The sequence below is a fragment of the Bidens hawaiensis genome, unplaced genomic scaffold (genome assembly GCF_021521415.1).
Source record: "Bidens hawaiensis isolate Kalapana, Puna unplaced genomic scaffold, B.hawaiensis_p1.1 tig00003506_1, whole genome shotgun sequence".
NCBI classification, from domain to species: domain Eukaryota; kingdom Viridiplantae; phylum Streptophyta; class Magnoliopsida; order Asterales; family Asteraceae; genus Bidens; species Bidens hawaiensis.
Window position 1 is genome coordinate 938,555 of NW_027491197.1, and position 72,089 is coordinate 1,010,643.

General features: G+C 35.7%; 3 protein-coding genes across 4 annotated transcripts; 2 read left to right on the top strand and 1 right to left on the bottom strand.

Moving 5' to 3' along the window:
• The first annotated feature begins 5,802 nt into the window (after nt 1-5,802).
• On the top strand, nt 5,803-27,718 carry LOC143623630 (BTB/POZ domain-containing protein At1g50280-like). The gene is made up of 3 exons (XM_077094480.1): nt 5,803-6,069; nt 6,491-7,603; nt 26,995-27,718. The coding sequence occupies exons 1-3, from the start codon at nt 6,001-6,003 to the stop codon at nt 27,511-27,513; spliced, it is 1,701 nt and encodes a 566-aa protein (XP_076950595.1). The 5' UTR covers nt 5,803-6,000; the 3' UTR covers nt 27,514-27,718.
• A 9,619-nt stretch (nt 27,719-37,337) lies between these two features.
• On the bottom strand, nt 37,338-39,558 carry LOC143623576 (protein COFACTOR ASSEMBLY OF COMPLEX C SUBUNIT B CCB3, chloroplastic-like). The gene is made up of 4 exons (XM_077094448.1): nt 39,469-39,558; nt 39,298-39,347; nt 38,335-38,468; nt 37,338-37,741 (listed from the first exon to the last, which is right to left on the bottom strand). The coding sequence occupies exons 1-4, from the start codon at nt 39,500-39,502 to the stop codon at nt 37,387-37,389; spliced, it is 573 nt and encodes a 190-aa protein (XP_076950563.1). The 5' UTR covers nt 39,503-39,558; the 3' UTR covers nt 37,338-37,386.
• Nucleotides 39,559-42,282: 2,724 nt separating this feature from the next.
• LOC143623577 (uncharacterized) lies at nt 42,283-43,883 on the top strand. Of its 2 annotated transcripts, none has more exons than XR_013151921.1 (4): nt 42,283-42,480; nt 43,314-43,366; nt 43,542-43,702; nt 43,784-43,883. XR_013151921.1 is itself a non-coding variant. In XM_077094449.1 (4 exons), exons 1-4 carry the CDS (start codon nt 42,334-42,336, stop codon nt 43,820-43,822), a joined length of 408 nt encoding a protein of 135 aa, XP_076950564.1. In that variant the 5' UTR covers nt 42,283-42,333; the 3' UTR covers nt 43,823-43,883. The 2 variants fall into 2 exon arrangements, 1 of the variants encoding a protein (XP_076950564.1); XM_077094449.1 differs by having other exon boundaries at nt 43,534-43,702.
• Nucleotides 43,884-72,089: the final 28,206 nt, after the last annotated feature.

Genomic DNA, 72,089 nt, shown 5'->3' on the forward strand with positions numbered 1-72,089 from the left:
AGGGATTTAGAAAGACTTGGACTTGAGACATTTCAAGCAAAATTCAAACTAATCACAATATTGGTTTCCCAAAAAGAAAAAAAAATGTAACAAAAATGGGTATTTGAAAGACTTGAACTTGAGACCTTACAAAAGCCTAGAATTAATGGTTTTAAAAAAGAAGTTTACCACTATACCATCTTAAACATTTTAATATGGTTTCAATTCTAATATCTTATGGGTTCATTAATACTGTTTATATATCATTTTAACGTAAACTTTGAAAATCAGTGGGTTCCCGTGAACCCGTACTAAATCCGCCCCTGAATCCTTCCCCTTTCCGTTTCCTCAAGTGATTCCCTTTTTGTTTGTTGTAATTTTCTGTATTTTTTTTACATAAACTCACATCTCTTGCAACTAATAATGCCATAAAGAAAAAAAAAGGAAAATCACCCGAATGATACTTGTCAATTTAACCAATTTTTATAAATTTTTTTACAGATAATTGAATGTTGCAATATATTATACCCCCAGAAATTATATTTCACTCAATGGTTTTAAGTCTAAAACCATCACCAATCTAAGAAAAACAAAAGATAAGCCATTCAAAAACCTAGGTTTTCACATTAGTGGATTCTGTATGAACAATTGAACATTGGTGAAATGGTAGATTGATTTAGAAAGGTATGTTTAAATTGGTTAGTAGTGTGTAATTCATAGTTGGATTATGCCAAAAGGCCGTTAGGTAACCTTTGTGTAGAATGATTTTGGGTTTTGGGGTTCCATGGGTGTTCTTGATAATATAAAACTAAATAATTTTGTGACAAGTGATGATGTATAGGAATTGTATATACCTTTTTGATGCATAGTTATTGTCATTTATAAGCTAAATGAAATACTAGATCAATGTCATGGATAAATACCTATTTGGGAAAATAAGACCTAACTAGAAGAATAGGAGTTATTTATTGGTGTTGATTAATGGAAAACGTTTCTTTCTTTTTTTTTTTCTTATTAACGTCAATTGAAAACGTTTCTAATATGCAAATTATATTGATATGATAACATTATGATGTGAATGATCTAATGAGATTGGGTTAATGACAATTAAACAACATATAAGTTATCAAAGTTAGCATGGATATTAGGTGATTTAATGAAATGACTCGATTAAATATTATGCAAATTCATAAAAGATTTGTGTCAAATGCCCTGTATGTAGACGATGCGAAAATCTATGTCTTGACTTATACTTTTCCAATATATATGTTGACCCTTGAGGTCAAAGGGCGGGATTAAGTAATTAAACTAAACAGTAAGGACCCTCGAACCAATGGAGAGTAATTTATGCACACAAAATATAATGCCATAGCACATGTCTGTATCTTTTTATGAATGTTATTGCTTTATCTTTTGTTTACACTGGGTACCTTTTGAGTAACTAGATCTAGCATTGTCAAAAAAAATGTTTTTCCACACTACATCGTGTACATGGGGAAAAGTTCACTCCTATTAAACTAACACTTATCATTAATTTATAAAATAAACTATATTCCTAGGGAATACATATAAAAAAATTGGGTAGTTGTAGAAAACACTTGGTAGAAGACCTAAAAGTTTAGGGTCCCACTAATCACAAAATATAGTGTGTTCTTAGGCTATGTTTTATTGAAAAAAAAAAAGAAAAAGGAAGAAAAAAAATATCTGTATAGTATCCTTTTTGATGGAACTAAAAATTCGATGAATTTTTTGGAAATCAATGGTGTCATTGACACGGAAGATGTGAAAAATGATCATCATCAAGTGGGGATGCATTATTCCGACAACCCATAATTTGTGAATTTGTTGATGATGGTGGTGGTCGGATAATGAGGAGAAGGTTATGGATGATTAATTAAGGAGACCCCATTGAAACAGATTTTAGAATATGGAAGCAATGTATGGATGTGACTAGGGTGGGTTGTCCTGGGGTTGGATCTTTAATAGGAGACGCAAGTTAAGTTAAAAAAGTTAAGAATGTACAAAAGTGCATGTTCTTGGGTGGTGCATACATACAAAATCAAAGCAAGACAACAACATTATATCAAAAAATATTACTAAATTACCCTTTTAAATAATTAAATATGGTCGTTGAAAATAGATGTGACTGATAGGATTGAAAGTGAAAAAGAAGCATGTACAAATTTATAGGTTAACCAAACTACAATAATTGACAATTTGATCTAGATTTTCATGATTCTAGAGAAAGGTGGTTAGTTGAAATTAGATATAAAAATAAATAAATCAACTTACTATATACCTTCATAAATTGGGGTTTCTTCAATATATATAACCAAAATTAAAGTAAATTTCATAAAACGGTAACAGTATATATATATATATATATATATATATATATATATATATATATATATATATATATATATATATATATATGGGAGAGATATTTTGAGAACTTGATGAGTTGTAAGAACTTTAAGAACTTAATTTTGGACCACACATCTGATTAAATGATATGAAATATGTGGCTGAGATTAAATTGAATTAAAAAAATGAATCAGAAGAGAGAATAAATATTTTTAATGATTACACAAGTTTAAATGATAGTTACACATGTGTAATAAGTCGATTCGGTGTGTAAAAAAATACTGTAATTTTTTGTACATTACTTACACTTACGTATTACACATGTGTCAAAAAAATTCGAAAAACATAATTGTTACGTTGAGTTCTTTCGAGTTCATAAAACTCAAAGCGGTTCTCAAAAGGAATCAATCATATATATATAATATATATATATAGGGTAGGGTTAATGTAAAAAACAATATTTTTGTGAGAAGAATAAGAATAGATCTAGGTAATTGGATCTATGATCTAGTGGTTGAAATTGGTAGTTCTAAATAATTGTATTGTTTCATATTTACATTGTATAGTATCATATTTAGATGGTTTGTTTTATTTTTAAAGCTCTTCTCACACTTTTCACAAAACACTTGTTTTTTATTTGAACTCTTTTCTATATATATATATATATATATATATATATATATGGGATGGATCATGCGAGAAGTAAAATTATAGCGAGAAGTGCGAGAAGTGAATCTAGGCCATTTATCATGTGTAATCAATAGTATAGATTAGAAGTGGCATAGTGTAATTACCAACATAATATTATAACCTATTATTAATTAAAAGGGGTAGATTAGTATTTTGTGTGTAGGCTTAATAAATTAAATACGCAAGATTAACTCCCCCTTACATTCCCTAATTAACTTTCTTCATTTCCCCACTTATCGATTTAAATATCAGTTCCACAACCATCATCATTAACAAAATTAAATTCCACAATCTTCAATTACCAATCTATTTGATTTTTAGAAAAACAATACTGATTATGTATACTAAGGTTTGTATCACGTTAGTTATTTTTTATTTTTAAGTAAAACTAAGGGATTTTTTTTTCAAAAAAAAAAAAGAAAGGAATTAGGGAAAATTAAATACATTTTCTTTTATATATTTCATAATAAAATAACCGATTTATTCAAGATAAATTTGTCTACACTACATTTGTTATGATTACACAACATTAAAAGTGTGTCTACACTACATTAGACATGCCTACACTATATTAGTTATGACTACAAAAAATTTGTGTACCTCCACTACATTAGTTATGACTACACAACATTTGAAAGTATGCCTACACTACATTAGTTATGGCTAAACAACATTTAAAATTATGTCTACACTAAACTACATTAGTTACAACTACACAACATTTAAATGTATGTCTACACTACATTAGTTCTGGCTACACAACATTTGAAAGTATGTCTACACTACACTACATTAATTATAACTACACAACGTTTTTAAAGTGTGCTTACACCACATACGTAGCTATATCTACATTACATAAGATGAGTTTACATTATATTAATTGAGTAAAATCTAACAGAAAAAAAAAACCTTCACGTTCGAGATAAAATAATAATAATAATAATAAGCCATGTTTTCTAATATAATGATTTTATGTCAAATAGATTCTATCGGTTCAAAATTTAGATGAAATGAAAAATAACAATAATAGTTTTTAACTTACAATTTGATAGTAACTTATCATTAATTATTAAACAATTAATGAGCATGAGTTACAAACAAAGCATTATATATTTTACTAATATACCCTTATATATAAATAATAAGAAAATAAAAAAGAAATCATGTAATTGGTTAGAACCTCTTCTCGCACTTCTTGCAATAAAAATCACTTCTGAAATTAACCCAATCCTATATATATATATATATATATATATGATCAGGATCATGAGAAAACTTTTTTGAAATTGAGAACTATGAGAATCATTTTGGACCAAAAAAACCCAAAAATAAAAAAAAAACACAAAAAATGAAAAAAACACAAAAATGAAAAAAAGTAAAAAAACCAAAATTCTTATTTTAACATCCTGGTTTCATTAAAAAAAACTCGGTTTAGCAAATTATATACACATATGTATAATATATACATATATGTACATTTACGTGATTTTTTTATACACATGTGTATAATTTAAGATAAATGATACTGTACATATGCGTATATTACGTAACTAAAGATTAAATAAAATTATACATATGTGTATAATACGACGTTTTTTTTATTTTTTATTTATTTATTTTTAATGAAACCGGAATGAAATATAAGAATTTTGGTTCTTTTACTTTTTTAAAATTTTTGTTATTTTTTGTTTTATGAATTTTTTAAATATTTTTTAAAGGTGTTTTTAGTGGTCCAAAATGGTTCTCAAAGTTCTCAATTTGCAAAGGGTTCTCTTAGGATCCTTACCATATATATATATATATATATATATATATATATATGTGATATATTTGGTAACAAGTTTTTAGGAGCTTTTAGATTTAAGTTTTTAATAAAAAAAACTCATACTCAATAAAAACTTTTGTTTGATCCATATTTAAACGCTCTTAGTAGTAGCGTTTAAAAAAATTTACAAGTTTTTAGTATTTAAAATTACTTAAATAACCTTTTAACATATATATATATTTAGTATTATGTTTTTTTAGTTATGTTCATTTTGGTCATTTTATACATCTATACTATATATAATATTATTTTTTAGAAAATAGTTACAACTACAAGCTTGGTTTTGTTAATTTATATAATAGTTACATATTTAACTTTTATTCAAAACTAACTATTCTCGCGACTTTTTAAGGGCCATAATTTTTTTACATGTTAATTTAAAAAAAACATCAAAAAAACAAACGTTTTATTCTCTTTAATTTGACTATGTTATTGCAATAATTTATTTAACTTTAAAAAATTAATATATTACGTGATTACCAATTAAAAGTTCCAGATACTCTACTAAACACCTAAATATCTAAAAAGTTACAGCTACCAATTTTCAGCCTATTAGTCCCTAGCTTTCGTTCACCAGTTAGTTTTGTAAAATATACCCATAGTATTTAACAGGTATAATAAAGCTTGAAATAAGTGAAGTATTCGGTCGCCTAATTGACTATGTATAACCATTAAAACAAAATAAAGAAATATATTATACCTCCTATAAATTTCTAGCTCTTCATACTAAACATGATAGCAAAATTCATATACTTATAAATCAATTTGGTACCCTATATTCTATAGACAAAAAATAATAATTCCCACTTGTCTTATTATATATTATAGAAAAATGACACAAATTGAAATCACCATAAATTAAGTGAAAGGAAAACGTCAATCCGTGACTCACAAAACATATGGATATACGGATATACATTAATTAATTTATAGGCAGTCTATATCATAGTTGCCAAATTAATAGTTCATGTGCTTAGCTACACAACATGATATTCATATATCCTTGTTTTTGGCCAACGCATACTCTCGTGATCTCAACTCATTTTTCATATTATTGTTATTGTTATTGTGGCCCTCAAAAAACACCCATGATTTGAGTTACACACAACTCTAGCTTTCCCACTTCCACAATCTCCATGGCAGCAGCAGAACTCTGTGATTTGCAGGTCCATATTAATGGCCAACATACATTCTATATCCACGAGGTACCACTTCTCATTACTTCTTCTTCTTATTGTTTCATTTATGAGGTCAGCTATATACACACCTCGTTTGACATCTAATTCCACACTGTTTCAAATAACTTTCAAAGTTTGATCTTTTTGGTCAGATGAGTGTTTTGTGGACGGCCATTTAATGGTGGAGATAAGATGAGGGGAGTGTAGTTATAGCTTGACTGGTTTCAGTTTACCATGTCAGCTATACACACCGTCTGACATCTAATCCCACACTGGTTCAAATGGCTGTTTTGACTAATAATTTCGGAGTTTGATCTTTTTAGTAAAAACGGTTGTCTGAGTATTTTGTGGGCGGCCGTTTGATAGTGTGAAATCAGATGGGAGTGGTGTAGCTATAGAATAGAATGGCGCAGTGTTTCTTGAAAACTAATTATGTTTTTTTTTGCAGAAAACAATATCAAGATACTCAGGGAAGTTAAGGAAGCTGATCAAGAAAGAAAAGAAACGAACCCAGATCAGGAAAACCGGAATCGAGATCAACGATTTCCCGGGTGGGTCAGACGGGTTTGAATTAGTTTCAAGATTCTGCTACAACAATGGCGAAATAAATATTACACTCACAAACGTCTCACTTCTTCATTGTTGTGCTATTTACCTAGCCATGAGCGACACCCTCCTACCGAAAACAACCCATCTTTTCGACCGAATATCCTACTGGTCCTTCACGGACGTCCGTGACTGTCTCAAAAGTTGCACACCATTCATTCAATATGCAGACTCTTTCGGTCTCATAGAAAAGCTTATATCTAATCTTATTATCAAAATAACCCAAAACTCGGATTCGGCCACTTTATTTCATTCGTCGTCCTCGTCCTCGTCCTCGTCTCCGGACAGCACGGTGAAGTCCGGGACGTTGTTAAGATTGTCATCATGTTCATCTTCCAAAGGTTTACGGTGGTATGATGATATGACAACTTTGCCCCCTTTTATTATAGAAAGGTTTGTAAAAGCCTTAGGTGGTTATGGGAATGATAACAATAGCTTAACCCTCACAAGATTCCTCCTGCATTACCTAAAAACCGCGTCTCAGTCGAAAACACAAGCGTTTTCGAAGAGTGAGTATGGCGGCCTTGCGGATACCGCGGTCTATGGGGTGATATTAATGGGAAAGAGTGCATTTTCTTGTAGAGGGTTGTTTTGGGTGTTAAGGATTGTGTCAAGTTTTGGGTTGAGTAGAGAATGTAGAGGTGGGTTGGAGAGGTTGATTGGTGGGATGCTTGATCAAGCAAAAGTGGATGATTTGCTAGTGAGTAATAATGGGTCAAGTGGTGTGTATGATGTGAATCTTGTTTTGAGGTTGATAAGAGAGAGTAATAAAGTTGAGGGGGTGTATTTGGAAAGAATGAAGAAGGTTGGGGGGTTGGTTGATAAATACTTGGGGGAGATTGCACCAGATCAAAGCTTGAAGATATCAAAGTTTTTAGGGGTTGCTGAGAGTTTGCCAGATTGTGCAAGAGATTGCTTTGATGGGGTCTACAAAGCCATTGATATATATCTTGAGGTAAATGTTAATTACTTTTAAAAACTTTTAAAATGATAGAAATACGGTTTTATCAGAGTTACTAATAAGCAACGATCAAAGGGTTTCTAGCGTAGTGGTAGCAAAGTCTGAATATATTTATGTTACTCTCTAAGTTAGCAATAAACATCATAAAATGTTTTCATCTGATTTAGTATTAAAATTTTGTGGTCTATAAAATAACATTAGCTTATGGAAGCCCTACTTATATAGCCATGTTTGAAAAAAATGGGAAAATAAAGATTTTAAAACTCGAGGGAAAACCATGGACCGAATATAAGGAGCATAGAGACAAAACATAAACTACAAACAAGAGAGGTGACAAGATATATAGTTATTTCCCTTTTTATACGTAGTTCTAATGCCTTTCACTTTTTAACCGACTCTAGATGTTTGATAAATAATCCACTAGATTACATGTCATATATGCATGGAGAGACTCGTTTAATATATGACTAGTTGCTAATTGGGCGATGGGTATGGATTCGTGATTAATCAGATTAAAATATTTTTATGTAAATTTTTTCAAATATATATATATCTATACACCAAATTTTATTTATAGTTTTTTCAATTTTAACTGATTTTGATCAACTAGCTATTAATCGGTAACTAGTCGGTGAGGTATCAACTAGTATAACGTATCTGGTTATCATAATTATTTATAGATGTGTGATTTTTATTTTTTTGTATTCATAAAAAGATAAGTATATATAAATGCTTGAAATTTATAATGTACCGTCTAGAAATATATTGACCCTAACATATTTTTCTAATATAAATTTAATATATAATTTATGGTTTTCTTTAATCTATCATTTTATTCTGTAGGGGTGGCATTATGCCATTATTGTCATTTGGCCTTTTCTTGTTCATACAATATGTACAAAAATACTAAAAGACTGTGGGCTCAAGAGTAATTAGGGATTATATTAATTTAGTGTACATTTTTAATTTATTTATTACTAATTAAAGATGTTTCAAGGGATATAAAGGTAATTAGCCAGCCATGAACAGTCAGTCCGTCACGGACGGCTGAAGCCCCGACACCTCGAGCTACGTGTGTAGTGGCTGAGCAAGTGTTTGGAATGTACTTTCAACTAGTATTATTTTATATGTGTTTTCATAAATAATCTTATATTTCACTTTCAATTATTTTATATATGTTTTTATAAATAATCTTATATTTCACTTTCAATTATATATTTTTTTTCCATCAAAAGTTAATATATTAGTACTTGTGGTGAATATTAAATAGTTATTTTCATAACAAAATGTCACATACTAAAAAAACATCCTTAATTACATGAATAAACCTTGATTTTAATAACTAAGCAATTATCTTTAAATATGGTGTTGTAAATTTAGGTGTGTAAACGAGCCAAGCTGCGAGCGAGCTATTCGAGATCGGCTCGTAAAAATATCAAATTGAGTTTAAACGAGCTCGAGTCCGAGCTTCACTTATCGAGTTTTAGCCAGCTAGTGAGGCTTAACAAGCCAATTACTTATTTAAATTATATTAATTACTAATTATTATATATAAAACCATGATAAAAATAACTATATATTTATAATTATAATTATAATTATAATATTGTATTGTAAATATATATATAAATTAATTAATAATAAACGAGTCGAGCACAAGCTTGAAAACTACTCACAACTTGAGCTCGAGTTATTTGTAAGTTAAACAAGTCGGGCTTGAGCCTAGTTGAGCTCGGGCTCAGATCGGCTCGTTTACACCCGTAGTTGCAATTGTTGTATTATGTTAAAATCAAATGTATCTTGAATATATATAAACGAAACCTCCCTATTTTCTCTCAAGCCACCAGATTGTTTTATTTGTAAATTGTGGTTTCTTATGCATTTGACCCGAATTCACGGGTATGGGTTTCACCAAACCCAGGTAGTCATTAAACGGATTATAACATCTCATTGTATTAAAAATTAATTTCACCAAATATTTGATATGAAAATCCTATAAAATAGGAATATACTAAAAATTAATATCCAATTTTTTTTAAAAAGATATTATTTATAACTATGAAACAATTTTATAGTAAAAGAAAAAAGCGGTCATGGGTTTCATCAAACCCAGATAACTTTTAAACATGTTATAACATCTCATTTATTTATGAAACCCTTTGATCATCAAACTCTAAGTATATTATATTATCCTTATGGTAAATAAAATTAAAATACAAAAATATACAAATAATAGAAACGTACAATTTAAAACAAATTCCGTAATCTAACCATAATTTAATTTCTCAATATGGATTTAGTTACACGATTTTTTTTCTTTTAAGTTTAACTTGAATGAAAATTTTCACAAAATAATATCCAAATTATAACAAATTAACATAAACGAATAAATATACAAATTAAATAGATAATTCATTCAATGTTGCATTAAAAAATGAACACAACGCAACATAAATTAATCAAAATAGGTTCAAGTATATTATTAAATTAAAATCTTACAATAAATAAACTAAAATCCAAGAAATACATTCACAATATTAGAAACGAAAAATTTAAACAATCCCCGTAATACGGAAGATAAAAACTAGTTAATAATAATTATAACTGTCTTGCTAAAGTTTACCATTTTGCATTAAAACGTAGTTATTTGAGAAAAAATAATAATAATACGAAGAAGAAGAAATAAATTATAGGAACGTGAATTGTGAGAAAGGAATCAAAAAAGGATTCTGTAACTGGGTGTTTGTGTGACAGTTTTGTCTGTCAATTAGTAAATGGCCGAAGAATCCAGTGGACAGCCACATGAATACATGATCTCTCCACACACACTACTTTTTAACCCGACATTGATTTCTAGTTTCTACCACGTACACCCCATTTAAATTATTTTATCTCATTAAATTGATAGTTTGATGCAAGTATATGAGTACTTTCCGTAGGAGCTTGGCTTGGTTCATTCTAAAAACTGTTTTGGGCTCTACATCGAAAACTCGAGCTTAATATGTTAATTGTTTTTCACGTACCGATTCAACTCGACTATACTCATTATTATTTACCATATATTTAATTATACGCATATGTAACTATTATAATAATAAAAATATAATTATACTTATAAATTAATTAAATATATAACAAAATATATAACTTTTGAGTTATTTTTTGGAAAAATGATTTTTGATAACCAACTATGACACACATTGCCGATTAATCCATACTATCAATTTGAATGATGGCGGTGTTAAACGAGAAGATATTTAAGGGCGATTCAGTAAATCTCATGGGGTGGCTTGGAGGAGATTTAAATAATAATTCGTTTATTATTTATTAATAAGTTTGTCTTATTTTTATTAAGTTAGTCTTATCCTAAAACCCATTTGAGTTAGATTCAAAGTATGTATGAGTTTGAGTAGGACTATGCCAAAGGATATCTATATAAGCCTTTGGTATTTGATGTTATCATTAAGTTTTTAGTTCGTCTTTCCTAATAAAAACAATTGAAGGTTTTTGTGTGTGCAATTTGGAATAGTGCAGCCCAACTAGAAGTTTGTTCTCTGTTTTGTTTTTGTTTGACTAAAGCAACAGTGGGATATTATTTGAATTGTGAATAACAAAGTCAAGAAGTAGTATTATTTGTTTCTTTGCTGTACGTACAGCAATAAGAAGAAGAAGTAATACTTGGTTTTTTTGTGCTGCAAACTAATCAAGATAAGTTCTTGATTTGCATCAGTTTGTTTTTCGGCTCCACTTAGATTCAACAAGTGGTATCAGAGCCGGTCACCGAACGTCAGTACGTAATCGAGTTTAGTCGATCGAAGTGGTGAGAAAAGAAGCCGATGAAGAAGGAAATGATGGCCGATACGTCGTTTGTCGCCGGAATCAAGCGTTTGAACCAAACTAATTACCGGGTTTGGTCGACATGTGTTATGTCATACCTTCAAGGTCAGGACCTTTGGGAGGTAACCAACGGAACCGAAACGCAGGTGCCAAGAAACGACACTGGAGGTGCCATCGGGAAGTGGCGAGTAAAGTCGGGAGAGCGTTGTTCGTGTTAAAAACAACAGTCGAAGAGGAGTTGTTAGATCACTTTCAAGAATCCGAAACACCGAAGCATGCATGGGATATTCTTGAACGACTATTCATGAAGAAAAACGACACCCGATTACAACTTCTTGAAAACGAATTGCTTTCGGTTACTAAAAAAAATATGACGATTCCAAAGTACTTCCGTAAAGTGAAATCGCTTTGTCGCGAGATTGCCGATTTAGATCAGCAATCAAGGATCGGAGACCCGAGGATGAAACGGATTATTATTCACGGGTTGAGGCCGGAATTTCAGTCGTTTGTCGCTGCTGTTCAAGGTTGGCCGACTCAACCGTCACTCTCGGAATTTGAAAATTTATTATCCGAACAGGAATCTTTAGCCAAACAGATGGTTTGTGTGTCGGTCTCCGCTGTACCGAAGCAAGAAAACGAGGCTTTGTTTGCGGGCAAAGGAAAAGGAAAGTTCAAACCCAACCACAGTTACAACAAAAAGAAACCGTGGGATCGATCGAACAACTTCAACAAAGGGAATAAACCCGAGGAACAAAACCAACAGGAAGGAAGTGTTGATCGAAAGAATTGGAACCACAATAAAAGGGGTAAACGTCTGTCGTTTAAAACGTTTGTGTTATAATTGTGGCATGCGAGGACACATCGCAAAGTATTGTACAGCGAGTGCAACTGAAGAAGGAAACGTCGCGACAACGCAAAATCGAACTGAAGAGCCTTGGGATGCCGAGGCTCATTATGCCGGAATTGAAGAAGTTCATGCGTTAATGGTTACGGTGAAACCCGCTTTAAATTTGTTAAATGATTAGATTGTTGATTCGGGTTGTTCGAATCACCTAACGGGTGAAAAAGAGCGGTTAAAGGACACGGTTAAGTACGAGGGTAATCAGGTGGTAGTTATAGCTGATGATTCGCGACACGGCATAGCTCATATTGGTGAGGTTGATCTCTCATCAGATTCCAAGAAAAGTGGTTTTGTTCTTGAAAACGTGTTTCATGTTCCCGGTATGAAAAAGAACCTGTTGTCGGTTCCTCAAATCACTGACACCGGACGATATGTTCTGTTCGGGCCAAACGAGGTGAGTATTTTTGATAAGTTCGAAACTAAATCCATACCGGTGATTCAAGGGAGAAAGAAAGACTCGGTTTATGTATTGTCTGCCGGGACTTCGTATGTGAATAAGGTGAAAAAGAATCTAAACGCAGATATGTGGCATCAACGTTTAAGCCACGTCGGGTATGATAAACTTCATTTAATCGTGAAAAAGAAGTTGGTGGCGGAATACCCGAACTCGAAGTAAAAACGGATGTGGTGTGTGGCGGTTGTCAGTTTGGAAAGGCTCATAAGCAACCGTTTGAGAACTCTAGTTATCGAGCTAAAGCCCCTCTCGAGCTAGTTCATATCGATGTGTTCGGTCCGGTGAAACAACCGTCAATTAAAGGTATGAGTTATATGATATCATTTATTGATGATTATTCGAAATATTTGTGGGTATATTTCATGAAAGAGAAATCCGAGGCGTTTGAACATTTCAAAGATTTCAAGTTAGAAGCCGAACGGGATCTAAAGAGGAGCATCGAGTGTCTTCGTTCCGATAACGGAGGCGAATATACATCCCGTGAATTTTCTTTGTTTCTAAAAGAAAATAGAATTAAATGCCAACTAACGTGTTCTAATACTCCCGAGCAAAATGGGGTTTCAGAGAGAAAGAATCGCACTCTAACCGACATGATCGGAAGCATGATGCACAACAAAAATGTACCGGGGAGATTTTGGGTGGTGGCAATGTGTACCGATGCGTTTATAAGTAACCGATTGCCACAACAAGGAATGGGCTACGAGTCACTATACGAGAAGATGTTCAAAATCCAACCGAATGTTAGTTACTTTCGAGTCTTTGGATGCTTGTGTTACGTGTTCATCCCGGGTCATCTCAGACACAAGTTGGAGAAAAAGGCAACGAGATGTATTTTTGTTGGTTACAATAATAAAAAGAAAGGGTGGCGATGTTGTGAGCCTAGTACCGGGCGAATTTATGTGTCTCGGGACGTAATATTTGATGAAAACTTATCATGGTGGTCACCAAGTAAGGAAGTCTTACCCGACACACATGACTTACAAAAAGAGTATGATGAGTATGTTACGGTTCAGTTTGGTGGCAACGATCTAGAAGAAGAATCTGAACAAAAACTTAACACCGAACCTGTTTCAGGAACACGAAACAGGCCACGTTCTGATCCATGGCGAACCGGGTCGTTAGTTAGTCAAACGAACGGTCAAACCAGCACCTCAGCTGTACCAGTTAATACCGAAGGTGATGTACTGGCTGTCCGGAGGTCCGAACGGGTTAGTAAACAGAACCCGAGGTATGCAAACGTCGCGTTACTTGTTAGTCAAGAAACTGAACGTGAACCCGAAACCGTAGAGCAGGCTCTACGGGATCCTAAGTGGATGGAAGCCATGAAGCAAAAGTTAGATGCTTTAGCCAGTAACGAGACCTGGCATCTTGTTCCGAAGCCGGGTGATGTAAAACCGATTTCGTGTAAGTGGGTTTTTAAAATTAAAAGGCGAGCCGACGGGTAGATAGAAAGATATAAGGCTCGACTAGTCGCACGGGGTTTTTCACAAGAGTATGGGATCGATTATGAGGATACGTTTAGTCCCGTAGCTAAACTCGTTTCGGTTTGAGTAATTTTAGCTATTGCCGCGTGCAAAGGTTGGGATTTATGGCAAATGGATGTTAGTAATGCGTTTTTGTATGGCGATTTGGATCGTATAATATACATGGATCAGCCGGGAGGTTTTGTAAGTCAAACTTTTCCTAATTATGTTTGTCAGTTAAAGAAAGCAATTTATGGACTAAAACAGTCACCGCGGGCCTGGTTCGGTAAGATCGATGAGTTTTTAAACTCAATGGATTTGTTCCTACAATAGCTGTCACACCCCGAACAAAGGCGGCGGAACATGCCGGGGTGCAACGATTGCTCATAAGCGCATGACACTATTTAAAGCGACAATATTTAACAAACTCATTTCATTTCACAACATCGAAAATGTCACATAACCAAATATTCATAACTCAAATACAACAAAATATAACAAAATATAGCAAATCAAATATTGTTCATTTTTGCTAATATCCTAACGGTATTTGTGATGTTTTCTTCACCGAACTCCATAATCAACCTAGATGCAAACCTGTAACATTTCATAAAATAAAGTTTATCAACACAAAGGTTGGTGAGCAATTCATAAGTTTGAACAATAGATATATAGTATGAAAAGCCACAAAACTAGTATACAAAACCATAAATAATAGCTATAAACTTGGATAAATAGTTATTGCTAACAAGTTAGCGACACCCAACTATAAGGGGTTGCCAAATAGTTTAGGATTTTATAGTTATCGTTAATTGCATTACGTTAACGACACCTTGCCATGAGGGGTTGCCAAATGGTCTAGGATTTATAGTTCCACCATCCAAAAGCGATAAACACATAGTCAAATAAGCATAGAACACCAAATCGAGCAATTATTCAAGTAAGGTATACAACAACGTTTGTGGTTTAAGACCCAAGTATAAAACATTTAGTTTAAATAAGTTGAAATGTCACCCCCAAAATAAAAGATAGAAAACGGGGTATGAAGCTACTCACGTTCAAGTAATAAATTTGAAAGATTGATTATTTGGAGATTTGCCGGAACGACGAGTTTAACGTATGAAGCCTAAATAAAAGAAAGTCTTGGATTTAGAAAGGTTGTCTTGAAGATCTTTAAATAAAATAATTGTTGCAAAAACTAATCAATTAAAGTTCAAGGTTTAAAATGTAACTATTTAAGAATTTATAATAATAACCCTTTTTAAAAATGTAAGTTTGCTCAAAACCGGGTTAAAGTATCTAACCTTAATATTTACTTAACCAATGTTAAGTAATAAGGTGGAGAAAATGCTAAAATGCAAGTTCCATTAGGCTAAAGATACACACTTGTGTGTCTTATGCGAGTGTTCGGGTTGTCGGTTCGGGTCTTGACAAATGGTCGAACCCAAAGTCAACTTTCCAAAATATTAATTGTTATGAGATAACTCATTAAAACATACTAACACTTAACCAAGTACGTAGATCTATTGTTTAGAACTAACAACGCACGTTAAGCGAGTGTTCGGTTTTGTCGGTCCAAACTATGTTATGAGATCAAGTTGGATCCAACTATTCCAAGTACTTAAGAAAAATAATTAAAATCAGTTTGTAAACTATTTTTTAAAGAAATATACAAGTCTTGATAACTAAAAACACACTTGTGTGTCTTATGCGAGTAAAAGTCGGTATAGTTCGGTCTCCATCTCACAAATAGTTCATAGATGGTTTCTACATGCCCAAATATCATAGAACTTGTATATTGGTTTATAAATGAAGAAAACTTAAATTTTACAACAAAAAAAGTTAACTACAAGTCTTTTAAGCAAAAGTTTCGGTTTAGTTCGGTTTCCATCTCCCAACGAGTTCATAGATGGATTCCATATGCTTAATATCAAAGAACTTGTAAAAATGATTTTTGAAACTCAAATCTAGCAATAAACATGTTTAAACAACTATTTTAACAAAACTAGTAAACAAAAGTTCGGTTTCCGGTTTGGACTAGTTTCGGTTAAACCGAGGTTAGTCTTATACAAACCCACACCATGGAACTTGTAAATAAGATGAACAAACTAAAGGGTTAGAAGTTAGTCATAAGTGATATGTATAATAAGTTATGTGCGTGTAAATATATATCAAGAACACGAAGTCCTCCATGAAGCCTTGCCTTATGACATTCGAAACTTAACCAACCAAAGTCGGTGAAGTAACAAATAAAGGAAACAAGGGGCGTGTATTATATATATGTTGTACCACCATATTCAAGAGTTAGTAATGTTAGATGAACAAGTTAGAATGAAAGACTATAGTTAGTTTGACTTGAGAAGTCAAAACTTCAAAAATACATAAGAAATAACAACCTTGAATCTATGGAGTTTGAGAGAGTTTTTTGGAGATGTAGCAAGAGTAAAATGAAGAAGATGGGTGTGTATATATAGGGAAGGAGTGAAGGGTTGAGTATAAAGATTCTTTTATGGTTTGCATAAAAATGGGTATGTTTAAATGGTCAAACAATGCATAATATAAAAAAAACAATATTTTATATATTTTAAATGACAAGATCCAATATTTTATATATTTGAAATGTTCGGGTTACAAACGGGTCGGGTTTACATAACAAAAGTGACCCGAAATTGACGAATGTCACAGTATTCCCTACTTTAGGAAATTTCGTCCCGAAATTAAGATGAAGACGACGATGCAAACAAATGTGGATACTTCTCTTTCATTGCGTCTTGTCGCTCCCAAGTAAACTCCGCGCCACGCCGTGATTCCCAACGAACTTTTACTAACCGAATACGACTACGTTTGGTTTTCTTCTCGTTGCGATCCATAATCTAAACGGGTCGTTCAACCATAATCATAGACTCATCAACATGAACTTCATCGAGGGGTATATGAAGATTACCCTCGGCTAGGCACTTTTTGAGATTCGAAACATGAAATGTCGGATGAACACCGGCAAGTTCTTGCGGTAGTTCAAGTCGATATGCTACTTTCCCAACACGCTCAAGAATTTTAAAAGGACCAACAAAACGAGGAGCTAGTTTACCCTTCTTTCCAAAATGGACTACCCCCTTCCAAGGAGATACTTTTAGAAGGACAAGATCGTCAACATTAAATTCGATCGGTTTTCGCCGTTTGTCGGCGTAACTCTTTTGACGATTTCTAGCGGTTAGGAGATTTTTACGGATTTGATCAATGACGTCGGTGGCTTCTTGGACCATTTCGGGTCCCGTGATTTGAGCTTCACCGATTTTGTTTCAACAAATCGGGGAACGACATTTACGACCGTAAAGAGCTTGAAAAGGAGCCACATCAATGCTAGAGTGGTAGCTATTGTTGTAGGAGAACTCGATGAATGGAAGATGAGAATCCCAATTCCCACCGAAATCAAGAACACATGCTCGTAGCATATCCTCGAGTGTTTGGATTGTACGTTCGGATTGACCGTCCGTTTGAGGATGATAAGCGGTGCTAAGATCGAGACGTGTTCCCAAAGCTTCTTGAAGTGAACGCCAAAAATGAGAGGTAAAACGGGCATCGCGGTCGGAGATGATAGACAATGGCAAACCGTGTCGGCACACGATTTCCCGAACATAGATTTGAGCTAGCTGCTTGACAGAATACTTCTCGCGGATCGGAATGAAATGAGCAGATTTGGTTAATCGATCGATGATCACCCAAATGCTATCGTTTCCTTTTCGGGTTTTGGGTAATTTGGTGATAAAGTCCATAGTAATGTCTTCCCATTTCCAAACGGGAATCGGTGGTTGCTAGAGTAGACCAAAATGTCTTTGATGTTCGGCTTTGACTTTCGAGCAAGTAAGACATTTAGATACAAACAACGCTACGTCCTTTTTCATACCCGGCCACCAAAAGGTAGCACGAAGATCGAAGTACATCTTATTCGCACCGGGATGAACGGAATATTGCGAATTATGAGCTTCGTCGAGAATACAAGTACGAAGGTCATCGCGATCGGGAACCCACAAACGATTGAGAAAATACAAAAGACCATCGGGTTTGGCTTCGAGTTGAAGTTCGGCTCCACATGACATTTCGTCATACATGTTACCTTCCTCAACGGAGGTGCGTTGAGCTTGAAGGATACGAATTTGAAGATCGGTTTGAACAATGACGCTTAGAAGCAGAACGGATTTAACATTAACCTTTCGACTTAGGGCGTCGGCGACAACATTCGCTTTACCGGGGTGGTAGCGAATCTCGCAGTCGTAATCACTAAGTAATTCTGCCCATCGTCGTTGTCTCATGTTGAGATCTTTTTGGTCAAAAATGTGTTGAAGGCTTTTATGATCGGTAAAAACCACACATTTTGTTCTATAAAGGTAATGTCTCCATATTTTGAGAGCGAAAACGACGGCACCAAGTTCGAGATCGTGAGTCGTATAGTTCTTCTCGTTGACCTTAAGTTGCCTTGATGCGTATGCGATGACTTGACCACGTTGCATGAGAACACAACCAAGTCCTTGATGGGATGCATCACAAAATACAACAAAATCGTCGTTTCCATCGGGAAGAGTTAGAATAGGAGCATTGCAAAGCATGTCCTTGAGAGTACAAAAGGCTTCCTCTTGCTTCGAACCCCAATCGAAGGGTTGTCCCTTATGGGTGAGAGAGGTAAGAGGCAAAGAGATCTTGGAAAAATTCTGAATGAAACGCCGATAATATCCGGCCAAACCGAGGAAGGATCGAATTTCCGTGGGAGTCGTTGGAGTTTTCCAATCCTTAACAGCCTCAATTTTAGCAGGATCAACATGAATACCTTTGTCGTTTACGATATGTCCCAAAAATTGAACTTCCTCGAGCTAAAATTCACATTTGGAGAATTTGGCATAAAGTTGTTCGTTTCTAAGGAGCTCGAGAATGGAACGCAAATGATGTTCATGTTCGGCTTTGGATTTAGAGAAGATAAGGATGTCATCAATAAAGACAATAACGAATTTATCAAGAAATGGTTTACAAACGCGGTTCATGAGGTCCATAAACACCGCGGGTGCATTTGTTAACCCGAAGGGCATAACCAAAAATTCGAAATGTCCATATCGAGTACGGAAAGCGGTTTTTGGAATGTTTTCTTCGCGAACACGCAATTGATGATAACCCGATCGAAGATCAATTTTGGAGAAACAAGTTGCGCCTTTAAATTGGTCGAATAAGTCGTCGATACGTGGCAATGGATAACGATTTTTAATAGTAAGTTTGTTGAGTTCTCGATAATCGATGCACATACGAAACGAACCATCCTTCTTTTTCACGACGAGAACAGGAGCGCCCCAAGGAGAAGAGCTTGGACGAATGAAGCCTTTATCGGAAAGTTCTTCGAGTTGGTTTGATAGTTCTTGCATTTCCGACGGGGCTAGACGATAAGGAGCCTTGGCCACGGGCATCGCGCCGGGCACAAGATCAATTTGGAATTCAATTGGACGAACGGGAGGAAGACCGGTAACATCATCGGGAAAGACATCAAGGAAATCACGAACAATAGGAATATCTTGGATCTTCCTTTACTTTTTGTCTTTTGTCACCGAGAGAGCTAAAAACGGAACGTACTTTTGGCGTAAGTACTTTTGCGATTGAGAACACGACATGAGATTTAGCCTTCGAGACGTTGTATTTCCAAAGACCTTAAGAACCTTGCCGTTGACAAGCGGAATGCGAATGAATTTATCAAAACAAACGACTTCGGCACGGTGCAAATACAACCAATCCATGCCTACTATGACATCGAAGCTACCCATTTGCATCGGGATGAGATCGATGGAGAATTTATGCTTAGAAAGAATAAGAGAGCAATCACGGACGACGGAATTGATGGTAATAGAATTGCCATTGGCGACTTCAACAGAGAACGGTCGGGAAAGCTTAGTTCAAGGCATCGCAAGTTTCGACTCAAATTTCAAAGAAATAAAACTTCTATCGGCACCGGTATCAAATAAAATAGAAGCCAAATGATAGTTCACCAAAAACATACCGTTCACAACATCTTTTGCCACTTGAGCTTGATTTGCATTCATCATAAACGCCCGCCCTTGATTACCATGGTTGACTTGATGTGCTTATTGTGGAGGTGGAGGTGGTGCTTGGATTGTTTGGATGGGTTGGATGAGTGGTGCATTGAGTTGGGGAATTTGGGGTTGGTAAGTTTGAACTTGGTAAGCTTGTGTTTGGTAATAAGGTATGGTTACGGTTTGAGCTTGGTTGGCAAAAGATAAACGTGGGCAATTTTGGCGGAAATGGTTGGGATCACCACAATTAAAGCAAGCTCGGGGTTGTTGGGGTTGGTTTGATGGGTATGGTGCATAGCGGTTTTGGGCATTTTGGGGAAAGTTTCTCGGTTGGGTTGGTGGGTTAGGTTGGTTGGGTTGGTTTCGTTGGGTGGATCGGCATGTGTTGGGGAAGTGACCAAATCGATTACAAATGGTACAATGGCGACACGGCGAGTTCGTTGGGTGGTGAAGTTGGCAAGTGTTACATAGTGGGGAGTTACCAATATAAGGTTTTCTGTTTTGGGGAAGAGTTTGGGCTTGTTGTGGTGGTTGAGGTTGGGTGACGGCAAAGTTTCGGTAATTAGTCTTGGGTTTCTTCTTGTTGTTGTTGTTGTGTCGGGAGGAGTTGGAGTAGTTTATAGCTTGTGGTGCGGGTTCAATCTTGGCTTGGGGAGCGGGCTCGGTTTTGGCTTTCTCGATTGTTTTCTTGAGGGTTAGGGTACCCTCCTTCACGTGATTTTCCGATAGCCAACCGGCTAACGTGATGGCTTCCTCAAGGTTCGCGGGTTTGCTACTCATGACTGAGTCCCGGATTTTCATCGGTAAACCCCCAATATATTTGTCAATTTCACGTTCGGTTGGGTGACCAAGTGAGGTACAAGAACGCTTAGCTCGTGGAAACGGAGCGAGTAAGCGGCGTTATCACCACCTTCTTGTTTTAGGTCCCAAAATTCTACCTCAAGCTTTTGGAGCTCGTGTTTAGGACAGAATTTCTTCTTCATCAGCGCCTTGAGCTCGGCCCATGGAAGAGCCATGGACATATCCGTACCTTGGAGGTGCATGACACTACCCCACCAAGTTAGGGCGGTTCCCCTAAACATGCTTGAAGCGAAGTTTGTCTTTTTCGCTTCGGGGCATTCGCTGTGTAAAAACACATTCTCCACAGATTCGAACCACTGCAACAATGTAGTCGCACAGTTGGTTCCATTTAATTCGGACGGGTTGGCACTAGTAAATTGTTTAAGCAGGTAGGATGCGGGTTTGGGCTCAATAGGTGCAACAACGGGTGCGGGTTGGTTTGCTTGTATTTGGGTTATTAGTTCGGGAATCACAGCGGCCATTTGCTTGGCGATGATGGCGGCCATACGTCGAGTGGAGTTCTTGCGCGGTTGGCGTCTTAGCGGAGGCATGCTAAAAAAATTATAAAGAAAATGGGATAAGTTTTTGGGTAAAAAGGAAATAAATACAAAGGTGTATAAAATAAAATAAGATTTCGATTTTTGATTTGTGAATCCTAGAGTTAGTATGGAGAAGATGTTAGTGTTAGATAAAATATAAACCTTTGTTTATAAATAACAAAACCGAAAACAATAGTAAATGGTTTTTTTTTTTGAGAATTTAAAGCTTAAAAATTTGAGATTTTGAGATTTATAGAGTTGGAAAAATCGTGCATGAACCACCATGACTTGATATTCCAACACTAAAAAGTTTTATAAAACAACATATTGGAGTCACAACATGTGTACGAACCACCGAAACTTTTTCATGTTTTCGACTCAAATAACGATAATAACACAATAAATCGAGATACAACGTCATGTCAAAACACTAGTCCACAAAATCACCGTAGTTCTATTGTTTTAACACCGAAAATTAGGATGGCGACCGGAACGCTCGCATTCGACTACTTAAAGTATTGACATTTATAACACGATTTATGGCCTAGAAAACGAGCATTATAACTCAACCATCCCAGGTAAGTAAATCACCTTCGATTCTTGGAATCTTTTTTTCAAATGGTCATTTTATAATTTCTCGTTTCCTATGATGGCTACAAACCCGAAATAAACGCAACCTTTAAGGGATTTGAAACAACGGGATCCAAGTTAATCTTGTAATCCATAAAACACAATGAAAATCTACTTTTTGCATTTTAAGGTAAGGATACCTTGGAAATACTATGAAAGTGTGTGTATATGATCATTTAGGATATTGGTGAATTTTAAACAAGTTAATAAATAAACATGCGATATGAACAATTAGATAGAGTAAACACGTATGAACACACGTATAGGACCCTAAGCATAACAATTCTAGGTCGTTACGTCTAACCAACTATCTTAATTGTCATGGCTCTGATACCAATCTGTCACACCACGGCCAAAGGCGGCGGAACATGCCGGGGTGCAACGATTGCTCATAAGCGCATGACACTATTTAAAGCGACAATATTTAACAAACTCATTTCATTTCACAACATCGAAAATGTCACATAACCAAATATTCATAACTCAAATACAACAAAATATAACAAAATATAGCAAATCAAATATTGTTCATTTTTGCTAATATCCTAACAGTATTTGTGATGTTTTCTTCACCGAACTCCATAATCAACCTAGATGCAAACCTGTAACATTTTATAAAATAAAGTTTATCAACACAAAGGTTGGTGAGCAATTCATAAGTTTGAACAATAGATATATAGTATGAAAAGCCACAAAACTAGTATACAAAACCATAAATAATAGCTATAAACTTGGATAAATAGTTATCGCTAACAAGTTAGCGACACCCAACTATAAGGGGTTGCCAAATAGTTTAGGATTTTATAGTTATCGTTAATTGCATTACGTTAACGACACATTGCCATGAGGGGTTGCCAAATGGTCTAGGATTTATAGTTCAACCATCCAAAAGCGATAAACACATAGTCAAATAAGCATAGAACACCAAATCGAGCAATTATTCAAGTAAGGTATACAACAACGTTTGTGGTTTAAGACCCAAGTATAAAACATTTAGTTTAAATAAGTTGAAATGTCACCCCCAAAATAAAAGATAGAAAACGGGGTATGAAGCTACTCACGTTCAAGTAATAAACTTGAAAGATTGATTATTTGGAGATTTGCCGGAACGACGAGTTTAACGTATGAAGCCTAAATAAAAGAAAGTCTTGGATTTAGAAAGGTTGTCTTGAAGATCTTTAAATAAAATAATTGTTGCAAAAACTAATCAATTAAAGTTCAAGGTTTAAAATGTAACTATTTAAGAATTTATAATAATAACCCTTTTAAAAAATGTAAGTTTGCTCAAAACCGGGTTAAAGTATCTAACCTTAATATTTACTTAACCAATGTTAAGTAATAAGGTGGGGAAAATGCTAAAATGCAAGTTCCATTAGGCTAAAGATACTAAAACGGGTTTTTAACGAGTGTTCGGGTTGTCGGTTCGGGTCTTGACGAATGGTCGAACCCAAAGTCAACTTTCCAAAATATTAATTGTTATGAGATAACTCATTAAAGCATACTAACACTTAACCAAGTACGTAGATCTATTGTTTAGAACTAACAACACACGTTAAGCGAGTGTTCGGTTTTGTCGGTCCAAACTATGTTATGAGATCAAGTTGGATCCAACTATTCCAAGTACTTAAGAAAAATAATTAAAATCAGTTTGTAAACTATTTTTTAAAGAAATATACAAGTCTTGATAACTAAAAACACACTTGTGTGTCTTAAGCGAGTAAAAGTCGGTATAGTTCGGTCTCCATCTCACAAATAGTTCATAGATGGTTTCTACATGCCCAAATATCATAGAACTTGTATATTGGTTTATAAATGAAGAAAACTTAAATTTTACAACAAAAAAAGTTAACTACAAGTCTTTTAAGCAAAAGTTTCAGTTTAGTTCGGTTTCCATCTCCCAACGAGTTCATAGATGGATTCCATATGCTTAATATCAAAGAACTTGTAAAAATGATTTTTGAAACTCAAATCTAGCAATAAACATGTTTAAACAACTATTTTAACAAAACTAGTAAACAAAAGTTCGGTTTCCGGTTTGGACTAGTTTCGGTTAAACCAAGGTTAGTCTTATACAAACCCACACCATGGAACTTGTAAATAAGATGAACAAACTAAAGGGTTAGAAGTTAGTCATAAGTGATATGTATAATAAGTTATGTGCGTGTAAATATATATCAAGAACACGAAGTCCTCCATGAAGCCTTGCCTTATGACATTCGAAACTTAACCAACCAAAGTCGGTGAAGTAACAAATAAAGGAAACAAGGGGTGTGTATTATATATATGTTGTACCACCATATTCAAGAGTTAGTAATGTTAGATGAACAAGTTAGAATGAAAGACTATAGTTAGTTTGACTTGAGAAGTCAAAACTTCAAAAATACATAAGAAATAACAACCTTGAATCTATGGAGTTTGAGAGAGTTTTTTGGAGATGTAGCAAGAGTAAAATGAAGAAGATGGGTGTGTATATATAGGGAAGGAGTGAAGGGTTGGGTATAAAGATTCTTTTATGGTTTGCATAAAAATGGGTATGTTTAAATGGTCAAACAATGCATAATATAAAAAAACAATATTTTATATATTTTATATATTTTAAATGACAAGATCCAATATTTTATATATTTGAAATGTTCGGGTTACAAACGGGTCGGGTTTACATAACAAAAGTGACCCGAAATTGACGAATGTCACAATAGCCGATGCCAGTGTGTTCGTCCGAGCCGAAGGTGACAAAACCGCCGTTGTCCTCGTTTATGTCGACGACTTAATTATAACCAGTGATTTAGTCTACGTGGTGGAGAAGTTAAAAACGAATCTGTGCACTCGTTTTTTCATGAAAGACTTGGGAACATTAAAGCACTTTTTGGGTCTTGAGCTCGAATACGAGAATGATGGGTTTATACTTCACCAAAATCGGTATGTCGTTAATCTTTTGGTGAAATTCGGTATGGAAAGTTGCAAACCGATACGGGTACCCATTGAGCCAAACGGGTCTCTACGAGCCGAAGAAGGAAAAGAGTTGGAAGAAGTAACCATGTATAGGCAAATAATTGGAAGTCTTATTTATTTGACCTTGACTCGACCCGACATTGCGTATGTCGTTGGTGTGCTTAGTAGATTCGTTCAAGCCCCAAGAAAACCGCACCTTAAAGCTGCTCGGTTAGTGTTGCGGTATGTGAAGTCGACTCCAAGTTATGGTGTTAAGTTTAAGAGGGAGTCGAGTATGGAATTAATCGGGTTTTGCGATGCCGATTATGCTAAAGATCCGGAAACGAGACGGTGTACTACCGGGTATGTATTCTTGATTGGTTCATGTGTTGTTACATGGTGTAGCAAAAGGCAGCCTACGGTGTCACTTTCAACTACCGAGGCGGAGTATCGGGCCGCGACTATGGCTGCGCAAGAGTGCGTATGGCTGGTTCGTTTTTTAAACGAGTTAAATCAAGGTAAGAACGAGAAGGTAACCTTGTATGGGGATAACGTGTCTTCAATCTTATTGGCTAAGAATCCCACGTTTCATGCGCATACGAAACATATTGAAGTTCATTATCACTTTATTCGTGAGAAAGTGTTAAATGGAGAAATTGATTTTAAATACGTTAACACGTTGGAGCAAGCTGCTGATATGTTCACGAAGAGTTTGCCAAAGGAGAAGCTAGTGAAGTTTTGTACTCGCTTGGGAATGAAGGAAGCAAATATCGAGAGGGAGTGTTAAACGAGACGATATTTAAGGGCGGTTCGGTAAATCTCATGGGGTGGCTTGGAGGAGATTTAAATAATAATTCGTTTATTATTTATTAATAAGTTTGTCTTATTTTTATTAAGTTAGTCTTATCCTAAAACCTATTTGAGTTAGATTCAAATTATGTATTTGAGTTTGAGTAGGACTAGGCCAAAGGATATCTATATAAGCCTTTGGTATTTGATGTTATCATTAAGTTTTTAGTTCGTCTTTCCTAATAAAAACAACTGAAGGTTTTTGTGTGTGCAATTTGGAATAGTGCAGCCCAACTAGAAGTTTGTTCTCTGTTTTGTTTTTGTTCGACTAAAGCAACAGTGGGATATTATTTGAATTGTGAATAACAAAGTCAAGAAGTAGTATTATTTGTTTCTTTGCTGTACGTACAGCAATAATAAGAAGTAATACTTGGTTTTTTTTGTGCTGCAAACTAATCAAGATAAGTTCTTGATTTGCATCAGTTTGTTTTTCGGCTCCACTTAGATTCAACAGGCGGTCCTAGCTTGTATAATCGTCATTGATTTACATTTGGTTTTGACTCAATTCTGCTTACAACAATGACGATTATGAATGAAAATGGCAAACATACAAGAAAAAATCAGATGTAAACCAAATTTAAATCAATTGTAAATTTCTGATTATTATGCTACCAGGATACCTTAGCAATGAAAGCGAGAGTTAGAACTGTCAGTGGTTAAATTTGTATCATAGATTATTATCGATCATTGAGTCATAGTTTGGATTATTAAAATATAATTTTCCTTTTTATAATGACTTCATGTATCATATTTCATATAAATGATAGGCTCGTTTATTTTGCCAACCAAGTCAAGTTGTATATGTATAGCTCAGACTTGGCTGAGCTTTTAGCGTATTATTATCGGTTTCTAACATTAAGGTGTTTGAATCTGCAGTCACACCCATGCCTGTCATTGGAAGAAAGATCAAGGCTATGTAGGTGCTTAAATTACGAGAAGCTAAGCTTAGAAGCATGCAAAGACTTAGCCAAAAACCCAAGAATCCCACCAAGAATTGCGGTCCAAGCACTTGTTTCACAACATTCCAACATACCAACGGTTTATACAGAAGATAACCATCAAGATTACTCTTACGTAAACGACCATGATCACCAAACTCCATTGACCAAAAGCAGTAGAGAACTCATGGTCCTCTACAACAAAAATGGTGCACATGATCATGTTCACTACGATTCACCGGATCAAAGCTCTAGAAGCAGCTCAAGATATGATCAAGATAAGGATCTACTTGATGATGGTGTGGTGAAACTGAACTTGCAAAGAATGCAATGGAGGGTGGTGGAGTTGGAGAAGGTTTGTAGGGAGATGAAGGGTCAGATGTCTAGAATGGTTAAGGGCGATCGTGTCATGCTCTTGGGTTCGTCTCATGGTAGACCATTGCCAAGATTGTGTTGACGACCCTTTTGAAGCTTTCTGGTTTAAATATGTTTTTTTTTTGTTGGTGTTCAAGCATATAAAAATATGTTGAGTGTGATTTTTATGTATATTGATTGCTTGAAGCCCGGGTTTGATCAATTGTTTTCCATTTGGAGTTGTCGGTTTGATTTCTTGTATATATGCAAGTAAACGGGCAATAAATCTTTTCTTCGGGTTTTCTTAAGTGATTTGGAGTTGTGTATTAACATGTGAATGGTAAGGATTTTAACTGCTTCAAGCATGGTTTATAGAACTTATAGGTAACGGTTGTTAGTTTGTTACCAAAAGGCGGGTAGACTAGTCAAGATGTGTGGTAAATTAGGTATTGAGGGCTACATTGGTGTAGATTTAAAGAGTGCATGAGTTAGTCGTTTTAAAGAAAAATAAAAGAAATGTTAATTAACACCAATGTTAGATACCATTGCTTATTATAAAATATCTAAGGCCGGTGGACCGTCTATGTTTATACACGGGGTTTTGGGGGAAAAAGGAGGGGTGATAATTTCTTAAAAAACATGAATATTATCATGTTTTGAGTTATAATATCTAACTCGTTTAATAAATATGTCGTGTTTGGATTGACATGTTTAACACTTTGACCCGTTCTGTTTAGCATGTTTGATCCATCAATATATTTTACAACCACTTAACATCTTTACAATTTGATTACTACCCGTCAACCCGTTTGACACATTTAGATAAATAGGTCGGGTCAAGTTTACACGATTTTAAGTGTGCCCAAACTAAGTTGATGCTTTTGGCACAAACAAATATATGAGTCGTGCTCAGGTTGAACATTTTAACCCGCAAACCCAATAAGATTCTCGCCCAATGAACAAGTCTGTTCTGTATTATTTGAACGAACTTTTAGATATGTTGAAGAACAAGAAATGATGACCTGTGGTCCACCAATTAGTTTCCTATGTACCAAAGATCATATGTCCCATGTACAGACCTCCAATATTATGAGTTGTCATCTATCACTTAGTTAGTAATGTAAGGACCATTTAAATTTAGGGAGTGTTTGGATAAACATATATATATATATTAATATATATATATATATATATATATATATATATATATATATTAATGTTTGGTTAACTCGTCCGTATTTATGACTGTTTGCTTATTCAGTAACAACAAAGCCTGTTATCAGTTTGCAATTTGTTTGATCAAAATATGTTTACCAAGTGTTTGTTAAAAAAACTAAATGAACTGATGAACGCTATGCTATAGAATTTGGATCACGGAATGTGGGCATGTGAATGGAGAATATCATTTAGGTGCATCTGGGACATGTGGGGTTTGTTTACATAGTTGTTCTTTTTCTTGAACATCAACTTTTGTTCTTTTGTCACTTCTTTTTGCAATTTTCTGGTATTGAATTGACTCGTCGCTTTTTCTGCGGTACAAGTTTATGATTGTGGGAACGCATGTGCAATCATATCTTCTTCAAACTTCATTTGATTCTTTTTTCTTTGTGTACAATGATTTTGGTTCCAATTTACATGCAAGTGTTATTTTATATTTTTAGGACCGGTTGAAAAATATCTACAAAGCCGTATTGACGGTAAGATAGTACTGATGATCGCTTATGCATTGTTCTTTTATGATTCATTGAGGATAGAAATGTCGATAAAACTCGAAAATATGAGCATAGGTGTAATGAAAGAAAACACAAGTTGCCATATAAAATGGAAGAACAGACATATTATTCCAAGATTTTTACCAACACTGCATTAAATACAGGTAAATAACACATAGAACTATGAATATCATGATAACCTTGTTGGTCAATTGTTTTCTCCAGTAATTGTGTGTTATGGCGTAGGCTATGGCTTTAAACGTGTTTTAAGGAAGTATTGGTGTTTGAACGAGTACTAAAAAATTGAGCTCTTATATATATAAAATAACTAACATCGACGATAGCCGTGATATCAACAAACAAAACAAAACAAAGTTAAACGGCATAAAAATACAAGTTAACAAAATTTCATTCCCATTGTTGGCCATACCCAATTACTCCTTAGTTAGTCCATTTATATTTTTGTTTATCCTTTATAATGGGCTACTTTGTGTAATGGACTATTAAATGTGTAATTGTGTATCGGAGTATCTATCTATAATATATAAAAAAACGAACACATAAAAATCTTACGAGTTACGATGTGGTCGCTTTCCTTTTTTAGGAGTCACCAGATTTGCTTGATTTTTAAATAGAGGCTTCTCATGCATTTGACCTGAATTCAAGGGTATGAGTCTTATCAAACCCAGATATTTCTTAAACGGGTTATAACATCTCATTAAATTAAAAACTAATCTAATCAAATATTTGATACAAAAATTCTATAAAGTAGGAATATACTAAAAATTATATCTGATTTATTTAAAGAAAGATATATGTTATTTATAATTAAAAAACTAATTTTATAGTAAAAAAAATAAACGGGTCTTGGGTCCCATCAAACTCATATAGCTTTTAAACCGGGTTATAGCATCTCATTTATTTGTGAAACAATTTAATATCAAACCATAAGTATATTATTAACTTTCATACAATAAAAAAAATTCAAAAAATAGATAAATATTAAAAACAAATAATATAAAACGACCACCGTAATATGGGGGATGAAAACTAGTTGAGTTATATATATTAACATGTTATCGTTGGAAATTTGTAAAAATGTTTAAAAAAGATTTATGGCTTTAGTTGATTGTTATTGTTAAAAAATCTTTATATGACTTAGAACAACACCTAAAAGATTTAGGGTACACTAATCATGGAATATAGTGTGCTCTCAAGCAACATGTAATCCAAATAATAAAACAAAATACTCAAACATGTGTGAATTTCACGTGTGTACTGTGTACCCTTTATGTAAAAATTGAAGATTTGGTTAATGTTTTTGTAATAGTGGTATAGGCGATGCGAAAGATGTGAAATGTTTGGCATTAGGTAGCGATACATGATTCCGACAAGTGATAACTTGAGCATTAGTTGATGATATATTATACGATAATGAAAGAACACGACAAGGTTATGACTGACATATGGATGTTGATAAAATAGAGCCGACCCCATTGATTTTAGACTATAGAAGCTATATATGCATGTTGTTGGGTGGTGCATAGAAACAAAACTAAGGCAAGACAACAACAATATACGTCCGAAACTATTACGAAAATACCCTTTTATATAATTGAATAGGAATATATGATCAATTGGTCGTTCATAATACTTGTGATTGAAAGGACCAAAGGTGAAAAGAAGTCATCCTACTAATTTATAGGTAACCAAACTTCAATTATAGACAAATTTGGTTTCAATTTTCATGATTTTAGGGAAGGGTAGATCATTAAAATGACCAAAAGTAAAAATTAATAAACTTACACATTCGAAACTAAGTGATTATACAACAATATAAAACGAACTTTAGGTTAATAATAGTGAAAATCAAATAATTTACTTGTATGTGGTGCTTAATATATAATGAGAGTTGGTAACATGGTAACTTAGTAAGTTAACTGATTACACAACTCTCATATGTATCACAATTAAAGCTAAAGGTACAACTAATTTTATGGCTTCCGTGATTGTGGAAGGGGCCCTACAAGCTATTAGTAAAATCTGGATAGGCGAATTAATTGATTGGTGAATTACCTACGTATTAGGTATTTGCAAAACCATAACTTAATGTCAAAATCTTTGTATTTCTTAAAATACCATATTACTTTTTGACAAAATGGCAAAACTCGTCCTTTACGTTTTTCAATTGTTGTCCTTTACAAAGATTAATGTCAGTAAACATCCTTTACGTTTAAAAACCTTATCACGTCATGTCCTTTGACCCTAACCCTGTTAAAATTTTCCGTTAAATCCGATCATGTGCAAGACACATGAGGGTATTTTTGTAACCTTACGTGTTATTTAAAAATTAAAACAAAATAAACATTAAAATTTAATGAAAATAAATAAAATATATCTCTTCTCACTCCAACTCACTCCAAATCACCATCTTGAACAAACCATCACCCCAACAGTCACCAACCAAACAAACACCGACTGCCACCAACCATCTACCGCCGCCTCCACCCATAGCCACCATTACTAGTCACCGCCAACCGTCTCCACCCACAGCCACCATTACTAGTCATCGCCGGAACCCCATTCCACCACCATCAATCCACCATATACCCTAAAAGCCACAAACCACCACCACCATTCCACCACACCCTTCTGTTTCATCTCGCCGGAACCCCAGACATGGTCGGAATCACCTGATCCAACAAGAACCCTAATTTTGATTCCCCAATTTACTCAACGATTTGCCTCTGTAAGTTTAAATTGACAAGGGCTTTTTGCTCCTTAGATGATTGCGACCTAAAACACACAGCCACCATTACTTGATTGTCTTGACGGGGTTTCGGAGTTGATGTGAGTTCCAAATTCGTTCGATTGAGTTCTGGTTTTATAATACAAGGTTAATCCTAACCCTAACGGGTCGGAATTGAGTCCAACTAAAACCGAGGTGATTGTGATTGTGTTGTGGTGGGGCTTTGTTTTGGAAAAAGAGTGTGGCGAGTAAGGGAGGTTTGGGGCGAGGTTTTTTCGATGATGGTGGTCTGTGGTGGTGGATTTGAATGATGGTGGTGAGCTTGAACTGGATGGGATGATGATGGTGTTGCTGTGGTGGTGAGCCTTAACAAGAGAAGAAAGAGTATACTGAGGGAGAGAGAAAGAACGAAGATGAAATAAAGAGAATGATTTATTTTAAGACAGAATTACAAATTTTGTCCTTTAAAATAAGACGAATTACGGTTCGTGTCCTTTTCTAAGTTTCCTTGCAGGCGGTGTACTTTAAACTTTTTTTTCCTACAAGTTATGTCCTTTACGCTAACTGGGTTAGAAAAACTCTGTTAAATCCCATCACGTGAGAAGCATGTGAGGGTAGTTTTGTCTTTTTCTTACCCTGCAACAACTTCTTCTTCTTCTTCTTCTGTTTCTGTATCTATTAACACACACACATTTCATCACCATACCTCCCACTCTTCTTCTCCATCTTCTTAACCATCTACTCCTCCGCCCACTTCCTCCTCTTCCGCCACTGGACCACCACCCTCCGCCCAATCGCCGCCAAGTTTTGTTTATTGTTTGTTTATTAATCAGTCAAGATTCAATTTTTATTACTTTGAGTTTTGATTTCTGTTTTTTATCATTCAAACCCATTAAAGCATTCAATTACAAGAATCCGAAACCCTTGAATTCAATTCAATCTGTTTGTCTGTTTGTTTATTCTACTTCATCATCATCATCATCAGTCAGTCCAGTCTTCAATTATTATTATTATTATTAGGGTTTCATTGAGCCGTATGATTGTAAAGAAAGATATGAGCTGGCGGAGAGTAGCTAATTCTTTACAGGAGTTTACTGCTCATACTGCACTCTTCTGCTTCACGCTGCTGCTCGTTCTCAAGCTTGATCATCAAGTTTTCTTCTCGTGGTGGTTCGTGCTGTTAACTGCTTTAATTTTGGCTTTTTAGGGTTTGGTTGATTTGAATTGGGGGTTTTTTTATTAGGTGGAATTGGAACCTGGGTTTTGATTATTAAACTAATTTAATGGAATTGAAACCTGGGTTTTGGTTTTTAGACTGAGTTCTGATGTATTTGATGGAATTGAAATCTGGGTTTTGATTTTTAGACTAAGTTTTGTTGTCTTTTAATAGAGGAAGTGAAGAATTAGGTGATTGTTTATGAAATTTGGATAAGAAGATGGAGAGGAGGAAGTGGGCGGAGGAGTAGATGGTTAAGAAGATGGAGAAGAAGAGTGGGAGGTATGGTGATGAATGTGTGTGTTAATAGATACAGAAACAGAAGAAGAAGTTGTTGCAGGGTAGGCAAAAAGACAAAACTACCCTCACATGCTTCTCACGTGATGGGATTTAACAGAGTTTTTCTAACCCAGTTAGCGTAAAGGACATAACTTGTAGGAAAAAAAAGTTTAAAGTACACCGCCTACAAGGAAACTTAGAAAAGGACACGAACCGTAATTCGTCTTATTTTAAAGGACAAAATTTGTAATTCTATCTTATTTTAATATCATTTAGTTTTCTTTAGTACAAGTAAAATGACTAGACTACCCTCATATGCTACAAGTTGGTTGTAGCTCAATGGTAGAGCACTCACTTTATAAGTGAGAGGTTGGGGGATCAAACCTCACTACCACCAACTTATATGGGAGATATGAGGGATGACCCTGGTTTGCCAGGGTTCGAGTCCTGATCTCACCCGGTTTTACCGGCTCCTCGCTGTCGTGCCGTTTGGCGGGCATGGGGGTCGAGTTTTATCCGGTGAATCCCTCAACAGGTGGACCGCTAGGGGCTCCGTCCGGAGTAGTGGCCGGCTCGGGCTACCTTTAGCCAATGGGGGCCGCGTACGGGGTACCCGGCGTTACTTAGTTGACCGTTCAAAAAAAAAAAAGACTACCCTCATGTGCCTTACATATGCCTAGATTTAACGAGAAAGGTAAACTGGGTTAGGGTCAAAGGATATAATGTGATAGATTTTTAAAGCATAAAGGATATTTTTTTTCATTAAGTTTGCTAAAGGACAACAATTAAAAAAACGTGCGAATATAAAGGACTAGTTTTACCATTTTGTCTTATTTTTCGTACAATTAAAATATTTAACTTCAAATATCACAAAGAGCATCTACATTTACTTGGACCTTCTCATTCGTTAGTACTTAATAATACATCCAAATATTTTAATTCATATATGTCCCACTGAGAACTATTACAAAAATACATCATACATTATTTTATAGAATGGGTAAAGTAAATACGGTGCTGTCACACGGTAAGCTTAGACGCAAAACTCATCAAAACTACGTAGTTTTGATTAAAAATTAGTCAAAATTTAATTTTTTACCCTAATCCCTGTCATCTTTTATCTATTTCTCAACAGTCTGATCTCCCTCCCACCCACCATCTCCCAAGGCTTAGATCTGCAATTAACACAATCCTTCAATTAAAACTATATTTTAGACCGAATACCCTTTTCTATCAATATATATCATCTGTTGACTTGTTTGAAATCTGTTTACTGTGTGTTCCCGTATCCACTATCCACAAAAGTAAGAATATAAGGGGGTGTTTGGTAGAGGGATTTGATTGGGGAGAAATGGAATTAGAAATATTTCTTTTGTTTGTTTTCCACTTTTCATTTCTATTTCTCTTTCTATTTCTCTAAAACTAGAGAATTCCATTTCTCTTTAAAACAAAGAGAAATCCATTTCTCAGCAGCCTCCTCATAGCATGTCACCACCTCGTCTCCGGCCACCACCTCGTCTCCGACCACCACCCCGCCTCCGGCCACCACCCCGTCTCCGGCCACCACCCCGTCTCCGGCCGCTACATCGTCTCCAAGTCTGCAACCGCCACCTCGTCTCCAAGTCTGCAACCACCACCCCGTCTCCGCCGTTCGCAGTGGTGAACACAAAGATGGTAACCGGTTGTAGATTGCAGGTGGTACGGGTGAACGAAGATTAGGGTTTCAAGTGGTGGTTCGTGGTAGGTTAGGGTTTTCAGATGGTCGGGTGATTGTGGTCGCAGGTGGGTGACAGTGGTGGTGGAAATCGGCGGTGGTTGCAGGTGGCTTCTGATTATCATCATCATCATCGCCACCACAACCACCACCACAAAATCTCAAAAGAGGCAGTGATGACAGATCTGAGCCTCCTTTTTCTATATCTTATGTTCCAAAAATTTGAATCTTTTTAATTTCTTGTGTACTGTGGTTGAAGAAGGGGGTTTGGTGGCGACAGCCGGTGGTGGTGGGCTGTGGTTGAAGAAAGGGCTGTGGTGGTGGTGCTGGTGGTGTGGGGCTGGTGGTGGTGGTGGTGCTGGTGGTGGTGGGGCTGTGGTGTTGGGGCTGCGGTGGTGAGTGGTGTCAGGTTGGGTGGAGGTGGGGTTGGGTATGGTAGAGTTCTCTGTTTATTTTCTCGTGTACCAAACAAGAGAAATGATTCTCATTCTCCATACCAATTCTCTTTCTCTACAATTCCATTTCCATTTCTATTTTCTCTCCATTTCCATTCTCTGTACCAAACACCCCCTAAATATTCAGTTGTTGTATAACTCATTATTATTATTAAATTAAATTATTAATAAAACATAAAGTGGAGAATTTATGATCAACTTAGGAAATGAACAATCTGATGATTGAATCGCAGATTCAGTTTGGAAGTATATGATGAAATCATTAGGGAAGGATACAAATCAATTCAATTTTAAAATTGATTAGAGTGCTAACCATCAATTGCGTACTAAAAAAAACCTTGAAAACTCTCATATTAAAGCCTTGGGAGACGATGGGTGGAATGGAGATCACAGGTTGTTAAGAAATAGATGATAGATGGTAAGGATTAGGGTAAAAAATTAAATTTTGACTATTTTTAATCAAAACTACGTAGTTTTGATAAGTTTTGCATCTAAGCTACACGCATAACAGCACCGTATTCACTTTCCCATTATAGAATATACTAAATTTAAAAATTCAACAATATATTTAAAATATATAATTCTCAAAAAGTCCAATTTTAGAAGTCTAGTGGCTGGAGCTGAACCCGCTAGTCAGTGAGTGGTCAGGCCTGTTTTTTCACTGTGGGCTGTGGCCCAGTACCGATCGACCGGCCCAACCAGCCTGGTTCTCCTCCACATCGAATAGTGCAAACCCAGACCAGACAGACCACTGCTACTTTTCAGATTTCAAAAGAATTTTTCACAACAACCCCACAAGTATCTATGATTGGCAGCATACCCCCCCCCCCTTCCAGTTTACATACCAACATAAACCAGCAAAACTCTTAATAGGTACATCAAAATAATCAAAACCGATAAAGCTTTTGCAGCCATATAGTTGCATTCTCTCTTTCAGGCCTCCAAGAGGCCCATAACCCATTGACTTTGACACCTGTATTGACTACAATCAGTTTAACCCAGTTTAGGTTCTGTTCTAGCCCCTAATTAAAACCGGTTTAGATCCAATTTAGGAAACTACTTTAGATCCAATTTAGAAAACTAATCGTAATTTATTTATTATTATTTTTTGTAATACTCATAAAAGTTTTTTCGTTTTTCAAAGGACCCCTTTCCTTAAGAAAAATACGCAAGTAATGAATAGTAGTAAAAATAAATTCCATTTCTTATTTCGACAAACCTGCTTTTATCTAGATGTCAATATTACTGTTAAACTTTTTACCTATAATCACATTTTTACTACTAATATATGGTAAATGTAGAGTTTATGTGCTATTATGGACTAGAAAATATTTTTATCTTATGACATGCACACTTGATGGTGTGGCGTACAAGTGACGTCTGTATGGCTTTCTTTGATGTTGTCGAAAACGATAAAAAACTTACAATATACCCATTTTAGAGCATTCCAAGTAGCATCCCTACCTCCATCAGACCATCACTATAATTACAACATAAAACAATCCATTTTCTCTTAATTTTTCAATTAAATAATATTTTTTTCTATATTTTTATCATTACTTTTTTCTCTCATCTATTCACAACCACGTTCAAAACATTAAAAAAAATTATATAGAGTGGACGGTGTTTTTCTAAATTTACTTATCAACAAAATTTCTCTCTTTGTTACTTACAACCACTTATAACACTCTACATAACTCACAGTTTTATGGAGGACATGTTGTGAATGCTTTTAATACATAACAAGCTTGAGTTAACAAACAAGAAAGTAATAATCAAGTATCACTACCAGAAAAGAGGTCTTAGGTTCAAAAAATTGCATATTTTCTTTATAACTCAATACATAATAATCTACACCTGTTGAGACAAAAGAACAAGCAAGCCTTGGGGACCAACTAATATTTCATTAAGGAAACTAATCAGCCCGAACCAAACCACCGGGGTTACATCAACCCCACCAAGGGGCGGAATCACCTTCCGTGTAACTATCAGAATCGGCTCTGTGGGGGCATACGCTAATACATAAGGAAACTTCCCAACTGGAAGCTTTGGATACCATGACATCACGATTCTTATAATGAAGAGGAACGAAAATGCTGATAAAAACGGGCCCAAAATGGCTATCGCCAACTTAGCTGAGCCCGGGTCCAGATCCATCAAAACCAAGCTTTGCATATTCTCTGGTATGACATCTGATACGTGTCTTCTGTTAAGGATCAATGAGTCCCGGTTACAAACACAAATCAGTCAAAATGATGATAAGAGTTAAAGTTGGCAATAGGTGTGTTGGATAATGGGCCAAAACCGGTTTGGATTGAAACATGTCAATTTTAGTACCGGTTGAAACGGGTCAGGTGAGGATAGGTTGTTCACAAAAACTTTTAGTGTCCATTTTTTAAAACAGTTGATGTGTTACGTATGATCCCAAAAACAATACTTTACGTTAATGATCTAAATCTTCAAATATGAAAAATTAAGGGGGTTTTACGCATCATAAATAGACTTTTTTCAAACCCTTTTAGCTAAAAAAAATCAATTTTACCCGTGATATAAAACACAACCCAAATCAATCCGTATGCAAATAAATGGGTCAGAATTGCCACTATTTTTGTAAGTTTTCCATCCGTGCCTTAAAATTTCAATTCTAGCCTTACAAGAATGTTCCTATTTGTAGTCATTAAAGGTCAATTTAGACATTTGACTATTTTAGCATGTCAATCTAACTTCTAAGTTCCAATTTCAGAAGATGAAGCGAGTGGTAATTATAAGAAAAAAAGTGGGAAGAGAAACGTTACATACATAAGTTCTGCGGCATTGGTTGAATCTGATAAAGGGATATCAACGCTAGGGACTGCAATTTCTAAAGAACAAAACGTTTGATATCTTTGGGCCTGCTGGTGTGGGACTCGTTTTGTTGGGCATAAGAATCTTTTCTGTGAAAAGAGAGGAAACACAAATATTTCATTACATCAGTAAATTGCACGTCTAAGTAACATAAACAAAGTAAACCTAATAAGAATGGAAGTGCAAAACTTTCTACATCATCCATGCTATGTTTCACTAAGGAACTACAATACAGCTTCAAAAGTAATATACGTTTAAATTTCTGACTAGAGCGTGACGATTTCATTCAACTCTTTTGGAAATACCACAAACTAAAAAAATATCAATAAATTTGTAACAAAATTACATGTTAACCGACCAAACTTAAAACAAGAAAAAAAATCACAGAAACTTGAGAAAAAGTAACAGATGCCAGCGTAGTGAGCTTCAACTCAACTATAACACACGTATTACGTACAAAAGCGTTTAATCTCATCTCACCGATTGACCCAATAAGTAGGTGTGTCTTATAGGGTGTTTGGGCTTGTTTTTAATAGCTTAAGCTTAACAAAATCATCACCATTTCTTTCCGTAAATAAACTGATAAGCTGTTGCAATAAGCTAACCCAAACAAACCACTAATTTGTTGAACTTAATTGGATTGGGATATTTTTGTGCACGACTCTTTTATATTATAAGGGAGAAAACACACAAGATAAACTAACCCTAGACCATCTATTTATACTAAAAAACTATACTAGTCAACTTGATAACTGTAAACATTAAAATACTAATAACTAATTAAGCTAAACTTGCAGTTAAGCCCTTCAACTTTCGTTTAAAAATTGTGTTTGAACATTCCAATGATGATACGAAGACACATAAACATAAAGATAAAGAAAGAAGAGTAAGGTGCAGTTGAGAGAATGAGTTGCTTACAGGGAAGAACAAATTAGATCCGATTGGAGATGAATTAAGGTGCAATGCTACTGCAAAATCATAATATTAATAATAATAATAAGCGCATACGTTAATCGGAACACGATAGAGAATTTTTGCTTAACCAATGCAAGCTCTAATTAATTATTATTATTATTAGTAATATTATACCTTTGGTCTGAAGTGAAAAAGAAGAAATCGCCATTGTTTGGTTGAAGGATGTTGTTATCTTGATTATGTACGGTCCACGTCGAGTTGGGTACAATTAGGGGGTGTTTGGCCTAGCTTATATTTTTGCCTTATATCTTTTTGAAAGTTATAGCTTATTTTATATCATTTGATAAACCCCTTTTAAGTGTCTGAATTAGCTTATATTCTACAAGTTGATTATACATCTTAATAAGTTGTCAAATTCATCATTTTTAATTTGTTATAATAATAAGTTACTTCAATATTATTAATCCATCACCATTTGAAAGCAGATGAGTAATTTACCCCCTTAAACAAATAAGCTTCTTCAAATAAGCTAAATAACCATCTTCAAATAAGCTTCTACAAATTAGCTTATATAAGCTTATAAGCCTAAGCTAAAAAAGCTAAACCAAACATCAAATGAAGCTTATTTTATAAAAAAAAAGCTAAAAAAGCTATAAGCTTTGCTAAAAAAGCTAGGCCAAACACCCCCTTAGACTGCGTCTTCTTATTTTACTTTTGGTTTCTAATTTTTCGGGAATTTTAAATTTAGAAACAAAACTCGACACTAACGCTATGTTCCCGAGTCAGATTTAATGAGGGGAGGGGAAGGAAAGGGGAAGAAAATGTATAAAAGTCATGTTCCAAGATTTTTTAAGGAAAGAATGGGAGGGGAGGGGAGGGGAGGGGAGGGGAGGGAAAAGAGTAGAAAATTGGAATGTATATATGTCTTCCCAATATGGAGAGATTACGATAGAAAAGATATTGATATAATTTTATCTTCTTTTAATTTCCTAAATTACCCTCATATCAAAAAAAAAGATCTATCACGTTCTCCATATGCCAAAATGCAGTTTTTTTGGCGCCACTGCAGTTCCTTTTGGCGCAATTGGACCTCTCAACCTCTCATCATCCTGGAATCATCTCATCTTGAATCAGGTTAGCTTGTTTCCTATCAATTATTCAATGGTTTGCCCTAGTTGAACACATCTTAGGGCCCCAATTTTTGTCTGAGGTATATCGACAGCCTCTGCCATCACAATTTAGGGCCTCAATTATCATATTTGGCTTGTATGAATATTAATATCTTAAATTTAATTTGCAAATTATCTGTGTTGGTTCTTCAAAACCAACAGGGATTCATATGCCCAAATTTTCATATCTTACTGATTGTATAGCATTCACTGTGGTAGTAACCAAACTTTTTTTTAATTATTATTATGGGAGTTATTTAGGAGATTTTATATGTACAAAGTCGCTAAAAAATGTTGATAATTATGTTACTGTTATAGTTAAAATATTAATTGTTATGGGAGTTATTCCAATTGTTTAAAGTAACCGCATTGTATTTTCTCATATCATGTTAAAACTATCAAGTTGATTGGTATCTTTGACAGTTCAAACATAAATACTCTTCGATTAAAATAAAGAACCTAAACTATATTAAAGAAAATAAAAATAAGCAAATATGTATAATGAAAATAGTTGTATTATGAATTTGTAGAGTGTTAAGCTTTTCGTTTGCTATTCATAGAAATCTAGCAAGTTAATTATTTTTAGTTTATTACTTTGAAATAGTTAAACAGCCTCCCTAATACCAATTAAATATTCATAGATTTTTTGTTTTTTTAAGTGAAGTTTGGCAATTTGCTATGGATGATCAAATACTTCATGATCAAATACTCCGTATAATTCATGTTGTGCGAGCTAGACAATTGCAAGCAGTTGGCTTAATTTGCTTATTGCTAGCTTTCATTACACGAAATAGATTGTCTACCAAAAAGCATGCTAATATACCTTCTAGAGATGTAATTTTACAACGACGATATGTACGAGAAGATATGCTACATGACCTTTCAAACAACGGTAAATGCCGTGAACTCATTCGTATGAATGAGAGGGCTTATATGAAATTGTGCAATATCTTAAAGCATGACGGTAGGCTTCAACCTACTCAACGAATGTCCGTTGAAGAGCAAGTTGCAAGATTTTTGCATATTGTAGGTAATGACATGAGAAATAGGTTAGCCTCTTGGATTGTAACAACTCGGAATTTTAAATTACTATCTAACCCGACCCACTTCAATGTTCGGGTTATTTCATTTACAAATATCGCGTTTATCGAGAAGATAATTATTTAATTATTTATATAAAACATATTATAACTTTCCTACTTTGGCAAAAACCACCAACCTTAAACTTTTATCCTTAATTGTTTCCATCTTCATTCTACAGGGTCTAATTTGAAAGATTTGTTATAACCCATTACACAAACGGGTACCCTAACCCGTACCCTGATCCAGATTTCCTTAACCATACCCATTTATTATAACCGATTACAATTTGTGATTTCTTGGACCTTACTTCTCGTGGTGTTTTTGGAAATTGAATCAAAGATAGTCTTATACCTTCCATTATCGGCCTAACCGTCATTATTATTATGTTAATCGAATCAAATTGGATCTACAAATCGTTTATGTTTGGCCGACCCTAACCCTAATTACTTATACATTCAAACATTTATATAAATGCAATTAATCTTGCATCTTTAATCCTTATATGCTCTCCGACAATACCCTTTTTGGTAGAGGGAATTGAGGGGTGAGAAATGGAATTGGAAAGAATTCTCTTGTTTGTTTATGAAAGAAAGAGGTGAGAAATGGAAATAAACCATTTCCATTTCTCTGATTTTGTTTCTCTAAAAAAGGCGGAGAAATGGATTTCTCGACGTTCATTTCTCCCATTTTCCTCCTTTTCATTTCTCCCATTTTCCTCCTTCAGCAAGGATTCCCCCAAAGTAAAAACAGAACACCAAAACCCTAACCACTGCGCGAGTGTGTGGAGATGGATGCAATCAGGAAGCAGCTGGATGTGTTAATGGGAGCCAATCGTAACGGAGACGTCACGGAAGTCAATCGGAAGTACTACGATCGTGACGTCTGTCGTCTCTTCTTAGCCGGCCTTTGTCCTCACGAACTCTTTCAACTCACTGTAAGCAAAATCCATTCCTCTTATTATACTATATGCATCCCGACACACAATTACCTCGTTTTAGGGTTTTAGCTGTTAATTTTCTACCAAGTATGTTATAAAATTTGGGGAAAATTGTGTTATGTGAGTGAATAGAAAGGAATTGTGTTCGTGTTGAATAGCTTGTTGTGGAATTGAGTTTTTTGAACTTTAGATTATCGTATTTAGGTGTGTTTTTTAGTAAGATTTGTTACAGAGAAACAGGCGGGGGGTGCAAATGAGCCAAGTCGCTCGTGAGCTACTCGATATTGGCTCGTTAAAATTTTGAATTCAGTCTAGCTTACACGAGCTTGAGCCTGACCTCGAGCTAATAATCTCGTTTAATAAACAAACTCGAGCCCGAGATTCACTTGTCAAGCTCAGCCGGTTCATGAGCCTAAATGAGCCCATTATTTATAAATTTTATCTAATATATCAAATATATAATTTAGTTATAAATATTATTATAGATAAAGTTTTGAAAAAAATAATAAGTAGTTAATATACAGTATGTTATATATAAAATATAAAAAAAATAAGTGAAGTAGTTAATAAATAATTAAAGAGTCGAGCTCGAGCCTAGACGGGCTTGGCTTGGCTACACACTTAGCCTGGTTGCAATACAGTCAACTTGTGCATAACAATGGTGTCTACTTTTCAGTTTTGATTCAGCTTGACTCATTTACACCCTAGCCAGTTTAAAACAGGGGAGTTGAATTCCTGATAGCCTGGTTGCAATACAGGCAACTTGTGTGTATACTGTCACGTTTTGTTTTGGTGATGCTTACTCAGTTTTTTTGTGTTTTGAATTTCAGAAAATGGACATGGGACCATGCCCAAAGGTGCATTCATTTGAGCTGAGGAAAGAGTATCCTTTTTTTCACTTTTTATTTTATCAGTCTCATATTATTAAGTAATAAAGAAAGTGTTATGAAGATGCTATCTCAAGTAATGGTGTACTTTATATGGCTGTTAATCATACGTGAGATTTGAACATTACTGTTTTCAATGTCTGTGCTACTTAACTTTAATCAGATACCAAGAACCAAAGGCAAAAGGTCAAGATAACTATGATAGGGAATTGGAGGATCTTATAGACAGACTTATTGTTGAATGTGACAGAAAAATTGCAAGAGCTCTTAAACGACTTAGTGAGGAAGATGCTAAAGCAGCTATTGCTATCTCTGTGTCAGAAGTTACTCAGGTTGATTTAACTTTTTTTTTTGGGCTATTTTGTGTATCACTTTGTTATATTTTTTAATTTGTTGATTTGCTGAATGTGTAGACACCTGAGATTCTTGAGTTGTCAAAGCAGATAAAGTAGAAACTAAAAGAGGCTGATCAATGTGGTAAATTCTGTTCACACCAGCTAACATTTTCTTTTTCGTTTTCTGTAATTAACCCAAATTTTTTGCCTATCTTTAATATACACACATGCATCGATCTGTATACATACTTATATGTTTAGTTTTAGAATACGTGAAGGTATATTCTAAAAAATATATTTTTTAGATTTTAAAATTTTAGTCTAATTTATTTGTAATTGTCTTGTAGTCTCACAAAGGTGCTGTGAATTTTCGTGACAAGTCATTTCCTTTCTATGACAAATTGTGTACCATATTCGGTAAGGATAGAGCTACTGGTAGTAAAGCAGTTGACCTTGGAGAAGAAGATGTTGTTCAAGAGACGCAAAAAAGCTCACCTGTTGATATTGAAGACTTTGATTTTGTTGATGAAGCCGTTCCAAATGTTGATAGATCTGAAGGACAAATAGGAAGTGTAACAGGCACGCGCAAAAGAGGTAGAAGCACGGATGCAGATGAGATATATCGAGAGTCTTGCAAAGATATCAAGGAAGTTTTGCTTCGATTTGGGGAGATGGTGGGTGAACAACTTAGCAAAGAAGGTATGGAGGCTCGTGAAATCTATGAAAAGGTTAGTGATGAGTTGAAAGCTTTACCAGGTATCACTACGAAAAAACGGTTCAAAGCAGCTCATTTGATTGGTAAAGATGTGGATCTAGGACGTTCTTTTCTTGCGTTGACAATAGAAGAGAAAATTGAGATGGTCGAGTTGTATACCGATGGTTCAATGGGATAGTTGTGTATGGTTGAAGTATGTTTTGTATGTGAATTGGTTTTAACTATGGTTGATGTTTTTTGCTTAAAAACTATGTTTTGTATGTGAATTGGTTTGATCAATGCATATTTTGGTTGGAATTTATGCATCTTTTTATATGTTTTTTATTTTTTAATAAATATTTGTTATGAAAAAATACTTGTGCTAATGATAAAGTTGATATAATTCTCTGTTTATTTTCTATGTACCAAACAAGAGAAATGATTCTCAGCCATATTTCTCTACTGAAATCTCTGTACTACCAAACAGAACAGTCAATTCTCATTCTCCAGACCAATTCCCTTTCTCTGCAATACCATTTCTCTATTCCATTTCTCTACAATTCCATTCTCTGTACCAAACACCCCCTTATACCTGATTAGATTATCGCAGCCGTTTGATTGTGTTCTATACCCTCGTGAAGCCGGCTCTTTCCTGTCCTCGTTAACCATCGTTTTCACTTTGATCGAGGTAATTGCTTACATGTTTCTCATCGTCGTCGTTTGTTTAACATAAGCGCCAACACTAATCGGACTAACATTAACAGATTAATCGAATTGTGATGTCTAAGGTTCATAGATAATTGGGTCTTTTGGCAGATCTGTTATTACGTTTCTTTATGACGTTTTTAACAAACTGCAAGCCAGCCCAATTGGTTTGTGTAAAGAGGATCAGATCTGTGTGGCTGGAGCTCGCGGTTTCGAACCCTCCAGCCCGTATTTTTAGTATTTATTTTGGATTTAATTCATTTAAAACTTTCTAATAATATGTTTAACCAATTTAATTATACTATAAATATTATAATCAGTATTTTTTTGTACAAACCGACAAGATTAGCATGTTGTTATCCGAACCTTGATTATGACTATATATATATATATACAAAATTGTTAAGGTTTTTGAAAGAAATACTTTACTAAGGTTTTAGATTAAAATGCCTAAAATTTATATTTAGTTAAAAATAATGATTTAAAACAAATATCTTTATATAATTTATTGAAAATCATAAATATTTACTTAAGTATTATTATTATTATTATTATTATTATTATCATAAGTATGTATTTTATATATGTACCTAAACGATTTAATTAACCTTTTATTTCTTATATATTATTAACATGGATATTAATTTATAAATTATAATATTAAATATATGATCAATAGAGGTGGTAGAAGCAGTAATAAATCTAACTATTATATAAAGTAATAATAACTGGGCATCCAATTTCCACCTTTCCTTTTATCTTGTCAATTATCTATATTTATTTTTTCGCACTCACTCTTTATTAGGCCATTTTGTCCGAGATTGATTTACCGTTCTCATCGTTGCCTCAATATTATCTTCTTTGATCATCTAATAAGGTGTGTATTTCACTCCCCTCTTTTACTTATTTTAACCGTTTTGGGGACATATGCGTTAGTAGATATTTTTATATTATATAGTACTCAACCGCAACTGTTTATCCTTGTGTGTTTATCAGTTTGCCTAACTTGCTATTTGCTTACTTGCTTTGTTTGAATGTTACTTGCTTATTTTGGCAACCGATATCCATTTTTATGACACAGTTTAGTCCTTGCTTGGTAACCAATGTCCATTTATATGGATTGGTTGAGCCCTTTCTTTATGGTTAGCTTTCTTTATAATTGTTTGACTGTTATGTGCTATGGCTTATCTATATATCTCACAGGATCAGTTTGCACTTTTACATATTATTATATAGTGTCTCAAATCTGGTGATTTACTCACTCAACCTTGTGTTGACAAAACCTATTTGTATTTTTAACGCATATGCAGGTTATCGTGTGACGTGATTATCAAGATTGTTTAAAGCAACTTAGGATGCATGTTAGAGAAGAAGACACAATAATTTAATGTTGGATGTTTGTTGTACTTGTTTATTTATATATTTGATGTACTTGAATATTTAATTAAATTTAATAGATATTGTCACATTTAATATTGCATAATAGTACCTTGAAAGCTGTGACAATCAGTTCGCGCCCCGACATTTCCGCCGTAGGTTGGGGTGTGACATGGATATACCGTCGTTCTAGATCAACAACCAATCGATGTTTCCATAGAGTTCTACGAGCAATTATATCGTTAGAAAGTCAATATATTCAACAACCTAAAGGTGATATTGTCCCGAAAGAAATTCAAGAGAAAACGAGATTTTATCCTTTTTTCAAGGATTGCATAGGGGCAATTGACGGAACACATGTTCGTGTCAAAGTGCCAAACAAAGACGCCGCCTGATATCGTGGTCGTAAAGGATACCCGACAATAAATTTATTGGCAGCTTGTACATTTGACTTGAAGTTTACCTATATTTTAACTGGTTGGGAGGGGACTGCATCAGACTCAAGAATTATAAAGAATGCACTTAGTAGATATGATAAACTAATAATTCCTACGGGTAATTTCTCAAAACCAAATTTACTCAATTGTTATACTATTCTAGAGTAATACTAATCACAATTTAATTATAGGTAAATATTGCTTAGTAGATGCGGGTTTGCCTCATACAAGCTCACTAATGACACCATATAGAGGCGTTAGGTATCACTTGAAAGAGTATTCCACTCGTGCCCCTGAGAACTCAAAGGAGTTGTTCAACCTTCGTCATGCGTCATTACGTAACGCAATTGAACGAGCATTCGGTGTCCTAAAAAAGAGGTTTCCTATCATTAGAAGTACAGCCGAACCATTTTACTCTTGTCAATCACAGTCAGACATATTTTTGGCATGTTGTATTTTACACAACTTTTTACTAGAGGAAGATCGTGACAAAGATCTTGAAGATGAAGTCTTACATGAGGTATTAAATAGACCAGCAGAGGACGAACGTCATAGTACTAGAGGCATACGAGAGAGTAATACCGAAGCAGACCAATTTTGGAACTCAATTGCAAATCAAATGTGGACTAACTATTTGATGTTACAAGAGGATGAAATAGACATGTCAAATTAGTTTTTAGAATAGTGTTCGTGTTGACAATGTATTGATTGGTGTTTGAAATTATTTATGTTATTTGTTTTTTTGTATTATTAAATACTACTAATTGCAAGTTTTTAACTGTTCTTTGCAAGTTTTTTATTACCGGTTCTAATAATGTATTCTTGTTAAATTTAATTATTAACTAATATTACATTTACCAGTTGCAAGTCATCATGAGCAAACATGACGCCAATGAAAATACCAGTGAGAAAGAAAACATGATGTGGACATAAACTATATGGATAATGCGTTCATACAATCCATGATAACGCAGCAGATCAGTGGTTATAGGATTGGTGGAAATTTTACTACACAAGCATACAAAAATATGGTTGCAGAGCTTAGCACAAATCTTCAAATGAAATTTACCAAAAGTCATTTGAAGAATCGTTTAAAAACGTTAAAAAGTTGTTTTTTGCCTGGTATGTTATGCTTAACGGAACGTCATTAAGTGGGTTCTCATGGAATCCTGAAACTCAGCTAATTGAAGCGGAGGATGAAGTTTGGAAAAAACTAATAAAGATAAGTGTTTTAATTATTTACTTGAATAGTTCGATCATCGTTTATTATACTTATTATACTGATTCTCTTGCTTTTTGTTAAATAGTCAAAGCCAAAAGCTGCAACGTTGAAGACGAAGAAAGTCACAAACTATCATGAACTGCTAGATTTATTTGGGAAGGATAGAGCATCCGGTGCACAAGCTGAAACTGCTAAAGAAAGAAATGCGCGATTGCAAAAGGATGATGACAATAACATCGAAACACCACCAGAACTAGATGAATTCTTAGCTGCAAATGATGTAATTCTAGAGAGTCAATACAATCTTGATGATGATGTTCATGTGGTTGATCTTACGTCTTCTCTACCTGAGCAATCTTCAAGTGCAAAGAAATATAAGAGTAGAAAAAGAAAAGTCGAACAAGAAGATGATGATTTAGCCTCAATGATTATGAATGGTGTTGGCAGTGTGGCTAATGCTATTGCCGAAGGTAATAAATTTATTCAGGAGAGCAATAAAATACTTGAAAGAGTTAGTCATCGCGAGTTCACGGGGGATGAAATTATTAAAGAATTGGAACTGATGGGTTTGGGACATGATGAAATAGCACTGGCTTTCAATTATTTGGTGGAGAATCAAGCTAAAGCAAGATCATTATTTAGTTGTTCTCCTAATATGCGGTTGCATTTGTTGATTTGACTTTTGTTCATGGATCTTGAAAGCAATTAATGGTTAAAGGATTATTTTTGTTAATAGTTGTGTGCTTATTTGGTTATATTGTATGCTTTAATATACTTTGTCGTTGTTGTATTTGTTAACCATAAGATTTGTGTTGAAGGGCAGTTTGGGAATTTATGATAATATGATGAAGTATTTGAAACCACAGGTCAAATTTAAGTCAAAACTGTACACATGAAATAACTAGACTTTTTGTGAATATTATGTGATTTAACAATAATAGCATCTTGGTGAGAAAGTTGCATTTTCTTTATAATGCCATGTCTTTGTGTCAGTCTCAAGCTCGGCTCAGTCAACACGCAGCCTATCCATCGGGAAGCTTGTTTGGTTTGATTCCAAGATTGCTTCTGGTTGGGTTGGTAACTTGAGTCATTGTTGCATAAGGCTGCTGAGAATGGGAAGGCTATTTTTGGAACTGTGTACAAGGCTTCATTAGGTGAAGAAGGTAGAGATCTTGCAGTAAAAAACCTTTTTGTGTCAAACATAATTCAATATCCAGAATATTTTGATCGTTAGGTTCGGGTTTTAGCGAAATCAAGACATCCTAATCTTGTCTCAGTAAAAGGATATTATTGGACACCTAACTTGCAGCTTCTAGTGACAGTATGCACCTAATGGTAGCTTACGATCCAAACTCCATGAATAGTCAACTTCAAGTCAACCGCTTTTGTGGTCAAAACGGTTCAAGATTTTGCTAGGAACAGCCAAGGGTCTGGTCGTTTAAGGTATTGAACGAGCTAGAACCGAGCTTAGGCCCAGTTAAGGTCTTTCTCAAATAAATAAAAAAACCAATACAAATTATATATTAAATAGTAAACAAGCCGAGCTCGAGCCGAGCTTTGGCCCGTTTAAGGTACTGAACAAGCTAGAACCGAGGTTAGGCCCAGTTAAGGTCTTTCTCAAATAAAGAAAAAATAAAAAAATCAATATAAAGTAGATATCAAATAGTAAACGAGCCGAGATCGAGCCGAGATTTGGCCCGTTTAAGGTACTCAACGAGCTAGAACCGAGCTTAGGCCCAGTTAAGGTCTTTCTCAAATAAAAAAAAATAAAAAAAATCAATATAAACTAAGGTGGGATTTTACTGGGTATGATTGATTGATTGATATTAAATAGTAAACGAACCGAGCTCGAGCCGAGATTTGGCCCGTTTAAGGTACTGAACGAGCTAGAACCGAGCTTAGGCCCAGTTAAGGTCTTTCTCAAATAAAAAAACTAAAAAAATCAATATAAATTAGATATTAAATAGTAAACGAGCCGAGCTCGAGCCGAGATTTGGCCCGTTTAAGGTACTGAACGAGCTAGAACCGAGCTTAGGCCCAGTTAAGGTCTTTCTCAAATAAAAAATAAAATAAAAAATCAATATAAATTAAATATTAAATAGTAAACGAGCCGAGCTCGAGCCGATATTTGGCCCGTTTAAGGTACTGAACGAGCTAGAACCGAGCTTAGGCCCAGTTAAGGTCTTTCTCAAATAAAATAAAAATAAAAAAATCAATATAAATTAAATATTAAATAGTAAACGAGCCGAGCTCGAGCCGAGATTTGGCCCGTTTAAGGTACTGAACTAGCTAGAACCGAGCTTAGGCCCAGTTAAGGTCTTTCTCAAATAAAAAAAAATAAAAAAATCAATACAAATTAAATATTAAATAGTAAACGAGCCGAGCTCGAGCCGAGATTTGGCCCGTTAAAGGTACTGAACGAGCTAGAACCGAGCTTAGGTCCGGTTAAGGTCTTTCTCAAATAAAAAAAATAAAAAAATCAATATAAATTAAATATTAAATTGTAAACGACCCGAGCTCGAGCCGAGATTTGGTCCGTTTAAGGTACTAAACGAGCTAGAACCGGGCTTAGGCCCAGTTAAGGTCTTTCTCAAATAAATAAAAATAATAAATAAATCAATATAAATTAAATATTAAATAGTAAACGAGCCGAGCTCGGGCTCGTTTCATCCCGTTTATACCCCTAACCTGTATATAACTTAATGGAAAGAATTCCCTTGCTCAATCATAATACTTACTGATTCATTTTTTATTAATCACAAAACCTTTTTCATTTAGGTTTAACTGGTTTATGTTTTGTTACCTAATGTTAGAGCCTCTGTTAAAAAATTTATCATGAAAAATTTATAGTTATTCTCCAGTTTATGTTTTGTTACCTGATGTTAGAGCCTCTGTTAAAAATTTATCATGAAAAATTTATAGTTATTCTTGTCCCTTTGACCTTTTTCATGAAAAATGTTGCTGTGAAATATAATGAAGTTGTTAATGTGAGAACTTGATCGAGGAAAAATTATGAAGTTGTTAGATGTTAGTTATACTCAACAATGAGATACTGTGATTTGATCAAAGTGCAATTTATTTGACCAAATTTTGTTAACAAGAAGAGAGAACAAATGTTATCAAACGTATTTTCTATTTTATTTACTAAAAGGGTATAATAATAAAATTATAATTTTCTTTTCTTTTCCTCCCAACTCGAGAACACATAAAATATTTAAAATCCTTTATTTTCCTTTCCTTTCCTTTAAACTCGGGAACACAAAAAAGGCTTTTCATCTCATTTCTTTTCTCTCCTAATTTCCTTCCCCTCCCCTCCCCTCGTTAAATGAGACTCTGGAACACAGTGTAATGTCATGGGATATATCTTAATACCTCTTAACCAATGTTTTCAGACCGGCCCGAACGTTCACCCGGACGCCTTACCGGGTCAAAGATCGGACTGACCCGAGAAGACGGACCGGTGTTTGACCCAGATGACGTCATAAATAATTTGAATATATAATTTATAATATATATAAACGAAAGCCCAAAAATCCTATGTGTCGCGATGTGGCCACTCCTTCTTTTTATGGAAGCCACCAGATTGCTTTATTCTTAAATGAAGGCTTCTCATGCATTTGACCCGAATTCATGGGTATAGGTCTCACCAAACCCACATAGCGCTTAAACGGGTTATAAGATCTCATTATATTAAAAATTAATCTCATCAAATATTTTATATGAAAAATCCTATAAAATAGGGATATAATAAAAATTAATATCCATTTTTTTAAATATTATTTATAATTAACAAAACAATTTTATAGTAAAAAAAATAAGTGGGTCATGGGTCTTACTAAACCCACATAACTTTTAAACTGGGTATAACATCTCATTTATTTGTGAAACCCTTTTATCATCAACTTCTAGGTATATTATTAACTTTATTACAATATATAAAATTAAAATCCAAAAAATATATAAATATTATAAACGAATAATGTAAAACAACATATGAGGATGCAAATAAACTACAATACATATTGCGCGCAAAAGAAAAAAAAGGAAAAGGATAAAAACTATAGAACTAAGAATCTTAATCTTAAATATATATAAACGAAATCCTTAAATGCTCTCTGGTTGCTTCTTACATTCTCTCAAGCCACCAGCATGTTTTATTTATAAATGAAGGCTTCTCATGCATTTGACCCGAATTCAAGGGTATGGGTCTCACTAAACCCAGATAACCTTAAACGCTTTACAACATCTCATTATATTAAAAAATAATCCCACCTTGATATGAAAATCTTATAAAACTAAAAATTAATATCAATTTTTTTTAAGAAAAAAGATATTTTTTATATTAAGTAACAATTCTGTAGTAAAAAAAATAAGCGGGACATGAGTTTTACCAAACCCATAGCTTTTAAACGGGTTATAACATCTCATTTATTTGTGAAACTCTTTTATCATCAAACTCTAAGTATATTATTAACATTCTTACAATAAATAAAATTAAAATTCAAAAAGTATAAATATTAGACACGAAAAAGAAACACACCTCCGTAATACGGGGGATAAAAACTAGTTGCATATATATATATATATATATATAATTCATATACATATAAAAATGATGATAACCAAAAATAATAATAACAACAAACTTTAGTGTTTATCTATATTTTACATATTGCTTTGTAAATATGTATGATTTATGTTTGATCAATAGAGACATCAATGAAGCTTGGTTGGTTGGCTTATGGGTAATTATTAAAGCTTCTATCTTCAAAATGACCCAAGTTCGAATCCCGACATGCACATTTTATTTTGGATTTAATGAAAAAAAGGGTTTTACCGGTTCACCCGTCGGGTCAACTGGTCCAACCGATCTGGGCCGACCGCTCACCCGCAAAAGTGGGGTTGGGTTTCAAAACACTGCTCTTAACTCCACATAAACATCACGTCACTCTTTTTTCTCTCTTTCAACTCATCTCACTAAAAAATGGTTTAATTCATTTAACTCTATCTCACTTCTATTAATTTAATATATTGTTATTTGTCTTTTAACCCGTGAAAAGCATAATCAATCCATTTTTTAACAAATTTAACACAAGTGTGGAGTGGTTTAATTCATCTTTAAAGTGTCATGTCATTTAACTTATGTTGGGCGTGAGAGTATACCCCATGACCTAACCGCTCTTAGGTTTTTCGGATTCGAGTTTTATTGGGTTTCGAGTATTTGACATAAAAAATCTCAAACTAAAACTAAAGCAACATTAAACGTAAATAAGCAAATAATAAACCAACATAATCTAAAAATGCAACCCGTATAATTAAAGCAACATTATCATCTTAATCTATAGAATCGATCAAACAACACCTGTAGATACGAACCAACTTGAAATTAATTCCTATAATTATTAGAATAAATAGGCTGTTATAACTTAGAAGTAGAGTAGCAAGAATTTATAGATAAGGGGGAAAATGCAAGCCCTTATTATTATTAAACCTTTGGTCTGAACTAGGGATACGATTTTCTTTTCTAGAATACCCGTACCCATACTCGTACTCCTCTATTCGTTATGGGTATTGATACCAAGATTTTAGGGTTTTGGTATTCGGTACTTGAGGTATAGGTGCGGGTGGTAGTAGCTTGGAATATGTAGAGATTTTTATTGGGATGTCCAACTCAACCCATGCGTATCATCTTTAAGCGGTTCAAGGCTTCATGTGATACCCCTTGTGTGCCGGTTCAAGGCTTCAAGTGGTTAGAGTTTGGGTATTATAGTTTGTTGAATGTCAGTGTCGTACTGGTACCTAGACCGATTATGTTTAATTGTTATTTGTACCGTTACCAATACCAAGTTCAATGGAGATTTAAATGAAAAAAATAGTGGCACCAAAAAGGGTTTCGTACCAAAAGTACATGTATTTGTACCATAAAATTCAATACAATATTTAGTAACCAGTTTTACTGCTTTTTCGTACGGTACAAGTACGATACCGATCTCATCCTTAATCAAGGGTGTTTTATTGTACTTTTGGGTTTCTATTTTTTCGGGTCCGTTTCCTTGAGTTTGAGAATTATATATTTAGAACCGAAACTCAACCCTAATTTCTCCCAGGTTTATTGGATTTTGCGTATTTGAGCTAAAAACCTCAAATAAAAAAATAAATAAAATGCTAAAATTAAAGCAACATTATCCTCATCACTTGTAATTTAAATAAAGACATAATAAACTAACATAATTCAAAATATGCAATCCATAGAATTAAGGCAACATTATCATGTGGAATCGATTACACGAACTAATCAAAATAACATAAAAAGTAATAAAAAAAAATCCATAACCAGAAACATAAAAATTAAAAATTTATGATTCATTTATCAAATTCATAGAAATAGTATTTCTTTTTACCTTCATAAAACTATTTAGTCCTTCATATACTTGTACAATCTAACTCAGTGGTTGTTATTTTCTTAAAAAAAATATATAAGTACATAATATCTGAGAGAAGTTTATATAAATCCAATTTTAAACAGAGGTCACATAATACACATTAATTTTAAATAAATAGAGACTGTAGAATATACATTTATACGTAATGAATAAAAGTGAATGTGCGGTATAATGATATATAATTTAATTATTTTAGCTGAACTGACTTTTAAGAGAGATAATTATATATGAGCGATCTGAATCTCTTATTTGAATAGCCATCAAATCAACTTCATTTCATAACATGAAACATTGTTACAAGCAAAATACTCATATAACAAACGGTTCGTGACCGTTCGGCGGAAAGTTCGTTTACGTTTGTTTGCTTAATAAATAAACAAAAACGAACAATTTTTTTTTATTTAGTTAAATGAACGAACATGAACAAAGGTTGTGTTAGTTCATTTGAGTTCGCTAACGTTCGATTACGTGTTCATTTATGTTCATCTAAATTCATTTGTTTATATTCATTAGTTAACGATTTATTTTATACTTTTATAATATTTTATTTATAATAATCAACCAAAAATTTAAATGTACAGTTTTATTGATCATATTCAATTTGTTTCGTTAGAGATATGTTTTATTAAATTTTGCTTTAACTAGTAACATATCTAACTTGTGTTTTGTTTTATGATTATTATTACCTCAACTGATTGAGCAAGCTAGAAAGAGATCAGTACGCGTTCCGTCATTCCGACTCTTCTTAACATATCAGGCAAATCACTGTCGCGATTGGAACACCCATCTTGGCCAAAGAAATAAGCACTGAAATTCTCTCCATATCTATTCTCCAAGCATGTATATCAACTTTTTTGGAGACAAAGTTGTTCCATTTCATAACATAATTCCCCTTCAAACCTAAGTTAGCCTTAAGGCCACCCTTTAGGCTTTTAACCGAAAAATCGCAACCCTCCTCCACACCCAAACCTCCCGATCCTCACCCTCCACCAACCTAACCTGCTGACATAACAATAGCAGGTTCCTCAATTCCGCCACCTGCTCCGACTAGTATGGTTGTCAGTTCCAACCCCATGCACACACATTTCGACATCGTACATCATTAGCCATCTGGAAACATTGAACCCCTTTCGTATCTCGATTGCAAACAAAAGAGGAAATCTTATATCAAAACCCCACATCACCCCCACCAACAATCTGGTCAAAAGAGTGTGTTATTCTCATCTTTCACCTAGTTTATAATCACCTTTCTTAGATCAATACCAATGTTGCAAAAGTCCCTAGGCGGCCGACCCCTTGGAGGGAATACTCGGAGTACTCGGGGAGTACTCGGACATGATGAATATAACGAAAATTAATTATTGGATATTATATATATATATATATATATATATATATATATATATATATATATATGTCAAAACAAGCATAATTCACGTTAAAAATATACATTTATTGTGAAAAATAAACATAATTCAAAATGATACAAGTTTAAAATAACAATTTGAAACAATTCATCATCTGTGTGATAGAATATGGGTTTTTAGTAGTTTTTACTAAAAAAAAGTCAAATATGATGTTGACCGAGTAGGGCCGAGTAGGCCGAGTCTTGACCGAGTTGGAAAAAGTTGCCAAGGTGGAGGTTGATGTTAGATTGTCTCTATCTAGTAAAAAACAATTAAATCAAATTCCTAATTACCAAAACAACCTAGGGTAAGTAGGGTGCCGAACATAAGGAGTATGTGGTCAATGTAATCATGTAACTAAGTTATAATATTATGAAGTAATGAGTTTTAGTACTGATCACACAAGCAAAATAAGAATGAGTTTTAATACTGATTAAACAACTTCACAAATTTAAGCAATTAACAAAAGTGAATCATCCCCGGGGTTCAAGAATGTAATTTAACAGTTTCTCATGCAACCTAACCGATTAATTATTAAACACTGACTAAATACTTATTGACGAGTTAAACCTTAGGCACTAACAATCGCTAACACACGGCACTGGTTATCAAACGGTCTCTGCCAGTGTGACTCAACTAAGTGAAATTGTATGCTTTGTTGTATTCAATCTGGTCAAATCAACCCTATTAGCAATTACTATAGCAACTAGCAAACTCATCGTTCTGATAAACGTAAACCTAAACCGATTGAATGCACAACAATACTAAATATCAATACTCATAGACAATGTTGTAAAACTCGCTAGGCGGTACCTAGGCAGCCGCCCCCCTTGCAGGGAGTACTCGGAGTACTCGGGCAGTACTCGGCTTGTACTCGGACATGATAAATATAACATAAATTAACTATTGGATATTATATATATGTTAAGATAAACATAATTCACGTCAAAATAAGCATAATTCATATGAAAAAAAACATAATTCAAAAATTCATGTTTTGTTGCTATTTTTAGTTTTTTATTAAAAAAATAAAAAAACAAAATAATAAAATAAAAATAAAAAAATAAAATAAAAATAAAAAAATAAAAAATTGTGGCCGAATTGACCTTGGAGGCTGAGTAATCCCGAGTACCCCGACTTTTGACCGAGTTGGACCTTGGCGGGTAATAGTGACCGAGTTGGGAAAAGGTGGCAATGTTGATGTACGGGGACCTTGGAATTTCCGATTCCAAGGCTTTGGAATCCGACTTTTACAACACTGCTCATAGATCAATCAACGATAACTACAAATTGTATGTTCTTGGTTACATTAAAAACTGAATAAAATACAAACTTTACATCCCAAGAATGAATCGAAGAGATTAACCGAGCCTCGACATCATGTAATCTTCAGTTATGATGATATAGAACATGAATATGGTCTCGGTATGATCTGGAATGATGGAATCGCCCTCTTGTAGCTCTGGAAACTGCCTGATATCAGTTGGTGAATGATAGGGTCGGCATAAGATGAAAAACATAAAAACCCTAACTTTCCCGTCTTCGTAACCCATCGCGATACGCGATGAGGTCTTCTGTGGTCCATCGCGTATCGCGATGGATCATGGTAAACATATTAATAATTAAACCCATCGCGATGGGCCTTCTCATAAGCAATTATATATTATTTCTCTCGTTTTGCATGCTGGATGTCCCAGGTATTCATCTCGTGCATCAACAGGTCCAAATTAGGTACTTTAACGTCTATGACCTGAAATACAATAAACACGTGTGAAGTATCGAAGTTCCCACAATATATTGTTAAAAATAGTAAATAAACGAACTTAACTATATACAATTAACCAACCATCACATCCCCACACTTATCTTTTGCTTGCCCGCAAGCAAACTCTAAAGCAAACATTAACCTCCATAGTAGGTATGTGAATTATCACCATTAATACTAGTAAGGTTTAAGGTCATACCTAGTTTCCCACACTGACACTTTCTAGATTGACATCCCACAAATAAGTTTAAATAATGCCGCCCAGACGAGTGTACTTTGTTTCCGGTTAAGGCATACATGTTCATACCCCTCCCACTATCAACACTCCTCTCGGTTTAATATCTGACTAGCAAAAGATGTGCCAGTATATGTCTCTGCCCACAAATACCAAATATGAGTCACAACTTAATAAGCTTGCAGGCCAGTCTTATTTCCACCCATTATCCACCGGTTGCATAAATACTCGGACTAAGGTTTTGCTGGGGCTTAGGTTTCGGTGCGGATTAGGCATATTCAGTGACTAAAGTGGATGAAACCCAGTTTTACAACTACACGAACAATTAATCAAAAACAAACAAACTGCTAATTACATAACTGAATATAAACAAACTTCTTTTTGGCTTTTTGCTGAATTTTTTATTTTATTAAAAACTTTTTTGAACAACTGATAAACAATACAGTGAAATATTAATATACAACTATGACGATCACATATTTACAAATGTTTTAACTATATACAACTCGATAACAAACTGGATTTCACCACACAGGGTTAAAATAAAATGATGGCCAAGGCTGAATTGGTGTGTAATGTTCGGTTTAGCAAATGAAAAGGAATAAGGTCCAAACGGGCTCCTAGGGGGATAATGTTGGAAAAGGAATTTTATTTAGTGGAGGGAAAACCGTATGTACGGGTTTTCTAAAGTCCTAATCTCCATACAGGTGGTGGTATTAAGATCTCGATAAGCATATGAGAAGAAAGTTCTAATTCTGTAAAACATATCGGTTTCCCTCAATAAATTATAAGACATGTTTTATATTTATTATATAATATGTGTATTAAGTAAAGGGGAGCTATCTCACAATATGTCTAGAATTATGGGCTGCCGATATGAAACATGTATACCCATTTCCTTGACTTGTTATCCCCGCCTAAACGACCTCATTTTCAACTTCTCTTTTTGAAAACATTTGTGAGTAAAATTATCGAGAAGCTGAAAAACCAAACATGACCAGAAACCTATAACTTGACATTAATGACAATAATTAACAGTCAATAACTTTGGTTTCTGAACATTCTTCGAGGTACTACCGGGCTAAAATTTTCAAATTTCCCCCATCCCCACATTTGAGGTTTACATTGTCCTAAATGTAATAATATTTAAACAATTAACGAACATTTGAGGGACGGGGTTGAAATTAACAGTTTAACAATTTACAAACCCCGGGCTCTAATGTGATCGTTCTACTAGCAATTATACAAATACAATTCTAACACTCAAAATTAAAATAAAAAATAGATTATGAAACTGAAATCACCGGATATGAATGATAATGCAATGCAAAAATGTGGCTCGTAAACTCTCGAAAACAGTCGTCTCATCCAAATACCAACCGAACAACCGAATCTGCAAAATCTCGAGACGTGTAGAGGCAAGCTTCTAACAAGTGTAAGACATAGGTTTTTTAAGATTTATGTAAAAATGACTTTTCTGTTAATTTTATCAAAACAGTTACCGAGCCGAAATAATTAATTTCATAATAAATTTTGTTAAACTAATTAAAAGTGTTAAAAGACCTAACTCACTTTCGTAGGAATCACGATTGCATTTAGCGTATGCAATAAGCCCTTCAGACCCCCAGTAGCCCGGGTGAACGAGTGAGGTCTCGTGAGGGTTTATAGTGAACTACACCCACAAAATTTCAAATACAACAAAATATACAATAAATCAAATACAATAGACGTCCAACCAAATATATATATATATATATATATATATATATATATATATATATATATATATATATAAATTACCCATCCGGTTACCCATGCAATTTTCCCAATATAATATTAATATATGCAGACCATGATAATCAAAAACAAAATAAAGAGAAAATAATTCAAAAATGTAACCGGTAGTCTGCTGAAATCCAAGCTACTCATCCATTTGAGCATCACCACCGAAATCTGGCTGCTCCACATACTCTGCAGGAACTACAAGTGTAGACGGTAGTGGTACCTGTGAATTAGTAAATAATAACCTGAAATAAAAACCTGCATCGCCAACAGCTGTTGATAAATCATGTTAAGTGTGATTGGCTGCTGCGGCTATGATGATGAAGATGATGGCTGTCTTAGTGGATACTGCTGAGGGCGCATCATGTGCGGCAACAGAACGTGCTGCCGATGTGTAGGAATCCCCATTTGCATCGCCACGTCTGTTGCAGTCCCTTGTGGTGGTGGTGCCTGCGGGCCCTGTTAGACCTGAACTTACGCCGGTGGATCGTGAAGCTCACAAATCCGGGCCTGACGAGCCTCCTCCAATCCATAAGCCCCTGTAGCTGGCCATGGAGTGAAATAATCAACTGGATATCGGTCGAACGCCCCAAGTCAGTCGGCGATCCTCGTGATATATGGCTCCAATGATAAGCGTTCCGAGGATCCCTGTAGGCTGCGACCTTGTGCGAACGACAAGAGCAGCAACATCGCCATATTGGCCTCTCGGTGGCCAATGATAGATAGGAGACACAACAGATCAAGGTTGCTGCACTTCTCGTGGCCCGAATGACGGCCCACGATAGTACAAGAAACGATCTTATGAATATAGAGATGGACGAGGTCCCTAATGGACGACTCCACAACAGTGCTGGAGTGGGCCCCGTCGGCGATTTTTGCCCAAAACTGCCCAAGCTGGGCCTCTGTGAGCATTGGCTCACGGTACTGCTGAGCTCGCAACGTGTAGCTACGAATACTCTGCAGGAACTCCGGAGTCTGAACCTTCTTTGGAGTATAAAATCCCGTGGCCACAACGAGGTCGGAAAACGACATCTCATACGTATGTCATCTCAATGAGAATGACACCGCATGTGGCTTAAGAAAATTGGTGGACGCATAGCGAAAAGTCAAATAAAACTCACGTGTGAGCTCAACATATGGAATCGAGTCACACACAAGCACCTGCGTCCACCGATCTATCAAATAAGAACATACATGGGCCTCGACGCCCGATCGAACGAGCGGTGGCGTAGAAGCTGCATACCTCGAATCCTGGTTAGCCTAGGATACTCAACGGTGAGACTGCCGAACCTGAGTACCATGTGGTTGGTGCTACGAGCATCACCAATGATATCCTCTCTCTCGACGTAGTGAGTAAGCGGTAACTCCAGCCCATCATACTGAATAGCGCGAGGTGGCCTCTGGGGCTGCTGATGAACCGATGTGGCTCAGGAGCACCCTAAGGAGCAGTAACGGGGCCACGGAGACCCGCACCTTCAGGTCGAGGTCTCGACCTCTTGCGCCTGGGGCGCCCGTGGATCCTGGAATATCTGACATATATGTAAAATAAAAACATTCAAGTTAGATATATCAACAATAAACCATGACAACGACCGTATAGCATTTCGGTCGCGGTCGTCCCACATAATAAAATAATAATAAAATAATTAAATTAAATTAAATTAAATTAAATAAAAACGAAAAATTTGGGGACACCTTGTACAATATATAAAACCAAATTGCCCCACCCGAATGGAGATTGAGTATGGGCGGTCAATCAATAATTATTTAAATCTCAGACTAACAACACATCCCCACGACTCGAGTAACTAAATCAACAATGGACTTGATATATACAAAAAACTATTAACAAACTGACTCGAACAACTATAAGCAAACAACTGGTTATCTCGAATAATGTGAAACCAAACGATTCATATGTCGGCAAAACAAATAAATAGGTGACGTGTCGGGTTTGTGATATAAAATATTATTATATAAAGTTCACACAAATCGTTTAATCCAAAGTTTCACTATCATTAAAATAATAATAAAATAATGATTTTAAATTTTTGAACTTAGAAACCTGACTTGTTACCCCTATGTTTAGCATAACCGACAACATCGTGTCTAACAAACTTATAATCAACTCTAACAAATAACCCGGCAATCCCGCAAAACTTCAACATCCCGAACTTAATCATAACCAAATACCCACCACCCTTATCTAAACCCAACCACCAGAACACATACTGATAAAAATTCAATCCGACATATAAAATAATATAAACTACGTACCTCGATGTCGGGTCTAATGAAAATAATAATAATGAACGGTGATGGATTGTGGTGTCAGATGGTCTGTGACTGGCGGACGCTGGTGGTAGTGTGCTGTGGTTGGTGATGATGATGGTGAGCATTAGTGGATGGGATGGTAGACGTGGGTAGTGGTGGCGGTGGTGTGACGGTATTGTATGGTGGTGCGACGGTAGTGGATGGTGGTGGAGTGTGGGAGGTGGTTTACGTGGTGGTGTCCGGTGATGACTGTAGATAGTGGTGGTGGTGGTGGTTAGCGATGGTGATTGGTGGTGGATATGTGGTGGTGATGGTGGTGTGATGGTGACTGTGTGCGTAATGTAGGAGAAGAAAAAGGGTCATTCTATTATATATTTTTTTCGGATCATCCATGACCCATCGCGATACGCGATGGGTTAAAAACATTGGGATCGCGTATTGTGACCCAATTTGATTGCAATTAGGGTTTTACCCCATCGCGATACGCGATGGTTATGGAAGGACGTCGCCGCGTATTGCGATGATGTCATAATGTCAGGGACAACCATCTCAATCGCGATACACGATGGAGTTGTGAAAGGCCATCGCGTATCGTGATAGGCTTTTTTCACAGAATGTTTCGTCCAAAATTGGGTTCGGACATTTTCCAACACGACCACTTGTCGGCATTCCGACATTACCATGAACATGTTTCCGAACTCAAAACATACTTTTTGTACCTGGAAAGATGTGTAATTGACCAAACTCTTACCGAACTTCATGAAACTACAAGTCCACCAACAATCTTCCCCACACTTGATGTTTGCTGCACAAAAATCAAGACAACAATCAATAAAAGACTCAAAAAAATGAAAACAAACTGGACAGACACTTACAATCCCCGAGTTGCCTCCCGTAAGCGCTCAATTTCATGTCTACATCTCGACAATGACTTGAACACTCAATTGTCTTCATAAATCGATGAGGTCACAATGAAACTCAACGGTTCCTTGTCCATGTTGTGAATGTCCTTCATCTCCAATTATGGTTTCAATCTATAGCCATTCACCACTTGTCTCACATGGTCATCAAAATATTCAATCTCAAATTGACCATGATTTCCAACTCCCAATACCAAGTACGGGCCCGTCCACTTACGTTTCAACTTACTCGGGAAGAGCTTCATTCTTGTATTGTATAACCAAACTTTTTGTCCAGCTTCAAAGCTCTTCAACCAAATATTAGCATCGTGGACCCTCTTCATCTTTGACTTGTAAGAGGATGCACAATCATACGCCTCGTCCCTTAACTATTCAATTTCGCACAAAGCCAACTTTCTTGCCTTACCCGCATCATCATAATTCATATTAACCTCTTTAGTAGCCCAATATGCTCTTTGTGCAATCTCTACCAGTAAATGACAATCCTTTCCATACACAAGTCTATGAGGAGTGGTTTCAATCGGCGTTTTTTAAGGGATTCGGTAGGCCCATAGAGCATCGGTCAACTTGGTTGACAAATCCTTTCGGTCCATCCGAGCTGTCTTTTGTGAAATCTGTTTAATTTGCCGATTAGACACCTCAACTTGTCCACTCGTTTGTGGATGGTCTGGTGTGGCAATTCTATGATCAACACCGTATCGTTTAAGCAATTTTCCAAACTTAAAGTTTTTGAAATGAGACCCCCATCACTTATGATGGTTCGGGGGACTCCAAATCTTGAAAATATATTACTTTGCACAAAATTGAAAACGACTGTTTGATCATTCGTTCTAGTGGCTATCGCCTTAACCCATTTAGACACATAGTCGATGGCCACTAGGATGTATAAATTACCGTGTGAATTCGGGAATGGGCCCATGAAATCGATCCCTCAAACAACAAAAATATCAACTACTAGGACCGGGTGCAAGGGCATCTCATCCCTCTTAGGAATTCCCCCGAGTTCTTGACACTTTAAACAGTGTGTCGTGAACTAGTGAGCATCCTTAAACAATGATGGTCAAAAGAAGCCACTTGTAAGGATTTTTCTAGCTGTTTTCTAGCCACTAAAGTGACCCCCGCACGCGGACGAGTGCGCGTATTCCAACACGGATCTGACATCCTCCTCGGGTATGCATCATTTGATCATCTGATCTGCACCAATCTTAAACAAGTTCGGGTCATCCCAATTGTACTGTTTGGCTTGTGACATCAAATGCTTCTTCTTTCTCCTTGGCCAATGCTCTGGTATATTACCTGAAACTCTAAAATTAACAATATGAGCAAACCATGGATTTTGTGAGACTGCCAAAATGTGTTCATCCGATTAATGGGCCCGTCCTTGTCTCTATCTTCCACCATAGTTCAGGACAAGTGATCTGCAACAACATTCTCACTTCCTTTCTTGTCCCGAATCTCTAGATCAAATTCTTGCAGTAGCAAAACCCATCTTATGAGTCTCGGTTTTGCATCCTTTTTGTCCATAAGGTACCTAACTGCAGAGTGGTCAGAATAAATAATTACTTTACTACCCCAAATATAAGACCGGAATTTATCTAGAGCATATACTACAGCTAGTAACTCCTTCTCCGAGAGGGTTCTTGTCAACCCGTTGACCAAAAACAGCTCTGACCGCATAATCACTTGCATCACACGTTATTTCAAAAGGTAAATTCCAATCGGGTGATTGCAAGATCGGGGCTTCAACCAATTTCAACTTCAAGATATCAATGGCTTTAGTACATTCATCATTAAAGTCAAACGGGGCATCTTTTAGAAATAAATTACATAACGGTTTATCGATATCACTAAAACCATTAATAAATCGTCTATAAAACCCGACATGCCCCAAAAAAATGATCTAATGCCTTTAATATTCGTGGGATGAAGTAGAGTAGAAATAACTTAAACCTTTGCTCGGTCCACCTCAATCCCATGACTCGACATAACATGGACCAAAACAATCCCCTCTTAAACCATAAAATGGATTTTCTCTCAACTAAAAACAAGTTCGTTTCAACACACCTTTTCAATACTCTTTCAAGTTGATTAAGCATATCTCGAAATATGTGCCAAAAATAGAAAAATCATCAATGAAAATTTTAAAGACTCCCCAACCATATCGGAAAAAATACTCATCATGCACCTTTGAAAGGTGGCGGGGGCGTTACATAGCCCGAATGGCATTCTCCTAAATGCTAATGTGCCATACGGACACGTAAACGTAGTCTTCTCCTGATCCTCAGGATGAATAGCTATCTGGTTATACCCGGAATATTCGTCTAAAAAGCAATAAAATTTTTGACAAGATAGCTTTTCAATAATTTGATTGATAAACGGAAGCGGAAAGTGATTTTTTGATGTTTCCGCGTTCGGTTTTCAATAATCAATACAAATACGCCACCAGGTTACCGGTCGGGTGGCGAGCTCATTATCTGAGTCGTCCTTGACGACTTGGATGCCCAATTTTTTCGGTACTATCTGTGTCGGGCTTACCCACGTGTTGTCCAAGATGGCAAAAATAATTCCAACATCTAACCCCTTCAGTTCTTCTTTCTTCACAACTTCCCGCATGTTCGGGTTCAACCACCGCTGATCATTGTGCGTGGGTTTGACTTCCGGATATGTTAAGATTTTATGCATCACAATTGAAGGACTTATTCCCTTCAAATCTGCTATCGTCGACCTGATTGCTTCTTTGTTCGCAATCAGCACCGCCGTCAAAGCACTTTCCTGTTCAACAGATAAATTAGAAGCTATAATAACAAGTAAAGTCTCATTCTTCCCAAGGAAAGAATATTTTAAATGCTTGGGAGCTCCTTCAGATCGACTTTCAATGCCTCCTCCAGTGACGGTCTCAGCCCCGGTATCTATTCTCTTGGGAAGTGATTCCACCTGAACTGATCATGGTGGACGATCTCCTCGCACAGCTGAAATCTCCAGCTGTCTCTCGACCTCTTCCAGCAACTTGTTTGTTTCCACCTGTAGCATGTCAAACATAAAGCACGTCTCCGTTGTGCCATCCGTGCCGACGACAGAGTCGTATAGCGGGATGCACATCAGCCATGAAGCACTCGTCATCGACCAGAGAATTATTTCCATGTGTGAAAACATTAATCCTCAACTTACGGTTACCAAATGCCATGTCAACAGTACCATTTCTACAATTAATGTTGACATTTGCGGTGGCCAAAAATGGCCTACCGAGGATAACAGTAGGATGTTTGGTCCTTTCTCCTGAAACATAATCGAGGACCAAAAATTCAACTGGAAAGTAAAAAATCTTCCACCTTGACAATAACGCCAGTCAGTATTCCTCGAGAAAGTTTCGGTGTTTGGTAAGCTAAAACAACCGTGGTGGCGGCTGCCCTAAGCGGACCGAAGTCATACTGATCGTATAGACTTCCCAGAAGAATACTGATGCTAGCTCCAAGGTCTAGAAGTGCCCGTGTCATTTTAAAATCACCCACTTGAATGTGTATAATGGGCGTTCTTGGATCTTGTAGCTTGGGTGGAAGAGCAACTGAAAGGATTGCACTCATATTATCGGTAAAATCAATCTGTTAGGGAATCTTATGACTCCTCTTTTGTGTGCACAACTCTTTCAAGTACTTCGCATAGACGGGAATCTGTTTTATGGCATCTAGAAGATGAATATTAATTTTAACTTGTTTAAACGTCTCCCACATTTCTTCTTCTTGTGGGCCCCTTTTAGATGCCATATTTGTCTTAGATGGCGCCAACAAAGCATCAGAATATGGGACAGTTTTCACCTTCCCCTTGTCCTTAGGGTTGTTGGTGTCATCTCTCGGGACCGATTTATTAATATTATTTTCACTTTTATTAGATTCATTTAAATTAACCAGTTCCGGCTCGTCATCACTGACGAGATTTTCATAAATTTCTTCCACCACCCCCTCAACCAATGGTGGTGGAACCCCAACTTTATTATCATACTTTTTCCCATTTCTTAAAATACTTACCTGGTTAACGTGCTTATTCGAACTCGAGTTGTAGTGGTTCGGGTTTACCGTAGTGTCACTCAGTAGTTGACCCGCATTCTTCTACAATTTTTCCATCTCTACTGCGAGCTGACCAATCTGCTTTAACATTGCTTCCGTTGACTTATCCCGTAACTCGAACTGTTTCTTCATTTCAGTCTGATTATCTGTCACAATCATCAGCAATGCATCCAATTTTGTGTGCACTGACTCATCTGCATTTCCCGAGGACCCTTTCTGCTGGTCCTGACTACCCAATAAATTGCCTCCCCGGTTACCGTCTATGTTATAACCCCGGTTCTGATTATACGAACCTTGCTGCTGCTAACCGCCTTGGCGGTAATTTCCCTGCTGTCTGTTTTGGTTCGATCCTTGAAAGTTCGGGTTCAACTGAGTAGCCGCGTTCCCGTATCGAAAGTTCAGGTGATTCCTCAGGCCTATGTGATATATGTTCGAATTGAACCCTTGCCCCTTGGCATATCCATAAGCATAGTTAACCTCCTCGGACTCGTCTTCCTCATCATCATAAAACTCGGGGCAATTTTCTGACTTATGCCCAAGCTCACCACATTCCTCACATAGAGGGAACTTTACTCCAACTTTACCAACTTCTTTCTTTTTACCCTTTCTGTACCAGACCATTTCATGTTTCAATTAAGCAATTCTTTTGGATTCACTCGTGACTGACTTTATTGATCTAGAAGAACTCTAGTGTCTTCGTATTTCTCCTGATGCCTCTGCTTTGGAGTCTTCACACATAAACTCTAGAAAATCCTAGTCGTCTTCCTCAGGTTGGTTCAACAATTAACCATTACACGAGGCTTTCAAGTTTTTTCTATTCTCGTATGTCAACCCGTCCACAAAACACTTCACCAATTCCCACAATTCAATCTGGTGGTGTGGACATTTTCTGATCATCTCTTTAAATCTGGTGAATGTGTCACACCCCCATCTAAGGCCTAGGAGTATGACCAACAGTTGGTACCACAATTGTAAATAAATCAGATTTACGGTTTAATGTGGAAGACTTATAACACTTGTGGATTTAAAAAATAATATTTACATTTACAAAAGACGGGATTATAAAATACCCGTTTAAGTTATACCAAAAGCATTACTTGTTATTTACAAACCACCATATTAATAATTTAAAGTTCATACAAAAAGATCCGAGCCATCGGATATCTTGAGCTTCTTCGTTCATCAAGCACTAATTTTGATCACCTGCAAAATGTATATAAAATACGTCAGAAACGAATGCTGGTGAATACGTTGACGCTAAAATATTTTCTTTTACTTTATTACCCCTCGAGAATACGCCTGCCTCGGCCCATCATGGCTTAGGAATAACAAAGTTAAAACAACACGATTATAAATTTGAGTCTCTACACTAAATACCTCAGCAAACACCGCAGCGCTTGACTTAATTAAGTACCCGTATGTATACACATGGTTGTGCTTCCCGCGGGAAGGAGTCCTACAACCAGGTGTGGTGCGGTGTGCCCGCCGCGTACTACCACATATGTAAGCATCCAGACAAACGTATACTACAACCTGAGGGTTAGGCTTATACTCTTATTTATAACGGTTTTAGGAACACGTAGTCCCTTGTAAATCATTTTCATATAACATGTTTGAATCGTTTGTAATACAGTTTGTAAAGTTTGGGGGCGTATTCACCTTTTCACTCTGGGATCGGCTTCAAACACCGTCCGAGGGTCTTTCCCTTGCTATCTCGCACCTATAGTACGAGTATAACCATTTGTTAGTCGGATATACAATCCGGCTTAAGACCTTTAGTCTTATTTTATAATCTTTACCTCGATGAACTTTTAGTTCAAAATTTCTTATACTTTAAAACCTTTAGTTTTAAAAGTAGTTTATAAACCCTTTAGTTTATTTATAAAACCCGACGTTTCTTCTTCTCTAAGAAACGTATTCTTTTCTTTATTATTTAAGAATAGTTATTTATTTTTTAATAATATTTATAACAATAACAAAGAATTTATGTACATATATACTTTCACACATATATACATATTTATAATTCTATCTTTTATTCTTTCTTTGTTATGTTTTCTTCTATTTTATCGAGGTATCAAGTATAACCTCGACTTAAGGGTTAAGCCTTTATATTATTTTATTATTATTTTCATTGGCGTCATGCCTACCTTTGTTGGCTTATAGAAACCCTAATTATTCGAGCAACACTCCAACGCCGCTTCACCTTCTTTTCTTCTCGATCAATCTTTCTTTTCGTCACCTTTCTTTTATCACGCTAAACGATGAACACCCAAAACTTAACCGTTCGTCGGTACGTCTTTCGAGACTAATCACCAAGGTGTCGGAAGGTAACAAACTTCTTCTTGATGGGTACGTCGGTGGAAGGTGGCACGAACTTCGAGGAAATGTTGGCACGGAAAATGATGAAATAGGGGCATGCTTATCGAGGTGGGTCGAGTATATGATTGTTAAATCTTAGAGAGATGTTAGAGAGAGAGTAGATGGTTGAGTTTGGGTTGTGGAAATGTGAATCCCGGACTTGCTATTTATAGGCAAAACCTGGAAGCCCTTCGCGTTACGCGATGGCCTCCTGGGCACCCTTCGCGTATCGCGAAGTAGCCCAAGCCAGTCACCATATAGGCCTGCCACGTGTCGCTACGTGGCAGACGGTGTGCCACGTGTTGACACGTGGCGAACGACGTGCCATGTGTTGCCACGTGGCAGAACTTGTGCCAGAGGTGTCAGACCACGTCATCGCGATACGCGATGACGTAGCTTCAACGATGATCGCGTATCGCCGTTGACCCACTTCTAGAAGGTTTGACCAAGCCCTTTGCGATATGCGATTGGCTTGCCCTTTGTCCCGTTGCGTATCGCACTGGGACAGAAAATCAGAATTTTCAATTTAAACCCTAAGGTTTGGAATTTTGACATTTTAGGTCCTTTGACTTTGGAAACATGACACTTTGAACTCGAAATTTTCTTGATGTTACATCCTCCCCACCTTGAAATAAATCTCGTCCTCGAGATTGCTATACAAGAACAAGTGGGGGTATTTCTTTCTCATTTCCGATTCGAGTTCCCATGTATACTCGGGTCCTTTTCGTGAGTCCCATTTAACTTTCACAATTTTTATTGTTCGTCTTTTTAATTTATTTATTTTTGAATCTTCTATTTGAATTGGTTTCTAAACAAATTTTAAAATTTTATTTATTTCAACATCTTTTAAAGGCATCGCTAGAGATTTGTCGGCTAAACATTTTTGCAGATTTGAAATATGAAATACATCGTGTATCCCTTGCATTTCCTCGGGCAGTCGCAAACGATATGCGATGGTACCAATTCGTTCAAGTACCTCGAAGGGTCCAACGAATCGAGGACTTAGCTTTCCTTTCTTACCAAAGCGAACGACGCCTCTCCAAGGTGAGACTTTCAGAAGAACTTTGTCACCAACATTGAATTCCAACGGCTTACGACGGACATCGACGTAACTCTTTTGGCGATCACGTGCCGTCTTAAGTCATTCTCGGATTTGGAGAATCTTGTCGGTGGTTTCTTGGACTATCTCGGATCCAGATAATTGGTTGTCTCCGGTTTCAGAAGAACAGACGGGTGTTCTACACTTACGACCATATAACGCCTCGAATGGTGCGGCTTGAATACTTGTGTGATAGCTATTGTTTTATGAGAATTCCATTAGGGGTAAGTGGTCATCCCAACTTCCACCTAAATCGATCACACAAGCGCGGAACATGTCTTCCAACGTTTGGATTGTCCTTTCGCTCTGCCCATCAGTTTGTTAATGATAGGCGGTGCTAAGGTTGAGCTTTGTTCCTAATACTTGTTGGAAGCTTTTCCAGAAATGAGACGTAAAACTACTGTCTCGATCAGAGATTATAGACAGTGGTACTCCATGCAAAGCAACGATGTTGTTCACATAAATATGCGCTAATCTATCCATTGAGTACGATTCATTGATGGGTATGAAATGCGCGGATTTTGTCAATCGATCTACGATAACCCAAATAGCATTGTGTTGTCGAGTCGTCTTTGGGAGTTTAGTAATGAAATCCATAGTGATTAACTCCCACTTTCATACGGGAAGTTTGGGTTGCTGAAGCAATCCCAAAGGCTTATGGTGTTCAGCCTTGACCTTCAAACAGGTTAAACATTTCGCCACATGCGAAGCGATGTCCTTTTTCATCCCATTCCACCAGTAGTTCGGTTTGAGATTTTGATACATTTTGTCACTACCGGGGTGCATCATGTATTTGGACTTATGAGCTTCATTCAAAATTTTCTCACGCAAGTCTCCTACTTTTGGTTCCTAAATCCTATTCCCGAGTCTAAGGATACCATCGTCACCCTTAACTAGTAAGTCAATGGTGCCGTTACGTTTTTCATCAGAGATTTGGTTTTCATTAATCGCTTGAGTTTGGGCATATTTGATTTGTTTGAGAAGATCGACTTGAAGTTCTAGACATAATGCTCGGACTCTTTTTGGCTTCTCATGTTCCTTGTGACTTAAGGCATCAGCCACGTCGTTGGCTTTGCCTTCATGGTAAACGATCTCACAGTTATAGTCGTTGAGAGTTTCCATCCATCATCGTTGGCGCACGTTAAGTTCTTTTTGATTGAAGATATGCTTTAAGCTTTTATGATCGGTATACACGATAAACTTTACTCCATAGAGATAGTGCCTCCATATCTTAAGTGCAAAGATAATGGCGCCTAACTCTAGATCGCGAGTTGTATAGTTCTTTTCGTGTACCTTTAGTTGAAGAGAGGCATAAGTGATTACTTTCTTGCGTTGCATTAGTACACATCCCAAACCGGAATGAGATGCGTCACTAAAGACAACAAAATCCTCAGTACCTTCTGGCAAGGCCAATATAGGTGCTTGGGTGAGTTTTTGTTTGAGTTTATCGAACGCCTCTTGTTGTTTTGTTCCCCATTCATACTTGACGTTTTTACGAGTTAAAGAGGTTAGAGGAACAACTATACGAGAGAAATTTTCAATGAACCTTCAATAATAGCCAGCCAAACCTAAGAAACTTTGAATCTCGGTTGGAGACTTTGGA

Bases quoted from the DNA above. Each gene is read 5' to 3' on its own strand.
- LOC143623630 (XM_077094480.1), top strand. From the start codon at position 6,001: ATGGCAGCAGCAGAACTCTGTGATTTGCAGGTCCATATTAATGGCCAA. The intron at 6,070-6,490 runs GTACCACTTCTC...TTTTTTTTGCAG, and splicing joins ATACATTCTATATCCACGAG to AAAACAATATCAAGATACTC. The intron at 7,604-26,994 runs GTAAATGTTAAT...TTGAATCTGCAG, and splicing joins CCATTGATATATATCTTGAG to TCACACCCATGCCTGTCATT.
- LOC143623576 (XM_077094448.1), bottom strand. From the start codon at position 39,502: ATGGCGATTTCTTCTTTTTCACTTCAGACCAAAG. The intron at 38,469-39,297 runs GTAAGCAACTCA...CTCTTTTCACAG, and splicing joins GATCTAATTTGTTCTTCCCT to AAAAGATTCTTATGCCCAAC. The intron at 37,742-38,334 runs GTATGTAACGTT...GATCCTTAACAG, and splicing joins ACCAATGCCGCAGAACTTAT to AAGACACGTATCAGATGTCA.
- LOC143623577 (XM_077094449.1), top strand. From the start codon at position 42,334: ATGGATGCAATCAGGAAGCAGCTGGATGTGTTAATGGGAGCCAATCGT. The intron at 42,481-43,313 runs GTAAGCAAAATC...TTTGAATTTCAG, and splicing joins ACGAACTCTTTCAACTCACT to AAAATGGACATGGGACCATG. The intron at 43,367-43,533 runs GTATCCTTTTTT...AACTTTAATCAG, and splicing joins TCATTTGAGCTGAGGAAAGA to ATACCAAGAACCAAAGGCAA.